Consider the following 72,089-nt stretch of genomic DNA (forward strand, 5'->3'; position numbering starts at 1 on the left):
ACATGTACGTCCCCATAGACGGCAATAGCGGCACGGCGGGGATCCGGTGCCACACATGTGTGGCACCGATCCGGGCCGCACACCGCAAAAAGATAGAGCAAGCCGTGCACCACTATTTCCTATGGAGGGAGGAGGGGTCACCTCCTCCTCACCTCCAGCACACGGCGGTATGCTCGCACGGCGGGCATACCGCGTGTGAATGTACCCTAATACCTACGGTACTACGGCGGGCACATGTTAGTGTGAATGTAGCCTTAGACTGCACTTGCTCATGGGAAAGTGACCTTACTGCCATATAACTTGCTGCATAATCTCTATGTCAGGACAGGGCAGGGGCAAGAGGTTGCGAGACCTAATAATAAACACCCTAAAATATCCCTGCCTACTTGACTACCACCTTAAATGATGACTCCTGCCCCCAACTTGGTGTCATTCCCTTTAGTAGGTTATCTTAAAGGAAAGGAATTGGAGACAGAAAGCAAAGTCATCTAGCCGAGTCAAAAACTACTTCTAGACAAAATCAATATCCAAAGAATAACCAAAGTTCAAGCGAAAGTCAAAACAAGATGTCTGTGCTGTATGAAGCCAGAGATGAAAAAAGGCTAATATCTAGTAAAAAGAGTTCAGTTTTATACCTAGAAAGATAATACCAATAACTGAAGACCTCCTTCTGACTGAAGATAATTTTATAACTGTTTAATTAGAATAAGGAGAAATAAATCCAAATTTGTTTTTTACTCTCTTCATTTTTACATACAGCACAAGGGTTCAAGCCTACATACAGTAAGGGGTTTGAGTTCATTTTGCTGCAAGAGTAAAAAAGACACCAGCTCCTCAAACTAAAAATAGAAAGTGTAATTTTGGACTATGTATATGCAAAAATCCTGCATAAGGCATTGTATTTTGCATAGTTTACTCTATAATTGAATATCGATTCAACATGTACTGAGAAATGAACAGGAATGACACGTATAGAGCTAAGGATTTAATAATCTTTAGAGCCCAGGTTCCCTTTTGGAGAAAGCTCCAAAACACATTTACATTATATTTCTGAAGCCCCTGTAACGTCCGTGCCTGAATGTCTCTCTATCCGCAGTTGGCAGAATACATGGTGTTTATTTGTGTGTGAACTGTGGCTTATTCTTGTGTTTGGATTAACTGAGCCACACCCGGCTCCTTGCATTTCTGTCCTGCCCAGCAAGGGTTACTAGCCTGATGGACAGTTCCCCAGTGCATTGAGGGCGTGGCCGCGATCGGCCTCATATACCTGCCTATTCCCATCTTACCTTGCTGGTTATTTTGAGTCTTGTCTTCCCTGTGTTTCTAGTTCAGTTTTACCTGTCTCCGTTTGTCTGCCTGTATCTGTACCTGACCTGTATATTACCCACTTGACCTTGATCTTGACCTGACCTGTATATAACCCGTTTGATCTTTACCTGACCTGTCTATATCCTGACTGTACCTGTATCTGGATCTGACCTGTGATTATCTGCCTGAAGACCTGTCTATATATTTGTTGTTTTGTCCCTGTCTCAGTCCTGTGTTTGTATTCTGTGTACCAGTGTGAACACTGGTCTATTCCTGTATTCCGGTTTCCTGTTCTGTCCTGTGTCTGTATTCTCTGCACCAGTGTGAACACTGGTCAATAGCTGTATTCCGGTTACCTGTCCGCTCCACCATCCAGCAGCTGCCAGACGAAGTAAGTGTCCCCTGTCATCTTGTAGGGTCACTCAGGGACCGTCAATTAAGTTCCTGATGGAGGGTTCGACCTTATCAGGGCGGTTTATCTGCTTTAGGCTACATTCACACACATGTATGGGGGACGTATATACGGCCGATATACGTCCCCCATACACTTCTATGGGCTCACAGCCCTGTACACACATGCGGCACCGTACCGCTCCGTAGCCCGGGAAAAGATAGGACATGTCCTATCTTTTCCCGTGATGCGGCGCCGTGTGCTGTATCTTCCTATGGAGAGGGGCGGGGGTGAGCTGCGCTCATCCCCTGCTCCTCTCTGCAGCGCCGATTTATGCCCGCCATACATCGTGTGAATGTAGCCTTAGGCAGGGCCTTAGCCCACAGGGACGTCGCAGGGTGAGTTTGCCACCACTTACCTAGTCTGACAGCTAGCGCCATGCCTGGTTGTGGTTGTGCGGTTTGCTGAACGATTGCTGACAGCCCCATTAACTATTTCAGACAAATGACTCAGTTTTGCTTCTGCTAACATTTTCTACATGTCATACCTGGAAAGGTTCATGATGCATTTGTTTGTATTCCATTTTTTTCCTATTTTACTTCCACATTTCAGGGCCTTAGTGTGCAGTCACATGGGTATTTTTACATTATGTTTATAAACGCAATACAAATGCTCGGGGTGTGGTTTGACTTGATCACATATGTCTCTCCACTGAAACTCATACATTAGGTAATCCAGTGTTTTGCATGTAAACAATACAAAACACTAGGTGCTTGTTAGCAATTGCATGTGTGTTAACCATTTAGCGTTCCACGCTCTACATGTACGTATAGTGCAGAGCTGCTAATACAGAGGTGGGATTTGCTGCATTTTGCAGCAAACACACACCGTTAATACCTCACAATCAGTGCTAGTACCCATTTCGGGTATTAACTGCTTGAATGCCCCCGGTGGAGCCGCCAGCACCATTTAAAAGGCGTAGGTGCATAGGCGTCGCCATCTTTATTGCGATCGGGAGCAGCGATTAGTTGTCATGACAACCTCAGGTCTTTGTAAGGCTGTATGGCTTCTGCAGATTTATTGCAATGAATCCTTTGTAAAAACGCCATATAAAGAAATACAGTAGAGTTGCAGTGTATGGTAGGAACAATCAGACTATTTAGAGTTAAAGTACCCAAGAGGATCTTAAGACAAATAGTTATAGTTAGTTAAAAATAAAAAAATCAAATCCCCCCTTTTCCTAGAACTGAAATAAAACTAAATAAACAGTAAAAATCACAAACATGTTAGCTATTGCCGCATCCCAAAATGCCCGAACCATCAAAATATAAATATGGTTATTACAGGCTGAGAACCCCATAATGGAAAATAGCGTCCAAATGTCTGAAACAGCACTTTTACGTCACATAAAAAACGCAACAAAAAGTGATCTGTAGGTCAGACAGTCCTCAAAATGGTAGCAATGAAAATGTAATTTCACAAAAAATGACTTCTTACATGGCTCCTTACAGTGAACACCCCATGTAACTGCACCCTTAGTAATATGGCATGATTTGACTGTGCATATTGTTTTAGCAGTGTATCTGTGAAAACTGAACTATACCATGTTTTTTGTTACATACATATTAACTTAATATCGTGCGCCCGATGTCCACTAGGTGTCACTGCTGCGCTGAAGACCGCCGGAGTTCGCTGGAATCCGCCTCCTTCGTTCTGGTGTATGTGAATGCAATTTTTTTTTTTTTTAATGCTGCGTTTTTTTCCGACTGTCGGGTTTTCCAACGGCCACGCGCCCGATTTCTGTCGTGTGAAAGCCGGCGCTGATGCGCCAAAATCCGATTGTGTGCGCCAAAATCCAGGGGCAATTCGGCGCAAAACGGAAATATTCGGGAAACCTGACGTAAGTGCGGCGTTCGGACCCTTAGTAAATGTGCCCCAATGTGTCTATATGCTGTCTATGCGCAGTCCAATGAACACATGGACAGCACATAGATATGCAATATGCTTATCCCAATAATAAACGGAAACGAGCATGGCTATATTCTTTTATCAGCAGATGGCAGTCCCATATTACAGTCAACATGAATTATCAGCCCCATAGCTGACCTGCCTCTTCTCTAATGAGTATGTAAATGATGTTCCTATTTAAAAAAAAATACTCGTCAAAACACCTTTTTCAGATAATAAACCCTGTACTGGTCAATCAGCACGTACTGTAGTTATGCGCTTGAAGAGCGTGTTATCTCAATTGCCATTTGATTAGAGGATTTTAGTGGATATAAGTACCCATAAAATCTGAGGAGTGTTGTGAGTGGGCTGAATAATGGCTTCTGAGCAGATGACTACAGGGATACAAGTTTGTATAATTAGAAGATGACGGTCTGTGTGTGTCTACAGTGGAGTGAGAAGTAGTTGGCTGTTCTCTTGAATAGCAAGTATATTTTGTTGTTTTGCTGCATAATCTGTTCAATTACATGACCTTATTCCATGTACAGGACTATACATTCTATGGCGGCTTAAAGGACATCAACCACCAGGATGAAGGATTGTAAACCAAGCGCACTTGCATGCTAGAGTGTGCACCCTCTGACAGGATCTGCTCCTCTTTTAGGTTTTTATGGCCTTATTTTTAAGAAAAAAAAAACGCTTAAAAAGTATGCAATTATGCCTGAGGGGCTCCAGTCTCCATTAACACCTATGGAGCTCTTGCTCATTTGCTTAATTTTAAAAGTCTTTTTTTGTAAAAACTAGGGCATTAGAAGATAAAAGTAGAGCGTATCCTGTCATAGGGGGCACACACAAGCATGTAAGTGTGCTTAGTTTACAATCCTTGTTCCTGGTGGTAGATTTTCTATGGACAGCAAGGTTAAAAAGGGAAATCCATGGCACCATTATGTCTAACTATTATACAGCAAGTGCACAGCTGAGAAAGGATAACAGATGATGTGTCACACCAATCTTAAAGGACATCTACCATCAGATTTACTGATGGTAGACTGTCCTCACCTACATGCTCGTTCTTTAAACCAGCAATGTATGTAAAAATATGCAAAATATTAATACTTTATGAGCAGGTGGATCCGTTGACATCAGCCAGAGCATCTCAAGCTGATTTGCATATTTTTAAAAAGTGTTCCTTATGTGAATACAAACATTTCTGGTTTAAAGAAAAACATATCCATCCCCTAGAAAACGTAATGAGCAGGTAAGTGAGTTCAGTCTACTATCAGTATATCTGATGGTAGATATCCTTTAAAAAACTGTGGCCCAGTTTAGGTAGAAAATACAGTACATGAGTATTTTACTTTTTTTATGTGTTGTGTTGGCTTGTTAGGTTTAACTAGTACAAAATCATGTAGATAATTAGATATTGATCAGACCATCAGGAGGCAAGAATATCCATTCCTCCTTCTATAGTTGAGGTCTCTCAATAGACATTCACCACCAATGGGATGATTGTGAATGACCATTCCTGCGCATCAGATTCAGGCACAGAGTATATTGGCCCTATTTTTAATAGACACTTGGGTCTCTCTTTCATTAGCTCATGTAGCTACTTGTTACAACATAACAGACATTGGGTGGTGGCTTTAGGGTGACAGTGAAGCCCCTTACTTACTTGTCCCTTAGGCAGCTGTACAGACATCACTAATCCTATCACTGATGTCCCTTGTTCCATAGACTGTGAATGTAGTAGCAAAACCACAGTATGGAAGAACTGGGGACACTACTCTTATGGATTGGTCTTGGGCCTAACCTGTGGTTGCACTGCAGGGTAGGTTACACTTTCCAAAAAGATAACCGCTACAGCTTGCCGATATCCCCTCGTCTTGATTTACGTGTTATATTCAGACATGACTGAATGACTCCATACATTAGAAATGTTCACTGCCTGGATAACAGTTATTTATCCAAATGGTAATACACAAAGATACATGCAGCACTGTGTTAAAAGCTGAATTCTTTATTTTATTACTCCTTTAAAACAGGTATGTGGCGTACTCAACATAGTAATCTGATGCATTTCGAAACTAACACTGGCTCTTACACTGGCTGCCTGCTTTCACTAGACGTTATAGCTGACAGCTGGAGATCGAAGCAAAGGATACTCTGCATTCAGATTACTATTCTAACCAGTAAGGATTGATCAAAGTAGACAGCCCTTATAACTCTAAGACCATGTGAAGGTCAGTATCAGGAAAAAGAGGTCAACAAACTGTTTTTTTTTTTCCAGCTTATTGAAGGGAATTTTATATGGCTTATGGCCGCCATTCTGATGTAAACACAGACAATCAGGAACTATGTGCCAAAAGTACTGATTTTATTTTTTAATCTATGTATTTCAAGTGTAAAGGCCGACAGCTAGTCACAAACACAGTTGTATCCTACAACAGGTAATAAATTCCCCTCATTTTGTTGGTGTTAAAAGTGGATATTCACTTTATCTTTAAAATGGTAAAATATGCTGTTTATTGTTTACTGCATCTACATCCCAGCACGTTCCAATGATATTTATCCCTTAGTACTCTGTGAATACAGCCAAGGACACACAAGCTCTTCAAATGCAGGGTATGATGCAGAAAATAACAACAACAACACATGGATAAAGCCTTTCCGTTCACATTGTTAGTATTATTAGTTAAGGTTATTGTATTGTAAGCTTTGAGTTCTTATAAACCATGGAGAAAGTGAACAAATAAAGCATCTCAAACTGATTCAATTAAAACAGGTTGCCCATTATTCCAACAGACTTGCTCTGTGCGAGATTTTCAGGACCAAACCTTGCATCAAAGAATTTAGAAGCAATGAAATAATTGCGAATTATTGCACAGTGCAAGAAAAATAGCAAATACGTCACGTCCACGCCATGTGGGTGTGGAGGGGGCATAGGGAGGTGCCGCCCGCTGGATACATCAAGGGGCCTAAACCTGTTCAGGTATCCGGCTTCACGGCAGGAGTGCTGGCAGATGATAAATCTCCCTCAGTCATACATACTTACTTGTGGCCAACCAGCCTTAGAGAGATGGCACCTAAAGATATTTTTATTTTTTAATATTACATATTAAAACATATGGAAAACAAAACATGCTTTTTTCAACTATTCTGTATGATCATTATGTGATGGATGAATAGGTAAATTCAGCAGCAAACCAGCATAAAGAAACTCAAAATATTATTATAACACATCCCATGAATGGATCATAACTAGGGTTGAGCGGACCCAAACCACAAAGTTTGGGTTCATACCAAACTTTGCAGGTTCAGGTACTCCCAGACCCGACTTTAAACTTCATTAGAAGTTTGGGTCCGGGTCTGGGTTTGGCCCAACCCCCAGCCAGTGGCATTTAATTAGCTAAACACACCAGTGTTAACAGAGCTTTATACAACTTATAACATTGAAAAAAAAATCATAAAACACCAGATTTTATTTATATGTAACAAACAGATAGTCTAGAATTTAAAGGGGTATATCATGATATATACATCATGGCATAGGCTATACAATAAATGAGCAACAAGTTCAGCTTTGTCCATTGGCAACTGCACAGGGTCATGTGTCCATATGTCGCTCATTTGTTGCTTCATACAGATAGCCCTTTCCATACACTGTAAAGGAGAAGTGGCTACACTTACCAACCCCCCTCCCCCATCACTGTTAAATAAATGTTTCTCATGTGTGAAAATAAACAGGATACTTTATTCACAATAATACTATTGTTAAATATACATAAAATAGATCACTCTGTAGACTGGAATCCTACCACTGACAATTACAGATGTCATACAATGGCAAGAGTAGGCTCAAGATATAACACAGACCAACACAGTGACTAGATGAATCACATATCAGAGTTCAGACTTGGTATAATGAGTATGTTGTGTGCTAGTTTGTCTGCTGATCGGTGTGTCGTGGAACGAAGATCATCTCTAATGAGGACTGGGATTCATCAGGATGCATGGACAGATTGTTATTGTTGTGGATGCTCTCTAGTGACCGTCCTCGCAGGTTCTGCACCTTGTATCTCTTCAGCAGAGTCACCAGAATCACTTTCATCATCACCATAGCTATGTATTTGCCTGCGCATGCCCGCGGTCCAAAACCAAAGGGCTGAAAGTAGCGATGTGGTACCTGCAGAGAAGGGAATTACATGAGACTATTTGCACTGACTGTAAATACAAATGTAACTTATCCTCTATGTTCCAGTAATTGAGAGAAAGAAGGACAGAAGGTCACCCTGTGCTGCACATACATGACCATCACTTCATCGACTGCTATAGTGGATACATTGATGGCATGATGTGATTAGATAAAAGGAAATCTAAAATTCAAGGGAAATGAACAAAATCCAGCACTCCAAAAGATTCTTAAGTTTTTTTCTTAAAAATTCATAACATTTATTTCATTCCATATTAAAAATATAAACCATGACCATGACTAAGAACTATATGCAATAGTTTGAAACGTGTAGATCTTTATGGGTTATTGGACTGTATATCTATATTTTTAATATGGAATGAAATGAATGTTATGAATTTTTAAGAAAAAAACTTAAAAAGATTTTGGAGTGCTGGATTTTGTTCCTTTCTCTTGAATTTCTGATTGTTGCAGCTGGTTTTCCTTCCGTGCACCCATTCACCACAGGGGTGATTCTACACGCCAGCAATAACGTGAGTGAGCAATTTTTTTCTTTTTGTGTTGTAAAAGGAAATCTACTTGATATACAGCAGGTTTTATTCACATTCTATCCAACCCCAAGGGCAGGAGTCGCACATCTTCTTTGATTTAATTTCATATCCACTCCTGTGTATGTGTTAAAACCTGTATTAAAACAATACCAGATACTGAATGTGCGATGTGGTACGTCTTGCCATACCAAGGCACTCCATACTTCTCTATGGAGATCCATCTAGTGCATTGAGGTGGCTTGTTTATGTTTTTAGGATATCCATCATGAAGGCTAGTAAGACTTTTCAACATGATATATAATTATAAGATGGGGATACCCTTTCATCCATTTGATTTACTAAATAACCAATGACTCAGTTTTCATTCGGTTAGAAAAATGTGGATATGTGTCTAGGTATAAACCATCTTTTTTCATACTATAAGATGCTCTATTTACTATAAGACACAGACTAGATTTAGTCATCAAAAAAAAGGAAAAATATATTTGACACACTACAACCATTCACTCCCACTCAGGCCTGCTACATGAACATGAACACACTCACCATGGGAGAGGAGGAGGGGGTGAGCACTGCTCATCCCCGCCTCTCTCCATAGAGATACATGATGCACTGGGCGTTGATACGGAGAAATATAGGACACACCCTATCTTTTCCTGGTTACAGAACGGTATGGTGCCGCACGTGTACTGCACCATACCACTCCGTGGTATGTATGGCGGCCGTATATATGTCCCCCAACAGTCGTGTGAATGTAGCCTTATTGATAGTAACATGACAATCTAGTACTAAGATAACTTTAGAATTTTTATCTAATGTGATGCAGACTTAATTATAACGGGAGATTTTCTATAAGATACGAAAATGTCTTACTATTGACACACAGAGAATATGTTTTTAACAGGACTCAACTATTTTTCTCTGCATTATCATATTGATGTGCCCACGTTCTGTATTACTCACCAAACCTAACAACAACATGCAATTATCACTGTGAGTGGATGAGATGTTGTAATGCACCATTATATGTGTACCCCTAATGACTATTTCCATCTCAGAAGGACACTTTCATGATACAGATCCACAGATGTCTGTTTCAAAAACAAAACTCATTTACTGCAGCTTTTGGGTACAGTAACATAAATGACCTTGCCTGACATCTACATCCATGGCCTTCTTTGACAGCTCCTGTTATTCTACAACATGTTATTGGCGCTTCTCACCATTGCAGGCAGTTAGTGACTTGAGTGGTGACTTTACCATTCCCGGTACAGCATAGATACAAGAGGTAAGTAATTGGAGGTAATGGTGACTTACCCCAATTGACATATCATATATATCAAAGTAACTTTGTGCTTGAACCGGGAAACCTTTATCAATGGAATTTTGCAGCAGAATTTGAGAACTTTAAGTTGTACCACTTTTTTGTCCAGTCACTTTGTTTTTTCAATAACTCACAACCTTTTGCCAATCAAGTCAAAAGAAGGTTTAGACTAAACACTAAAGGCAAATTGCAACATAATGGGCACATTATAATTAGTAAGTCTTCACCACTGGGAACTGGGGCAAATGCATTAATATTGTGAATTTAGACAAAGTAAACATAGATAAATTTTATAAAAATGCACTAGGTTTCTCACTGTGGCTGAAGGCAAAACATGTCTAAAATATATTAACAACATGTTGAATTGTTGAGCATTTAGCTTTGTAGATATTTCCCAATCTGTTGAGCCATGATGGCCACCATTAACTGCATTTCCTTATGTAAGAACGCAATTTCTTTGTGTAGTTACAATAGATAACAATTACGTGTACATACTGTCTTCTCGAAATTGTCCAGGCTAAATTCATTTGGCTTTGGAAAAAACTCTACTTTATGCATTCGTCCTAGGTTCAGGATGATGTTGGTTCCTTTCTTAACATAATAGCCATCTATGATATCATCCTCCAGAGCTTTGCGCATAACCAGGTCCACGACAGGCTGGTACCTCATACTCTCACAGATAAAATTCTCAAGCACCTTAAGGTTTGGTAAGTCACTACTTTGTACTTCACGATCACCTAAAAGTATAAAGAAGATTTAGAAATAGTAAGTATAGTAAGTTTTAATTATTTTTTTTTTTTGTAAATAGTTTACTTTACAGTTGCTCAAGGACATAAGTGAATCCTTTGTAATCACTTGGGTTCCTGCATTGATATTCTATATGTAAGAACTCTAAAAGGATACTGTGAAATATACAAATATATTTTCCAGGGTGGGGTAAGGAAAACATTGCCTCTTAGCTATCTTGTAAGGGGCTATCCTACAAGGTAGCTAAGAGGCAATGTTTTCCTTATCCCATCCTGTAAAACATATTTGCATATTTTCCCAGAATCCCCACCGGAGCGTCAATGGTTATAAGGCGGCCTTAATTAGCAAAATTTCAGCTCTTACTTTCCAACTCTTGTCAAAAGCCTCTAACTTAGCTGAACTAGTTCCCCAATTGACAAGATGCAAACACATTGAAACAGTGCTGTCTACAGTTGAAAATCTGTACATTCTGGAAAAAATATACTGGTTTGGCTTTTATCCTGCATCATGTCATTAGGCTTCCTGAAAGTCATATTTGGTGTTAAAGGGGCTGCCTTACAAGGTAGCAACAATAGGCAATGTTTAACTTATCCCAACCTGAAAAACATATTTTCACATTTCATTTCCCAGAATCGCACACTGGGGCATTAATGGCTGTAAGTCTCCACATGCCTGCAAGGGGGGCTTAATTGGAATTCACCATAAGGCGACCTCTTTAAAAGGATCGGCAAACATCTGAACTAGTAAGAAATACACACTTGTCAGGGGTGTATCGACAGGGTGTATACAAGTTTATAAATGTGTATACATGAGTTTATAGATGTGTGTTATTGTATAGTCATGTATATGTTCAAAAATGTTTATATATTGCATTAGGAAGGGGGGGGGGGGGTCATGCAGAGGTTTACTCTGGGTTTACTCTAGGTTCCATCTTCTAGTCGTAATGTCCATGTCTTGTGTTCTACACATTGTGTAACCAGCACAGTGGGAATGAAGAAAGTGAAGCTCTATATTTATAATATCTCTGAGGGTAATTGTCAAAAGGTGTAAAGGAAATTTAATTGGAATGTGTGTTTTCCAGGTGCTTTGACCATCTCATAGAGACATATGAAACATGGTTACAGACAAGAAAGTGGTACATGTGAACCATGCCTTGATGCAAACAACTTAGTTATAGAAACATGCAATAAAGCTGGACAAGGCTACAATCGTGACAAGTACAAATCCTGGTAATTCCAGTTATTACAGTAAATAAACATACTCCTTCATAGCCTTCAAAGCCAACCGTTTAAAGGCTGTAAAGTTCTATTTGTTATGGTGACAACAAAATCTCAAAATATATGATAACCAGGGGTGTAACTTCAGATCTCGTAAAGGGTGCTAGCAACCTTAGGGGCCTATAAAGATAACTCCCCCATACAAAGAAAACAGTACTATAAACAATACATTATATTTTGAGGGGCCTGGTACATAATTTGCATTGTACCCAAACATCTTCAAGTAATATCTCTGATTATAACTACTCTTTTATTGTACTCATACTGTATAACATTAGAGCTTTGCAATGTCATTTAAATTGCCTTCATATTATAAAATAATAATTTATGTAACCCATTGCCACAAGCGCTGCACACCAAGAATCAGGGCGGCTTTCTGACATAGGATATCTTTGGTGCTAAAATCATCCACTGTCTACTGTATAAACATTAGATAGATGGATGTAATGTGACATACTGACAATCTTTAGGCAATTTATAGTTAACATGCAGAACAGTCACAGACTGTGTGTGTGTATATATGTGTGTATATATATATATATATATATATTTGTATATGTGCTTTATGTGGTATGAAAGGTGTGTGGTATCAAACAACGTTACGTTGTGTAAAATGAGACATATGCTAGATATGCCACTGTTATCCATTACATAAGTGTTTCCATACTTTTTCCTGTGGCAATTCCTAAAAAGTTTTCTGCAGACACTTTGCCCCTTTTAGTCAGTGGCCCCCCATAAGGACACCAATAGGATACAAAGTTGGTACCAAAATAAGCATTCTGACTCTTACAACATACTACAGTAGCAATATGTTGCCAATGTATGTACTGAGACAACCCTTCATAACCATTTATCATAGCACAGAAGTGAAGGGTGACATGTCTTTGTTCTCACTGCTTAGAGGACCCTGAAATGTTCCTCCCCATGTGATATTTACCAACCACGGTGTTGATCTCATTCATTATCATCTCTTCAGTTTTTGGATGCTGGGCGATCAGGATCAGCATGAAGTACAGGGAGACCGACATGGTGTCAGGGGCGGCTATCAGCATCTCCAATATACTCTGGTTCACATTTTCAGCAGTAAGGTCTCCATGGTTCTTGAAATAGAAAAAAATATTTAATTATATTTTTGGACTATAGCAGCATACTTTAAATTATGTAAATTACGTACATTTTTTATTGCCCTATCAATCTTCACATCATTGTTTGTGACTGTGCTTGCAGAATTGTGAACATTGTTAGAACCTTTTATATCGTGAACACATGTATTACATGGATACTGGTTTTTCTTGTAAATCCATTTTTGGATCCATTTTTAGGTTTGTAAGCGAGGTCCCGGCTGCTATTCTCCACACTACTTATGCATGTATTTATTTAAGCTGCTTCTTATTAAGCACCTGTGCAAAAATAAGCTCCGTTGCAAAATCTATATTCTCTTCCAGCTTGTCTGAAGTGGAGAGCTCCTGTCGCTTTTGCTGAATGAGAATTTCAACAGCCTCTTTCAAATCATTGCTGCGGTACACAAAGAGAGGATGGTTACTTTTGGAATCAGCAAAATCAGTTTTGGATTGATTCACAATTACATTCACAGTGGGGAGAGCGTTGTTTAGACAGAAGGAACTCACGCTGATTTCTCATACTTCTTGTACAGCCAAGAAATCTTAAAGAATATGTCTGGTTTCAGCAGAAGCGCCTGCCACGCATCAAAGTACTTCTGAATCTTTACAACTATGTCATTCTCTGGAAGCAAAATGAGAAAAAAAAGCATTGCTTTAAACTCAAACCTTAATAAAACAATCCTAATACTCTACAGCATATTCATGTTTCCATGAGCTGAATAAAACTGAGAAGAAAACAGATGGAGATGTTATGATAATGATTTTATTTCAAATTCTATCCCTTGCCCACTCCTTTTACAGGACAGGATAAAGCAGCTTCCTATCAGTACTCAGTCATGTGACCTGGCAATATCTGGTGATCGGTGAACGGAGAATGTAATTGGTCAAAGGCCTCTTTTCATGTCCCGCCCTATAGACTTTTTGACCTATTTCAACTCTTTGGGCCAGACTTATCAGGACTTGTACATCTGAAATCTGTAGTACAGTCAGCGTATAATGTGCCTCTTTCAGCCTATTTAAGAATCCTAACAGGACTTTAAAAATGACCAACCTTGATGTGCCTTATTTGTAGTACAACTTGTCTCTCTGTGACCCCTTTAATGAAGTTGATTGTTGATTGAAAAAATAAAACACTGTAATGGTGACATGTACTTTTGGGCGTGTTATAGTTGTAAACATCAGCATCTATCACCTATAGATAAGAGTCCATCACCAGTATCTTCTGTTCATAATGATTGGATTTCAAGGTCCCTCTATTATTGCATTGTGTAAGCCTAACTATACATTACATTACTGCTTTCTGTACCTATCACTGTTTTCTTTCCTCACAGTTATTCCTACATCTAGTCAGAAGACTGTAGGAATATCAGATGTACATCAAACCAAACTAGTTACATATACAATCCTAATACAAGGTTACATGCCAGGATTTTGGAAAGATCCACCTTACAATGTAACAATGGTTCGGCATGATTCTACAAATCTTGTTCACATGCTGCATTCATTCTATAGGGAAGACATTCGTTCTTTATGTCACTTACAGAAGGTCAACCATTTGTTTGATGACAAAGTACAGGTCTCTGAAGACGCAATTATTTAGCCTGTCAGATTAATGTATTAAAATGGCAGCAATTTTCATCAATGGATACAATTAATACGGGTCATTTGCATACAGTACATCATTTATTTACTGACATAGCCAGAATGAACTGGATTGTATTATATTACAGAGTAATATAGTGTAGATCCAAGCTATGTTTCCAATCTAACGATTTGTCAAAGAATGTGTAAATGCCATTACCTAGGGACAGACACAGTTCTCACATAATCCCCTCCAGAGTCCTCTATAGGGTCACTGTGCAATAGGGTCACTCTACTTTATTCCCATTTGCTGACAGATACAATAAGTAATTGATCCCCAGGAAGCTTTAGGAAGCCTCAATCATAGGACATGTTTGGATAACTTTTTTCTACCTATTCTCTTGTGTTTCCATTACATTTTAGACCTTCACATGATTTCTGGTTCAAGTGATGTACATAATCATAATAAGTCAGAAGGGAAATGTATAAAATACTTATATAAATGACTTGATCAGAAGTCATGTGATTTCAAGAAGTTATTTAAAGAACAAGTGATATCAACCATCAACCTAATGCTTTTTCCCATGGGGCTCAAGAAGATCAGAGCTGTGAAAGTGGTTGAATGTCTGTCTAAAATTGGCTTTTAAGCAATGTTATATACCATTGCAGAATGTCACGTCTCTTTGTGTCTAAGCCAAGTCCCCTGTCAAGGTAGTCTGGAAATTAGCTTCAAAATTGAATTGTCATTTTGACTAAAAAATGTGACAAATTTTGGTACACTTTGTACCACATTCTAAACAGAAATTTGGTTTATTGATATTTTCTATTTAGAGTATATAAGTATATATAAGGATATAAGGGTATAAGATCAGATCACACAGTGTACACCCAAGATCACCATCCAGCAGCTGAATTGGCTGGAAGCGCCAATGGGGTTTTAAGGGGTTGGATCCTCAGTGTCCTATGAATAAGTTATAAGGTACTTTCATGGGACATATCCTTTAAATGAGATAAAATGCACAAAATGTTGCCAAAATTTAGCATATTATTTATTTCTCTCTCACAGTAAGAAAACTAATAAATATACAGTTACCCAGCATCTGTGAGATGTTATTTTACTGTAGTATAAACTGACATTCAAAAAGGGAGTGTGACATAAATGGTTAACCTTGTAAAGATATTTTCATTATCCATCAGTTCCCATAAAGAACCCTATTGACGTATAATGTACAGGTTTGCTGATTTACTTACCGTCTAATGGAATTCTGAGGAAGAGGTTGTTGGAGGTGTCTAACATAATCAGTCTCATTAACTTGAGAACATTCACTTTGCCAAGATCATCAGTGACATCACTCAGTTTTCCAAGGAAATGTTTGGTTGACATAACGCAGTGCTCCGTGGTCTGCAGTAGTCCAGGTCCAGACAAAGCTGAAAGGTCAGGTATGAATTCTGTTATCCTTCTCCTGATCTACAACATTGCCATGTGCAAGCTCATTACTGCTCCTGCTCTATAACATGCTACCTGCATATAGGAGACTATGTATAATCTGATAAGCTTCTAATGCTCTATAACATGCCACCTGTAGGTAGGACACTATGGGGCACATTTACTTACCCGGTCCTATCACGATCCAGCGGTGCGTTCTCCGTCGAGGATTCGGGTCTTCCGGCGATTCACTAAGGTAGTGCGCCCGATGTCCACCAGGTGTTGCTGCTGCGCTGAAGTCCGCCGGAGTTTGCTGGAGTTCACCAACCTATCCTGGGTGCAGGTAAGCACGTGTCAAGCGACACATTTTTATAAAAAAATACCGCTTTTTTCTGACGCCCACGCCCACTGATTTCCGTCGCATGCATGCCGGTGCCGATGCGCCACAATCCGATCGCGTGTGCAAAAAACCCGGGGCAATTCGGCGCAAACCAGTAATTTTCGGGAAACCCGACGAAAAAGAGCGATTCGGGCCCTTAGTAAATGACCCCCTATGTCTGCAGAGTTCCTCCTATTCTACAACATGATATGTGCAGGCCAATCTATGCAGATCTCTCTTGCCTGCTATATAACATTATGTCAGTAGAAAGTGTGACTAGCATACAGTAGATTAAGGGTTTCTGTACCCAATACGCTTACTAAGCACTCCACTATCTTCTGCTCTTTTGACAGAAGAGATCTAAAATCATGACATTGAGTAGTTAGGAACATTTGGGGCTATAAGATAACTCGGAATGGGGGTGTGCTAAAGTTATTCAGTAACTGTCTGTCTGCACCTTATGTCATCTCAATAACTTTATGTGTGTATTTTGTTATTCCTTCCAGTTTATTATATGGATGAATAAGCGGACTAGACGCAGGCAGCATTGTTTCCGCTGCCTGCGCCCTCTGTGTGACCCAGGTGGCGCCAACATTATTGCTAGGGTGAGATCGCGACTGGGTTATAGAGAGGACGCTGGTATCTGCTGGCAGGGTGACAGGAACGGGGGACGATAAGTAAGAGGTGGCTGCAGGAAGCACAGATAGGTGAGTATTACATTTTTTTGCTGTACTGCATTTCTAATGAGGGCATAGGTTGGCTATATACTGGGGGCAGGGGCTGGCATTAGTTGGCTATATACTGCTGGCATGGGCTGGCTATATACTGGGGGAATGGGCTGACTATATACTGGGGACATGATCTTGCATTTGCTGGCTATATATTGGGGCAGGGGCTGACATCGGCTACTTATACACTGGGGCATAGGCTACCTATATACTGGGGAAATGTGCTGACATGGGCTATTTATATACTGGGGGAAAAGTGCTGACATGGGCTACTTATATACTGGGGGCATGTGCTGGGCTACTTACATACTGGGGGCATGTGCTGGTATGGGCTACCTGTATACGGATGGCATATGCTGGTATACTCTACCTGTATATATTGGGGGCATGGACTGGCTATCTTGGGAGCATTGTCTAACATTGGCTACTTATATACTGGGGTCATGGGCTACCTTTATACTGGGGGAAAGGTGCTGACATGGTCTACCTATATAGTGGGGGAATGTGCTGGCCTGGACTACCTATACACTGGAAGCATGTGCTGGGCTTCATATATACTGTGCTGTGCTATCTAAATTAATGAGGAGGTGCCGGTGTTAAATGAGAATTAATGAAGGGGAAACGAAAGGGTAGCATATTTTAGAGTATATTGATGGGTCACAGTCAATTATGTGTGAATTATATACAGGGGGCACATTGTGGTAATTTTTAGGAGCTTGCAGCTGTTATCTAGGGGACATTGTATTGACTGTGAATTTTTTAGGGATTAAGTGTGGAAATGTTATCCACTGGCCAAAGTCATCAGGGTGGCAAATTATGCGGTGATAAATCACAGCCACCAGAAGCTGCCTTTACATTCTCTGATGGAGAAGGATTGCTAACAATAAGGAGACTACAGAAAGAAGAGGATAGAAGGAAACAGATGCCGGCTAATTTGAAGAGTAGGTGATGTCTGTACCTGCCTGAGCGCAGCCCAGATGTGCAGTATACTGAATGCTGGTCTCCCCTGACCACTCACAGACATGTCTACTAGGTAAGGGTGTCAATTTGCCAGATTAGAATCATGGCCGTCAATCCAGCAATACATCTGTGTCGCGCGGGATGAAACACGGATGGTAGATTTCCTTTACTACGGATAAATACAACTGCCACATTGTCCAGTACATTTATTACACTTTCCACATAATAAAGCAATCAGCGTGTGCCGGCCATCACTGAATGTTCTATAAAGACTTTTTATTAATGCAAATAAGCAGCCAGTACAGCACAGCTTGTGCGGGTCCGAGGCTCCATACAACAACTGCTACACTGATTGCATTATGCCTCTTTTCTCTCTGGTGATTTGTGCTGAGTCCTTCACAGACAATGGGGTAGTCTAGAGGAGTGAGGAGTCCACAGAATGTCTCAGTGAGATCTTAAACGTATTTATGTGGCCTTTATGAACACACATTTTCACTGTGATGTAAAATTGATAATAAAAGCTTTGTATCTGTGCCACGCTTTCTTCTTTGTTACGTAGTGCAGACCCTTTCTGTGTGTGTTACCTTTATATTTTCCCTTGATTTTCCCCTATTACACTTTGTTCTATTATCTGAAGTCCAAACATTCCAATCCGCTGAATAAAGGGGCAATGCTCTCTTAAAGGGAACCTGTCACCACATTTACACATATGCAGCCAGTGACAGGTTTCTATAGAGCTCTATTAACTAACTGACACCCTTCATTTAGCTAAAAATTATTTCACTTATATCCACATAAATCACCACATAAAGCATCGGCTGGCCCCTCCCATCTAATAATATAATGCTCCCCATGCCTCCCATTTGTCTCCTTACTGGTCACAGTTCATATCATGTGACCAGGGTGACATCATCTCAGGTATTATGGTCTTGTGGTCTTCTACTCCTCCTCATTTAATGTCATTACATATATGGTGTACAGTTTTCTATTATTAGAAGGGTAAAAGACCTGCTATGATGTCACTGGTCACATGTCATGAATGCAACATAAGGTACCATGTAAAAAAATTGACACAATGGGGTCCGCGAACCGCAAAAACATCGGATATTACAAAGATTTCGTATTGGCGCTGCATCTAAAACGGTATTGTGTCGCACGTGAACAGATTTTGCCGCAATCACCGGCTTTCATGTGACACAAATCTTGGGGCAGCCCGTCGGAAAATCCGACAGATTCAGACAAACCGCGGGATTTAACTTAAAAACTGTGTTGCAAGCCCAACCACTTACATGCTATGGGAGGAAGATGGTGAACTCCGGCATACCTGATCGGGGAAGCGACACATTCAAGTCGTGCGCACAATGTAAGTGAATCGTCGGACAGTGCACTTTTGGGATCTCCTCCAGACTGGGTAAGTTATTTGTGCCCCAATATTTCCCATCTGTACATAGAGCTTTATATATGTCTGTAGTTGAATATTAGCAGACTGTCCCTAAGTACAAGGAGGCAGAGCCGGAATTTCAAGAGACACAGAGCTGTCAATCACAATAATGGGGAGTGATTCACTGCCAGCCTGAGAGAGAGATAAGTCACAGATACCCGAGATGAGTCACAAAAGCTAATTTGCATATCTGAAAAATGTCTGTAATTAAGGTACAGTGCCCCACTGGCAGCTAATTTTAGGTGATATGGGGAGGACTTGTAACCCTTTATCAGCAGGCATTGCTACTCAGGGAGGATGGTCAAAATCTGATGACAGGTCCTCTTTAATTGTTTACTAGTAGAGCGCCAGTTGTGGCTTTGCCTGGTACTGCACCTCAGTCCCATATGCACAACTAAAATGTATGTCACTGAGCCTGGAGGACTTTAAGGGCAGTTTCAGATGACTTTGTCTGGTCTGTGAATCACGAACCACTCAGTCGCCGGATTTTACAGACTGACCTTAAAAAATCTTTGTCCATCATAGTGAAAAATGATGAACAGAGTCCCTTCTTTCCTGCAAAAAGCAGTGGCAAGCAGTAATCATGAATCATGGACCATCCATGGCCATCTGTAACTGCCTAAAAGAATAAACACTCCTAAAAATATCACCTTAACATGGATGTGTTATTACATAAAAAGTCCATGCAATGACAGGGTCAGTGTGTAAGGAGTAAGGGGTCGGTTAGTAAGGATGTGCTGGTAACTGGCTGATTGCCAGGGTTAATGCTGTCAGAATTCATCCACTTTATACCGCTATACGAGTGCACATGTCACCTTTCCCACAAATGAGTCCATAAATGCAAAACCCTCTGCAATCTACTTTTATCATTTTTCTTCTGCAGCAGAAATGTGCAGTAAATAGTCATAGTCTGCTGCAGAATTGCTGCCCTTCTATCAACCAGTTTGGTTTTTTCAAAGGGATATCTCTCTTTCTTTCCCCCTCTACACATCTATAGCTATTATGTGCTCATAATTACTAAAATAGCAATTAAATGTTGCGGCAGTGATGACCATTGCCAGCAGGTGGCACTGTAATACCCTCTTACTTCTTCACTACCAGGAAGGACATGGATTCATTATCCCAGCACAATATTCTATGCCACTAGAAAGGTTTCCGATTGTTATCAATTTAGTGCTGGACTTACACCCTCCAAAATAATAACAGTAATCATTATTATCACTAGTGTCATACAATTGCTTCAAAATAGTTACCTTTGTTAAAGAAAGGTCGTATAATTTTCCATAGAGTCGGGTTACTGTTGAAAATAATCCCATTTTCGTTCATGCCAATACACTGTAATCCCAATTTACTGCCAAACCTTGACACATAATGATTATGCTTCATCACATGGCACATTGCTGAAGATCTATTGGGAAAAATAGGCATTTTACACTGATTGGAATTGAACCTTGGAAATAGCATACCAAAATTGTCATTTTTCACTTTCACTTCTACTTTGGGGTTACAAAAATTCTGTTCATATGCAACTAATCCCAATCATAAGCAAGCAAAATTGAGGCTAAATTTGATGTGATCAAAAGAGACCATAGTCCATTTAAAATCCATTTAAATTCCTTAAAGGGGTATTCTCGTCTAGGCATTCACATCCAGATTCATTAATCTGCCATATATAAACATTTCTTCAATTAGATGTCATTAAACATTTTTTACCTGTGTGAAGACAATTTCTCATAAATGTAGTCATATGGTCCCTTAGAAACAAGACTGTGTCCTTGGATACGGCCACCTCTGCTGGAGCGATTGCCCAAACAAAAAGTTTTTGTATATGAAATGTCCGGGAGTTACTGCATGTCCCTCAGCCGTCCTGTGGTAATGATAGCTGAATCCATGTGGTCAGGCAGGACTCAATAGCGCATGTCTGGACACCGCTGCCAAAAAGTGAAGTGGTCGTATCCGAGGAAACCATTTTATTTCTAAAGTACAACATTACTACATTTATGAGGAATTATCTTCACATGGGAAAATTTTTTTAATAACATCCAATTGAAGAAATGTTTACATAGGGCAAATTAATTAAATTAAATTTAAATGCCCAGATGAGAAATCAGAGCAAATCCGTGCTGCAGATTCACAGGCTGTTATACTGTGCAGGATCACTTCCCCCTCCCACTGTTTACTGGAACCTCCTCTGCTGCAGTGAGATTACATCAGGCAGAGGGGGAAGTGCTTAGGGAACAGAGGGGGAGGGTGTGTCAGTCTAACAGTCTGTGAATTTGCAGCACACAGGGGCTCTGGGAACTTCCCCAGTAGCCTTTCAGACTCATTAACATAATTTTAAAAGTTGAATTCTAGAATTCTAGTTCTAAAATTTAAAACTTTAATATAAAAATTTAAAGGGCAATGTTCCATAAGTCTGTGGCATACAAGCATACAGTCTGTTTTAATGTAGCTTTATACAGAAGTCATCTTCCATTTTATAAAGGTACCGTATATACTCGTGTATAAGCCGAGTTTTTCAGCAAAAAAATGTGCTGAAAAACGTCCCCTCGGCTTATACACGAATCTATTACAAAACCCACAAAAAAAAAAAAATAACCCACTTAAAAAAAAATAAATGATATACTCACCCTCTGGCGGCCCGATGCTCAACGCGGCTCCCCGATGTCCCGATGTCAGCGCGTCCCGTCTTCTTTCTTCCCCACGGCTCTTCTTCTTTCTTCTCTTGTGGACGCCGCCATGTTTACTTCCTGGCCGGCGCATACTATGATGTCGGCAGCGGCCGCGTCATAGTATGCGCCTGCTGGAAGAAAACATGGCCGCATCCATGACAGAAGAAAGAAGAAGAGCCGTAGGGAAGAAAGAAGACTGGACGCGCTGACATCGGGACATCGGGGAGCCGCGTGGAGCATCGGGTGAGTATATCAGTTTATTTTTTTTTAAGTGCTGGGGGGGGGGTTGTATACTACTGAGGGCTGACAGGCTGTATACTGCAAGGGGCTGGCTGTATTCTACTGGGGGCTGCCTGGCTGTATACTGCAGGGGGTTGACAGGCTGTATACTACATGGGGGCTGGCAGGCTGTATACTACATGGGGCTGGCTGGCTGTATACTACTGGGGGCTGGCTGTATACTACATGGGGCTGTCTGTCTGTATACTACAAGGGCTGGCTGTATACTACATGGGGCAGGCTGGCTATATACTACTGGGAGCTGGCTAGCTATATTACTGGGGGTTGCTGGCTATATACTGGGGGGGGGGGGCTGTGATCAATGCATTTTCCACCCTCGGCTTATATTCGAGTCAATAGTTTTTCACAGTTTTTGGTGGTAAAATTAGGGGCCTCTGCCTTTACTTGGGTCGGCTTATACTCGAGTATATACGGTATTCCTTCTAGGGGAGAAGACACTGCCATATGGAGGTAGCCTTCAGCAACGCACAGTACATATAAAAATGTGTACCATGTACTACTTACTATTTTTACTCAACATGTGTTTATTGCATAAAATAGCACATCACTAACAATTGTTCTGCATATCATAAAATGAACCATAACATTAAACATTAAATTGAACATAAAATCATATTGTTATATACAGGCGATCCCCTACTTAAGGACACCCGACTTACAGACAACCCATAGTTACAGACAGACCCTTCTGGATGCTATGGATGCTTTACTATAGTCCCAGATTGCAATAATCAGCTGTAAGGTGTCTTTAATGAAGCTTTATTGATAACCATTGGTCCCATTACAGCAAAAAATTGTTTAAACTCCAATTGTCACTGGGCCCAAATTTTTTTTTGTCTGGATCTACAATTATAAAATATACAGTTTCGACTTACATACAAATTCAACTTAAGAACAAACCTCCAGACCCTATCTTGTATGTAACCCGGGGACTGCCTGTATAATATAATATCAGTGGGACATCACCATAGATATTATTGGGTAAGTAATATGAGATCTTGCTTTGTATTGTGATAATATTAGAGTCAATGTCACATTTGGCAGAGTGACTGGTTTTAACCTGCACCGCTACTAGTGCTATATATCACAGTGTGTGACTTTGGTCCAGTCACAATGTTAAAGGGGTTGGTCACCTATAGCAAACTTTTAACAGGGTATGTATAAGACCCTAATAGGGTCACCCATGTTATACTTAAAATGTAAATGTTGGCTATTTGCTGCAGGTCATGTGACCCCTGGGCTGCGTGACTTGGGACTTGCTATAAGTGGCCATCCCCTTTAAGCCAGGAGGCCTGAATGCTTGGACAAAGAATTTCATGAACAGATGAGGACATGTAGGAAATGCTTTTGAAAGCAGAACCCTCACTTCTATTGTTCCATATGGCGGTTTGTACTCTGCAATGTAATATTATATTTGCCCTCTATGATTTGTAAAGTGCTACAGAATATGCTGGCATTATATATATATATATATATATATATATATATATATATATATATATATATATATATATATATAATTGTCATTAAAATGTACAGATGATAGAAATGAATAGAAAGTTGATAGATTGACATGTAAGTAAACTGTTATCAGAAAAAAATATGATAAAGCCAATGTTTCCTTTTATAAGTTCTACATATTCCTTTATCATTGCGTGTTAAAATAAAGGACACCTTGGTATAATTTTCACTTCTCTTTTGTGTTCTTTTAGCTGTAATACACATAATTGGTGGCAGTCAATGCCAGGCATTAGGAGGATGTGATGATCCTCACTTTTGATTCTTTGCTTTTTTGTAATTCTTTCTGATCCATTCAAAGGGAATAAATTATCAGCTATTACATAAAGAAATATTACACCGAGGAGAAGATTATTCAGGAATATCTCAGTTTATCAGTGTATTCTTTTCAATATTACAATCATTTTTTGAGATTTCTTGCCACTATATTAATATGATAGTTGAATATGTTTTTATGTGGATGATTAAAGGATATCGAAAACCCATCATATTAAACCAGGGACAATGATTTTGGTCATCTTCTTATATTTATTATCCATGGCACTCCTTCCTTTTAAAATCAACTTTTAAAATTATACTAATAAACCAGAAGGGCTTTGGGGTGTGTTTCCAGAGCCCCTCTATGCTGCAGATTCACAGGCTGTTACACTTTGCAAGGAGCACTTCCTCCTCCCACTGTGTGCTAGAACTTCCTCTGCTGAAGTAAGGTTAAGGCTGAAGAGCTAAGAGAGGAGAGGGGAAGGTGGGACAGTGTAGCAGCTTTTGAAGCTGCAGCATTGAGCGGCTCTTGTAATGCCCCTTAGCTCCCGGCTGGCTCATTAGCATAATTCTTGATTTTAGAAGGAAGGAGGCCAAATAACAAACATTACCATGGTCACAGTGTCTGAATCTATGAGTAAGTTTTTCTAGTTTATTATGCTTGGTGGTAGATTCCCTTTGACCTATAAAAGTTAATTGTTTAATAGTGGTTCAGTAATTCAACACTTCTTGCTTAATACTTTCATATTTTATACATTAGTGGTACACCAAGGCTTTCTGTGGCATGACAGCCTTTATATTTGGGTATATTCACATGCCAGCATTTAACATGGGTTTGCATGTAAACATATGCAACATACACTGAAATCTCATTGTCTGGTTTTGCGATGCATAATGTTACTGGCATAACCTATCTATAGAGAAACATTGGCCTGGATTCCATTTGGACATAGGACATGTTGCGTTTTATCCCACAAGTCTCAGTGGCCTGCCATTGATTGCTCCTATTGTTCACACAACAGATTTTGGCAAAGAAAATTTGTTGGGAAAATCTCTGCCAAAATTTGTTGTGTATGTATACCTGTAAAGGAGGGTTTTCAGATTATTTATATCAATAGGATAAGTCATTGACAGCTCCTTTTTCTGTTCAATTTAGTTAAAGGGGTTGGCCACCATACCTCATGTTTTTTGTAATGTGTGTAAGGCCCCTTCCACACTAGCGTTGCATTTCACGTCAGGGTGCAATGCGTGAAAAACTGACGTTTTTGGCTGCGTTTTTGTTCCATTTTTCCTTGGAGTCATTAGCGTTTTTGCGTTTTTCACGCGTGTGTTGTTCTCATTTTTTTGCGTTTACGGTGCGTTTTTCACGCACGTTTTTTTAAGTCAATGGGACTTTTTCAAAGGGACCATGGTTCGGAAATAAAATGTTTTATTTAATTGAAAAAGAATGTCTTCTGATAAGTTAGCAGATGTATGCAAACATCTACAATTTATTCTTCACTGTTCCGCGCGTATATTATCTCCCGACAAGTTAGCAGATGTGAAGAACAGTGAAGAAGAGAATAAAAACAGTGAACACAGTGATCACAGGATCATTTAAGTGAAAAACACAGTAAAATGTGTTCTTTACTGTGTTTTTCACTTAAAGGAAACCTACCACTTAGTATGGCAGGGGTAAGCTGTAAGTACCGAGCACCAGCTCAGGGTGAGCTGGTGCCGGTACTTACTTTCGTTAGTGTTAAAACCGCGGTATCGCGGTTTTAACACTTTTTAAACTTTAGGGCAGAAGACACTTCGGCGCTGCGCAGCGCCGAATCCCCTTCTGCCCTAAAGTTTAAAAAGTGTTAAAACCGCGATACCGCGGTTTTAACACTAACGAAAGTAAGTACCGGCACCAGCTCACCCTGAGCTGGTGCTCGGTACTTACAGCTTACCCCTGCCATACTAAGTGGTAGGTTTCCTTTAAATGATCCTGTGTTCACTGTTTTTATTCTATTCTTCACTGTGTTCTTTACTGTGTTTTTCACTTAAATGATCCTGTGTTCACTGTTTTTATTCTATTCTTCACTGTGTTTTTTTAATTAAATGCTCGATCTCGAGCAGGGGAATTATTCATGCCACCTAGCAACCCATCCATTTAAAACGCATTGCACTCGCATTGCAATGCTTGCGAGTGCAATGCATTTTTAAATGCGTCTCCATAGACTTGAATAGGGCGTGAAACGCAAAAGTAGAGCATGCTGCGATTTTGACGTGCGTCAAATGAGGAAAGACCCATTGGAAACAATTGGACAGAGTGCAATGCAAGTTCTGCGCGTCAAAAACTCGCGCATGAAAAACGCTAGTGTGGAAGGGGCCTAAGTGTGTGCGGGGGGGGGGGGGGGGCAGTATATTAGGTAATTTACCAATATACATCTATTAAAAGTTCTCCACCATTTTCGTGATATGTTAATTAGTAGTAGAGTGTAGTAGTAGAGCCCCCAAATGATAGGTGTTTGATGCATCTAGCAATGGATACAACACTGTAATAAATGCCCCTTACCGGCTGATAATGAGTGTTTCTTCACCATTAATCCACACCCTTACAAATTCTCCGTACATGGTATTGTAGTAGTTTGATGCAGTCCCAATTCCTGTCAACAGAAATCTTCCATAGGAAATCAGTGGCCCAAGTCCAAGGTAATAGGAAGGACCTGAACAGGTGAAATAAAGTTATATTGGAAATTTGAATAGAGGGAGAACATTACAGAGACAATTGCACATATGACAGGTAGACATCTCCTAGTATCAGCTATTGCATTATAAATCATACTGCTGCTTATATAATACATGGATAGGCTGGATTTGAGAGCTGCAGCTCTTTTCCTTTATTGTATAGGGCACCCTCTACTCTAATGTTTCATATATAAAGTATTATGTTGTGCCAGCTACGCCTGTCAAAATTAGCACTGCTACCTTTCATCATGTTCAGACATGTTATCAGCAGTTATAGGCATCTGCAGCCTTGCACATACTAGACAGAGAAATCATATAGATAGATACTGTAGATACCTAGATCAATTTATATATACTGTACATAGATCGGTAGTTACTGTATATACTGGCGTATAAGACTACTTTTTAACCCCTTAAAATAATGGCTACAGTGGGGGGTCGTCTTATACGCCGGATATACGGGGGCCGCACTGTGTGAGGTGTTTTTTTTCCCCGTCAGCGCGCAGAGAGCCGCTTCCTGGGACCACCGCGCATGCGCGGCAGTCCGCCTCTCACAGTCATTAGAAGAGGCTTAGTACGTGCTGACGGGGCGGCGCGCTTTATGCTAATGCAGCCGCTCTGTCACAGCGGTCGGCGTCACAGAGCTGGGGGTCACAGGCGGCACTTACAGAAGCATGTCGGATCTTCATTAATATCGCAGCTTACAGTTATGATCACCAGGCACTTGCTCTCTTGTTTGTTTTGCAAAGTTTTAAGCAGACTTTTTTTCATTTGGGACAGGGGTAGTCTTATACAGTGAGTATATACCAAATTCTATATTTTTAGGGCAGAAGTTGGGGGTCGTCTTATACGCCCAGTCGTCTTATACGCCGGCATATACGGTAAATGAGGATCTGCATTTTTATTTTTAAATTCATTTTAAGTTTTCAACATTTCAATATATATCTTTTAACACACCAATGAACCATTCATAGATAAATGATTAAGGGGGAAATTTATCATTAGTCCTATGCCGCTTCTTGGGGTATAATTGTCGCAAATTTCCGCGCAAAAATGTTTTTGCAGGTTTTTTAGCGAGAAAAAGCTGCAACTCTAAAGTCACACAATGGCGGAAAAAATACACCACAGAGTGTGCAGCACCGTGCAACATCACATTTATCAACTGAGAATTTTAAAATTTAATCACAAAACTACACCACATAGGAGGGGGTGTATGTGGGTCCATTGCTACTACAGGGGGGAGATTTTGCTCAAACTGCACAAAGTTTTTGCTCAGTTTTATGTTTGAGGTATCTGAGAATTTCCTGTGCCAAAACATCGTAAAAAAGCAAAACTTGAGCAGATATTAAACATAGGTGCGACTGGTGCAGTCTGTTTGCATGGAGCACACAGAGCTGATACTCACATCAGACGGCATATAACACTCCACATACACCGGGCTATAAATCTGACTGTTGGAAACCTGCCAGTCTAACACATAGACAACTGCTCAAAATCCTGACTAATGATAAATCTCCCCCTAAGAGTTTATGAGGAAAGTTGGTAAAATAAAATAAAGTAAAATGTCTCCTCTTACCTGGTATTGATGACGTCTCCTCATAATTCCATATAAGTATAAGCAGAAATATGAAAACCACCACAGAAGCGGCTGTTGCTGGGGCCACGCTGGGCATAACTTCGGTGATGTTGTACTGCATCGGGTTTAGAACTTTTGGGATCATGGCTGCCCAGGGTCTTCTTCTCTTCTAACTATAGGAGTGGAGAGCATTAACTTCCAAGCACTTTGGACTCTTAAAAAGCCCATGTGACAACAGACTGCAGTGATGGCATCACATCAGAGGCCTGAAGTGTTGGCATTTACCCTTTTCATGTTTTGGGAAGCAGTTTGATAATAAGAAAGTTTAGTCAAAACAGAACGATAAAAGTTCTTCATCAACTTTGTTCTACACATTTCTCTTTGATTATACATGTGCCATCTGTGAAGGGGAGATGCCCTTGACAACTCTTATGCAGCGGTATTCGTAATTTTGCTCATGAGGTTTACAAGTTCACACCAATTTAGAGAAAATGACAATTCTACTTAGTAAATTGTAAACTATTATTTTAATTTAAAATCTGAGGGCCAAAATATTGACCTAAAATGGATCAAAAATATGTGATAGGAGTTTGGTACTATAGAGCAGCTGTGTCCATGGTATAGACCCGTAGAGTAAAGAATACAGGGAATGGCCAAGCCTGCAGAAACAACTGCAGCCATCATCTACAGGGCAGATCCAGGGCACAGGACCACTGTATCACCGGTGTCATACTAGATACAGTTTGTCATTAATATGTTCAGTTTAGAAAACTGACAACCCGACTGATTCAGACAAACCGCGGAATTTAAAAAGCAAATTGTGTCGCAAGATCAGCACTCAAATGCACCGGGAAGAAGGCTACATTCACACTGCCGTATGGGGGATGTATATACGGCCGATATACGTCCCCCATAGACGGCAATGGCCACACGGCGCCCAACGGGAGCGGTTCGGTGCCATACATGTGCGGCACCGTACCGCTCCATACCCCGGAAAAAAGATAGGACATGTCCTATCTTTCTTCGTAGTACGTCGCCGTGCGCCATATGTTCCTATGGAGAGGGGCGGGGTTGAGCTGCGTTCACCTCCTCCTCTTCTTCACGTGCGCCTACGGTACGGCGGGCAACGGCAGTGTGAACGTAGCCTCAATTGTATGAAAAATACAAAATAAAAGCAAATCACCATCCATCAGTTTTTTTTTTCACTTAAGACTCTAATACAAAGCATTTTCTACAATTTCGTTGTAAGGTGCAGATGGGAACAGACCCTCTCTCAAATACCTTAGATAGAAGCGTGATCATCAGAAATATAAAGAATTTAGCAACTTTATTGTTTGAAGTAGCCTCGGCACTTCAGCGCTGGTACTGCCAAGCTCTTCTTCTAAAGTGCTGCCATAAGTGTTTGAGAATAATGTTCATTTTGCATTTAAAATTTTAATACAACCTTCTCAAATGGGAACTTACTGCATACTGTCCTCTTATTGAATTTTTGTCAAAGGCTATGAAGAAGTTTGTGGGACTGAAGGAGTGTGCATCAGGTGACTTTATACCAACTTTTGTAATTTACAAGTTTGGTGTAGTGAACCGTGCCAAAACATGGCATTTTCCTGCCAAGCCTTGGCTGTCCCTGACAAAGCCACTTCTAGTTGCTCCGTGATTCAAATGTCTGCTGTATATTTGGTATTTTCCCAGTAAAGCCCTAACTGTCCCTGACAAAGTCACACCCAAAAATTCTGTTAGGGGAATTTATTAACACTGGTGTTCTAAATACCAGTCTTAAACCCTTTCCCTTCCCCTAGGTCGGAAATGTTTAAACCATGTTTGGCTGGACAGAGATTTTAGCTATAGTCTCCACCGATTTCCAGCAGTGACTATAGTAAAAGTGACAACCCTGCCTGCCCCATGCCACCGGAGAAGGCATAATAAATCTCCCTCTATGTATCCTGGAGACAGAATTCTGAATTGCCTGTTGTGTCCAAAGTTCTGAAAACAACTCCTTTAAGTACTTGTATAGAAATTCCATATAAGACTCAACACTCCTATATCATACTCCCTAGCATCAAGGAAACTGAGAGTAGTAGGTTGTAGGTCATTGTAGTAAAGGAGATACAAGGAGTTCTGCTTGTATGTAATTCATATACACAGTGCTGCTAACTACAGACCAGTCTCTAATCTTCTTTTCATCTCCAAACTCCTGGAACGCTTGGTCTATTCTCGACTTTCCCGTTTTCTCTCCGCTAAGTCGCTCCTTGACCCCCTGCAATATGGTTTCCGCTCTATGGATTCTACTGAAACTGCTCTTACCAAAGTCTCCAATGATCTCCTAACTTCTAAATCCAAAGGTGACTATTCTCTCCTCATTCTCCTGGATCTATCGGCAGCGTTCGATACTGCTGATGACACCCAGCTATATACCTCAGCACGTAATATCACCCCTGCCTTAATCCAGAACACTAGTGAATGTCTCTGCTGTCTCTAACATCATGTCTTCTCTCTTCCTGAAACTTAATCTTTCGAAGACTGAACTTCTTGTCTTTCCACCATCCACTAACAGAGCCTATCCCAACCTCTCCATATCAGTCTGTGGGGTCACCATAACCCCAAAGCAGCAGGCCCGCTGTCTTGGGGTTGTGCTGGACTCCGACCTCTCCTTTGAGCCACACATTCAATCTCTTGCTCACTCTTGCCGGATGCATCTCAGAAACATCTCCAGAGTCCGACCGTTTCTCACATTTGTAACCTGTAAAATGCTAACTGTTGCTCTGATTCACTCTCGTCTAGACTACTGTAACTCTCTACTAACCGGTACTCACCAAACTCTCTCCTCTCCAATCGATTCTTAATGCAGCAGCCAGGCTTGTCTTTCAGACTAAACGCTACACGGATGCCTCCAGTTCATGCCAGTCGCAGCACTGGCTGCCAGTCTCCTTTCGAATACAGTTTAAAATAATAACCCTCATCCACAAAGCTCTGTATAATGCTGCACCCCCTTACCTCTCCTCTCTTATCTCAGTCTATCGCCCAACTCGTGCTCTTAGATCCACCAGTGATCTTAGATTAACCTCTACCCTAGTGCGGACCTCCCACTCCAAGTCTCCAAGACTTCTCTAGAGCTGCACCCATTCTATGGAATGCTCTGCCCAGACTATCAGACTAATACCTAACCTCCAAAGTTTCAAATGTGCTCTTAAAACCCATTTCTTTATGCAAGCCTAGAACACTCATTAACTGCATGATGTTTTAACTCTTCTACTATCCCGTCCTGTGTCCTCCTCCCATCTGTTATCCAGCAACCAGCAGGCACCAGACTTCTCTGGAGTCCCATTCACCCTGGACCTTGTATATAAGATGACGGCTGATGATTGGTTCAAGCGACAGCAATCCCATTTATTATATTTTGTTCTATTCCCTTAAGAAGAATGGTGTGACCATTATATATTCTTTTACCTCTTGTGTCTCCCCACTCCTCCTCATAAACTGTAAGCTCTTGCGAGCAGGGACCTCACTCCTCTTGTTCCATATGAATGTTTGTGCTCTGTCATGTTTTATTATATTTGTATATGTCCCCTATGATTTGTAAAGCGCTACGGAATATGATGGCGCTATATAAACAAAGATTATTATTATTATTACTATTATAGGTATACCCAGTATATAAGGTCTGTAAGATGTGTGGCTTTTCCCTAAAATGAGCCCCCAAGCTGTGTAAATTTCCATCCCATCCTTTCCAAACAGAAATTGACAGTTATGTATGGTTATGTAAATACTAGAACAGTAAGAGTCAGACCCTGCAAAGAATCATAATAAAAGGATTATGGGAATATGTAAAAGATGACCAAGTTCCATTGAAAATAATGAACTGCATGAAGCCATTTCTGTAAACATCTATCATATTCATGAACTTTGCAAAACTGCCCTGATAGGACCAAGATGTTGCTGTAGAAATTTTCTGACCATAAGATGGAACCACATTGGTGAATTGGAACACTTTGTAGTAAATTTTATGTATATATGTTATATAAGAATCCGAATGGATGGATTTATGTTCTTGCATAATCTTGTTTGTGCAACTATAAGAAATTTAAAATTGGATCTATCCACTTTACAATAATATTGTGTATTCTGCAATAAAACGCATTCATCATTACAGTCTATGCCAGCAACAACCCACACATCGATAGCTGTACAATAATAAACAAGTGGCTCAGCTCGACTCTTGGGCATTGTACTGAATTTTGCATTGCAATTACCACACACGATTCCTATTATATGTTCTTTATCCTGGCACGAAGACAATGTACTCATCTATGCAATGCCTGTCTGTCATTACACCGCATAAATGTGCTCGTATCCCACCAAAACCATCCATCCCAGCTGCAAAATCTATATAATAAACTTGGGAATCCTAAGTATCTGGAAAAGAACCAGATCCATTAGCCCAGAAATTTCCTGCAGTGATAATTTTAGATAGGACATTATGAAAGCAAAATCTTAAAAAATTGCGACATAATTAATCATCATCTGAGTAACAAAATATCTATATCAGACCATAACATAATGTACCCTTAAATGGAAAATGTTATATTACAATTCCATACAGTCAGTATAAAATGGACTAAAAATAAAAAAAATATAAATATAATGCTTTCATTTCCATTTCCAATGGGAAGGAGTAGAATAGGCAGCTATACAGAGGTTGAACCCTACCTGTGTGTAGTGGGGATGTCTGGATTCTCTAAAGAGCCTCTGAAGTTCTACCTCTTTAATATACTGGCTGTGGAAAAAAATTATGACCAGCCCAGTTTGTAGGAAAGGTGCTTCAAGTTGCTATGAGATCAGTTGCTTAGATACAGGTGATTTATTTCATAAGTGTCATTACAACAAAAAAGGAGAAGTTTGTAACTTGACCCTACACCCAAAGCTGTTTCCATTAAATTAGGGATGTAAATTAAGTTCTCGATATCATCTCAATATACTGTAAATTACCACATTTTTAATTAGGGTAGAAAAATGTTCAATGGGCTAAATGAAAAGGTGCAAACCTTACAGCCTAAAATGTTTAAAAGTTATAACAGAGCCAAACTCAGTAAATTGATACAGAAACAAAACCAAGATTAAGACAAAGAATCAAACTCACTCACTACATACTGTAGATACAATTCCAGGACAAAACTAATTATATAGATACAGGGATAGTACCAATCTTACTATACAAATACAAGATAACTGCATAAATGTGGTGCCAAAACCAAGCGCACTATAGAGATGCGGGAATTACTTTAAATAGGGTACCAGAACCAAGCTCATTGTATGCTAGATATGGTAACAGAAATGAACAATTTTTTTTTTACATGACTTTTCTGCCTGTCAATTGCATCGGCGCCTTATAGTTGCAGATGTAATCGATTTTTCAGTGATCTGTGGCCTGAGGAGGGGGACTTCACCCCGCATCATGGCAGATGCGGCCCTGGAGTCCTCCCAACCCTCTATTGTACTGTACCTCCTTCTCTCACAAAATTGTATATCACAATATAGAAGAAGAAGAAATTACGGGGCTAGATGTTGCACTACACATGCACATGACTAAATATTTTTGGGGCGAGGAACAAATAGTCTTTTTTTCAACATTTCCTATGGGAAAACTTGTTTTGATATACGAGTGATTTCGATTATGAGCACAAATTCTTCTTGTAAGCCAAGGTTTTCGGTCATTGTGGAACCAATAGCCTGTTTCTGGAACAAATTATGCTGGTAATCCAAGGTTCCACTGTAATGAGATGCATTTGATTTAGTCAATAAGAAAATGGACACCCAAAATGAGTATATCTCATTTCTTAAAATATGAGCCCTTTACTATCCATACTGATACAAAATAATATTGTTACTGTTTTAAAAAAAGTAGCACTACAATACTGAGAATAAAAGCTTTAAACCTTTGAATTTGTTGGCGTTTTACTATTCCTTAAAATGAATTTCTACTTCCAGTGATATCAAATGCGTTGAACAGGATCAGATTCATCTTTCACATTAGATTTACATACTTTGCCTGATGTGCGGGAATTGTCACCCAACGGCATTGTTATATGTCAGTATAGAGTGATTTCTGCGTTTATTATTGCTTCATCTTTAAGTTGATTTATTAGTATAAAGAAGAATAAATTCTACCTGCCTATAGCATTTCATACCTACAGCAGCATGGTGTTACAGCAGTGGATCCCATATACATATTTTTAAGTTGTAAAATGAATAGAAAATATGGTTCAGACATTGACAAGGTTTAAGATCTATATTTTTTTTTCCATTTGAAATAATAATTTTCTCCTTCAATCTTTACTTTCATCAAAGAATTCTCCCTTTGCTGCAATTCCAGCATTACAGACTTGTGGCATTTTTGCTGTTAATTTGCTGAAGTAATGTGGAGAAGTTTTACCCCAAACTTTCAGAACCCCTCCCACAAGTTGGATCGGTTTATGGGCACTTTTTGCGTACGATACGGTCAAGCTGCTCCCACAACAGCTCAATGGGGTTGAGATCTGGTGACTTGGCGACCGCTCTATTACAGATACAATACCAGCTGCTGCTTCTTCCCTGAATAGTTCATGCATAATTTGGAGGTGCATTGGGTCATTGTCCTGTTGCAGGATGAAATTAGCTACAATCAAGCGCTGTCCACAGTGTATCGCATGACACTGCAAGATGGAGCGGAAGCCTTCCTTATTTAAAATCCCTTTGACCTTGTACAAATCTCCCCCACTACCAGCACCAAAGCAAATCCATCACATTACCCAGACCATCACATTTCCCAGACCATCACATTACCTCCACCATGTACCATGTACCATCTACCTCCTCCATGCTTGACAGATGGCATCAGGCATCTTCCAGCATCTTTTCAGTTGTTCTGCGTCTCACAACACATCTCTTCTGTGTTCTAAACACCCATTAGCCTTCTTACACAGTTAGCAAACACAAAGCACTGGAGTGGGGGTTGTTGGAAATGTGCCTATATGCATCTGCAACACCCTCGCCGATGCAAGGCAGAGGAGTGATTGCGAATATGTCCCACCATGTAGCTTGCAGCCTGTGTAGGGTCTAGTCAGCCCTACAGCATGTCACTACATCACACTACATAGTCCTTATAGGACACAGGGGAACATTGCAGTGGTAGATCCTGCCTGGTAAGGCAGGAGTTAAGTGTTTTGTGTGATGTAAGATGTGTCATCCAATCACATATGTTACACACTGTTTCTGTAAGTTGAGATGTAATTGGAGGAGTAGCCACCACCTGACCAGGGAGAGTAACAAAACCCCTGGCCAGGAATGTTCTAGAGCCAGTTTCAGTCAGACCAGAAGGTCTGCAGGACACTTGTAGAAAGCAGTCAGACCTAAGAGTCTGCAGAAGCAAACTGGAACAACTCCAGTCTAAACTCAATACAGTTAGCATACCAGACCAGAGCAGGAAGAGCCTAGTCCCTGCCTGAAGAGTGGAACTAATAGCTAAGAGTTAGTGAGGAAAGGGGTTTCAGCCTACCTTTAAGGGTGATACCTGAAGCACTCCAGGACAAGCTGAAGCATCCTATTAGGACACAGCTACCTCCCAGCCTGCCCTCTGCATCCAGGCTGGCGCTCTACCTCCTGTGGCTCCCTCCAACTGCATCTCAGCACTCCACTACTCTGTTAAAGGCACATTGCACTCCGGTCGGTTCCAATAAAGAACTGTAAGTTGTTTTTGTTCAACCTCTGCCTCTGTCTGGTCCCTGCTACTACGGCTGCCATCATCACCGGCACCCTGTCCACTACAAAGAGACTCATACTCTAGACACCAAAGGGTTGCCCCAGGGAGAACTGCTATAGCAGCCTCTCCCTCATCATTTCTTGCCAACACCACCCTACTGGAGACCTGCCAGGCTGTAGGACAGCCCTCCGGTTCCCCATACCAAGCACCGTGGCCGCAACCGCCAGCCACTCAGGTACTGCGGGCCCCGGCTGACTCCAGGCCCCGAGAAAAGGCTAGGCCCCGGTGGGGGATGTTGCAAGTGGCGTCACGAACAGGATATATACTTCTGTGCCTTATTCTTGCACCAAAGGCTATCCTTTATTGAAAAGACTGTGTTGCCTAACCCTTCTGCCATTCGGGTATAGGCCCAAGTGATTGTGTGTTTCTGCATTGAACTGTATTACTGCTGCCACGTGCTGTCGAGCACCGCTCCAGCACTCAAGAGGTTAACCCCTGTAAAGAACTTTGTCAGCTCTGCTACATCCGGCGCTGCCGCGCCTGAAGCATTTTATCTCACGAAACTGTGGCGCAGCAAGTAATTCCAGCCCGCCAAAACTTTCACTGGCGGGAAACCCAGATGACACACCAAGCTCCACCCACGCGCGAACGGCGCGAACCCCGCCTCCTGTGGTGTAGGAAAAAATAGAGCCCGCCACAGCTCTTGGCGGGAAGGACTTGGACTCCTCCCTCTGGCACGAAGCGGACTTCCTGCTCCGCCTCAACGAAACGCCAGAACTCGTGTGGATCTTGTGCAGTGAGGTCAACACCATGTGGGGTCCTCGGCCATTCCCATCCGTGGAACAACCGGAGTTCCTGGAAGTTCTGGAGACCATGATTGTGGTCTCTGCTCAGCCGGTCCGGAGGCCCTTTGCTGGGCACCGGCTGCATTGAGGACTGATCCGAGCCTTCGTCACGAGGACGTACCTTCAGACGGTGACGGAGCGCCAAGTACCACCCGGGCGGTTCCTAATGCCTCTCCCGGCTACCATGCTGGTACCGCGGGCCCACGTGGAGGCGCCACGTGGGGAGGCCCCGACTCCTGTCGAGCCAGCGCCTGGGCCTACTGCTGCTGTGCCACCTGCACCGAGGCCCACTGCTCCTGCCGACCAGCCTGCCATCCCTGCTGTTGTGGTTCCTGACCCTCCGGCTGCTCCTGCTCCAGTTCCGGCACCTGCCCGACCACCTGCGAGACCAGGACCTGCACCGGAGAGACCTACTCCAGCACCGGCACCTCCGCAGCCTCGAGGCCAAGGTGAGGCCCTCCGCTGGCAACTCCGAGACGCTGTCTCGGAACAGCGACGCCGAGAGAAGGAGGCCCAGCGCTACATGGCCGGCCGATCTAAAGAAGGAGCCTGGGTGAAGCAGAACCGCACCACCGGAATGGTCCGGTACTTTGACCGGCAGCGTGGCTATGGCTTTGCCACTCAAGACTACACCGGGCGGGAGGTATTTATTCCCTGCCGGTCCATCAAAAGGCCTGATTTGCCGGAGAGACTCCATAATCTGAGGCCGGGGGAATACATCGAATTTTCCCTGCAGGAAGGACCTCGAGGGCCGTGGGCAGCTGGCGTGATCCGGATCCCGGACTCTGATGAGGACCGATACCCATCATGTGATGAGCTGTACGAAGACGACGAATGGCCGGAGTCTCCGAACACCTTTTCTTCCTCGGCTGCGAGTCCCCAGGCGGTGACCCACGTGAATGCCCCATCCACGGTGATCGTGAATACAGGCCCCATTGCTATCCATGGGCCGGGCATGATCCAGGGCGCCACCCCCACCGTCTCCCCTGCAGGGAGCGTTGCCAGATCCCGCAGTTCTTCCGTGGGAGAGGATATCCCGATTGGTGAGCCTTATCCGGAGGCTCCAACTAGATCCTCATCTCCACCTGCCGGTTACCAGTGGGGTGACGACCCGGCCCCAGAAGAATTGGAGCTGGAGGGAATCGCGGCGCTGCCCCAGGATCCCATTTATCTATTTCTGGACCCCTCCTTGGTCCCTGGCTCTGTTGAGACACCCCGGGCGACAGCGCTCCTCCCCCTGAATGTCAGGAGGATGCAGCTGAGCCTGCAGTACCTGCAACTGCCACAGGGTGTCCCCAGCCGGCTCCTACCACCGCTGAGGATACACTGGATTCCCTGCTGGAGCTGGATCCTGTCCCTGCTGAACCCAGCGATGCATCTGACTAACCCCTGAAGGGCTGTAGCCCTCTCCAGGTACTGTGCCTATTGTAAATATTATTTCCGCTAACCCTATAGAGCCAAAGACTTTCCTGAGACTCTCACCCTTATTTATCTCAGTCAAGAGATTTTCCTTGAACTGCACACTGTAATGTGCTATGATAGCACCCCTTCCTCTGCCACCGCAGAGATTCCTTCAAAGGACTCTGTCCCTCTACACATAGAGGAGACCCTTTGCTTCTTTTATTGCACTTTTCCCCACATCAAGGGCTGTACCCAGAGGATGGACATTGCCATTAAAGACCTTCTGTGAGACTTTTGCCAACTCCAAGGAAAAGTTGCTACTTATTATATTGCACGTAATGCCTTCCTTTTAGGTATGGACATTATGCTTGCACTTTTAAGCCTTTCCTTTTCAGGTAAAGAGACATTTTATTCTGCTACCCTGAGTAGCCTACCTATGTAACGTTTGTAACGTTTAAGATGTGTACCCATTGGGCTCCTAAGCCAGTGTGAGTTTACCAAATGTTTTCACACTGTCAATTTATGCCAGTAGTTTGCACTAACCTTTTTATAGGCTTTGCAGATTGTAGTGTGGCTGTGTCGGACCGTCTCTATGTAAAACCCTGACCGCTATCTTATGCCTCAAACCGAGGTTTGCACGTGGGGGTAGTCCGTAAACTGCGGGTCTTTAGGGGACCGGGGATGTTACAGAGATAGCACCTGGATGCCACTCATACAAGGGTAAGAATGTCAGTCGGCAGGTACATTTGTATAATGTTTAATTGTGTCTCATATGCCAATGTAATGCATATACACACTATATATTTGTCGCCAGGGAAGAAGTGTTTATATAACAAATATACAGGCCTTGGTGCAAGGAGTGGATTACAGTACATGACACCACACCTTTCCTACTGTACAGTTTGGTTTAATGGCGTTAGGGACCAACTGTCATACTTTGCATTTACATGTCTTTGTCTTAGTCCGACACCAACCCAGGTGCCTGTCTCCAGGACCATGGGCGGTTTGTCCCTACATATCATGTAGCCTGCACTTCACAGAAGTGCCCTTATCTACCATCCGTAGTCGAGCTGAGGGCGGCTCTTTCAATTGCCCCGGGGGTATGCAACACCCTCGCTGATGCAAGGCGGAGGAGTGGTTGCGAATACGTCCCACCATGTAGCTTGCAGCCTGTGTAGGGTCTAGTCAGCCCCACAGCATGTCACTACATCACACTACATAGTCCTTATAGGACACAGGGGAACATTGCAGTGATAGATCCTGCCTGGTAAGGCAGGAGTTAAGTGTTTTGTGTGATGTAAGATGTGTCATCCAATCACATGTGTTACACACTGTTTCTGTAAGCTGAGATGTAATTGGAGGAGTAGCCACCACCTGACCAGGGAGAGTAACAAAACCCCTGGCCAGGAATGTTCTAGAGCCAGTTTCAGTCAGACCAGAAGGTCTGCAGGACACTTGTAGAAAGCAGTCAGACCTAGGAGTCTGCAGAAGCAAACTGGAATAACTCCAGTCTAAACTCTATACAGCTAGCATACCAGACCAGAGCAGGAAGAGCCTAGCCCCTGCCTGAAGAGTGGAACTAATAGCTAAGAGTTAGTGAGGAAAGGGGTTTCAGCCTACCTTTAAGGGTGATACCTGAAGCACTCCAGGACAAGCTGAAGCATCCTATTAGGACACAGCTACCTCCCAGCCTGCCCTCTGCATCCAGGCTGGCGCTCTACCTCCTGTGGCTCCCTCCAACTGCATCTCAGCACTCCACTACTCTGTTAAAGGCACGTTGCTGCGGTTCCGGTCGGTTCCAATAAAGAACTGTAAGTTGTTTTTGTTCAACCTCTGCCTCCCTCTGGTCCCTGCTACTACGGCTGCCATCATCACCGGCACCCTGTCCACTACACAGAGACTCATACTCTAGACACCAAAGGGTTGCCCCAGGGAGAACCGCTATAGCAGCCTCTCCCTCATCATTTCTTGCCAACACCACCCTACTGGAGACCTGCCAGGCTGTAGGACAGCCCTCCGGTTCCCCATACCAAGCACCGTGACACTAGCGTGCCTAGGCCGCAACCGCCAGCCACTCAGGTACTGCGGGCCCCGGCTGACTCCAGGCCCCGAGAAAAGGCTAGGCCCCGGTGGGGGATGTTGCACATCTATGTAGATACTGCATTACAAAACAGACTTTTGCAACTAGAAATGTCATTTACCACATTAACAATGTGTAGAGCGTATTTATGATTCATTTAATGTTAGCTTCATTGAAAGAATATGTGATTGTCTTTCAAAAATAAGGACATTTCTAAGTGACCCCAAACTTTTGAGCAGTAGTGTAGCCTCAAAGCATCAGAATTACTTCAGAGTGTATTGTTTTGATGCAACCTGTAATCTCAGACTCAAATTATTGAAATATTCTTAACCTTCTGGATCAATGACAGTATTTCTGAAGGCTTTAGTTACAGACAGTGAAGTCACATGGATTATGGAAACCAGTGGACTGGTGACTGATATACATGTTTTAGGCATATTCAGTCCATTGCCTCAAAAGAGAACCTTTCATCTCATCCATTAACTTAACCTTTTTGCATGCTTGATGTCACAGGAACAGTCAGAATTTTTCTTTTGTTCTCCCTGTGGTCCGTTGGTATCTGCATCCTAATATATCAGATGTGTGGTCTCAGTACTGGAGCAGACACCCTGGGGGTAGGGTGGTAATACTAACTGTACTGATTATTCGGGAACATTGAGGACTAGAGAAGAATTCCAAATATCAGTCAATATCAGTGGAGCAACACCTATGAAATGACTCAAAGAGTTGTGGTACCTCTATAAAGGAATCACTCTATAGAATACTGGGGGATACATATGTTCGTTTGAAGCCACCACTAATAATTATAGGCAATTATAGCAATTCTGAAATTCTAAGACCCTAAACATTTTGGATATGTGACCCCCGTACAAGGTGTAGTCATTCACAAACTGAGTATACAGTAATGTTTTTTCATCATGTATTATAGATATCATTTATCATATCCACAGATTTCTAGCACAATGCATATACTACATTAACATATGACTACATGGAAAAAAGACAGGTTAGGACAATGTCTCATTTAAAGAAAACCTACCATGAGGAATCCACCTTCAGAAGTAGATGTGGTGATAGATTCCTCCTGCCTGCCTCTGCACTAATCTTAATTTCACTCATCTTGAAATTTAACCCAAATTTTAATAATGTTATAAAAGTAATATGCAATTTACTTGCAGAGGCTGCTAGAGCATGGAGTAACCTTCCCGGGCGCCGGCCTCAGAAGCTACTCCACGCCCATTCCAGCGCTCACCTCTTCATAATGCAGACATCGCCTGCGTCTATGGAGCTACTGCGCAATAGCTCCAACTCCTGAGCCATGTACTAATTACATACTATGCTGCAGACGCTATGTGTGACACCCCGGACACCAGAGGCTGATACCGGGCAGTCACTGCCTACATAGGGGAACTTGCATCTAGTCAGGATGGGCACTGTTCAAGGCAGCAGGTCAGAGGGCATCACACTGATAGCAGCGTCCACCCATTACTGCCTCTGTGTGTGGTGTGTGGGCTCTCCACTATCATTCCCAAGCTATGCAATGTATGCACCATGTAGAGCATGCTGTCACTCGCAAACGGGTGTCCCTGAAGAGAATACTGGGGTGTTGAGTAGCCTCTGCTCCCCCAACCACTCTACTCCACACCTGTAACTTCTGCAGGTAATATACATATTACATTAGGTTTATATTAGGGCAGAGATCTACTTCTAATGGTAGATTCCTCATGGTTGGTTGCCTTTAAGCCTTGTTACTCTTGTAAATGTTAGAACATACTCCATATAATGATATTGTACCCATGTACTTTACCCGGTAATAGAGCATTTTGGCCGCGAGCAAAGACACGTTGAGATACTTTGCTTCACGCTGAGGTTGTACAGACTATGCAGAAAATAGGAGCTTCAGGAGTTGTATATAATTATGTATAATTAAGGTAGCATTTATCTAAAATTACTTCCCATAGCTAATAAAATTAGATGAAAATGCTAATAACCTAGAAAACTATAAAATGATGGCATTTCCATAACTTTGTAGTCTGGGGGGGGGGGGGGTTGTGGTATTAAAACCAGTACAAAAGAAATGTAAGTAATTTCTCAGAACAACCAATCAAAGCCATGGCCCTACGTCACCTTTTCTTTGCACCAGCTTTGGAACATTTCCTCGATTGCGTGTTAATGGGACACTTTTATCTGATTGTACCCCAATAAACTACTAGCCCACTCAGGTAAGGTTACTAATGTCTAGAATTCCCTTTCTTTCTAGGATTCCCTCATATATGCACATAAGCAGAGAAGAATCATATTTGCCTCAGAAGAGCCACCATAAGTGGCTGAATAGAGGGTGGGGGCCAATACAGATGCCAGGTCTTTAGTTGTATAGGGCATAGAAACATTTAAGTTTGGTATCATATTAAAAATAAGAATCTCCTCTTTCACACAAAACTTAGGGTTCTGTGATCTATATCAGAGACACAAGCTAAGACTCTTATTTTTATCTACAGCTCACATTTCCAACTAGCTTTTACCTGCCTGTAATTTCTGTAGGGCAGAGAACCACAAACCTGATGTGTTATGAAATATGAAATTCTTATTTGTAATATGACATCAAACGCATGGTTATGCGTACTATAGAACGCTGTCTGAATTGACTTCCTCTGCAGCCACTTATCTTTGTTCATTTTCACATGACTTTGGAGGTAATTTTACATAAAAGATTTTACATAAAAGAGTATTTTCTTCAAAGAAAAAAAAATCAAAAAAGACATTTCATACCCTACCCGAGGGGACTTGTAGTTTAATGGGGTAAAATCTGATGACAGATTCCCTTTAATTGTGTAGATTAAGGTATAATCAGCAATACTGTCATCTCTGGAGGTTATATAAGTTATATACTGAATACACATACCACTGAGGTAGATCCATACTTTGGTTGGTAGATTCATACACTTGTCTGGTTGAAGCTTTTAGAATTTTTTTCTAAAATTGTTATGTGCTGTGAGACTTTTTACTTTCCACCAAAAATGTTCTAAGGACATTCAATATATTAAAGAAAGGTGGAGTTCAGTTGCTTTTTCGGTATAGATGTTGGTCCTATCTCTGGGACCCTCACCTATCTCAGTGACAGAGATCCACTGACTCACACAGCCGGGCTGAACGGAAAGTATCCTTTTGAATCCATATCGGGCTTTGGCTAAAATGACTGAATTAAAATGTGGACAAATAAGCCTTGTATTATAACCAATATTGACAGCTTTAATTATGAATGTGCATTTACAATTCAGTCCCTGGGCCAAGATAGAGTGGCCCAAATTTACTAAAGCCCCTGGGCCAGTTTTCAGACTTTGCCTGTTCTTTTATGCAAACTTCTTGCACATGTATTTATGAAGTCATCATATGTCATAAATGATAGGTGTGGGTCCTAACTGTTACCCACTTCCCCACACTGGGGTGAATGGAGATTGAGTTGTTCATGCTCTGTTATTCTCCATACAGCCCATGCTCCCATAGAGTAGAATGGCGAGTGACCGCACACGTGTAGCATACTTTCCATTCAGCGTGTCTCAGTGGACCTCCATCACCCAGATAGGTGAGGGTGCCAGAGATAGGACCTGGATCTATTATCTATTTCTGACATATTCTATAGATATGTCATAAGTAGCCTAGATGTAGAAACCTCTTTAAATGGTTTTTCCAGTTCTTTTGTGGAGGTGAAGTAGACAATCAATGGGAGTTGTAGGAATATGTTAGTTCCTTTAAATATATCTGGCCTAATATCAGTATAGTTTTTAAGCACTTATTATTTCTTTATTGCTAAATGGTAACATTTTAAAGTCCAATATGAAAAGAGAAACAACTGCGGAACTCGCCAATATAAAAATAATTTAGGAAATGAGAACAGAATGGAGTTGATCAGGAGCTGTGACACATATTGCAATAGGTGTCCTTTGTGTTGTGGAATATGGTGCATTCTACCCTGCAATTACACAAGTAGTGAGTCAGCGTTAGGTAAATGTGCTGCACATAGTAGTACAAATAAGCATACATGTCTCAGCAAACTTTGGTTCAGGGACTACATTGCTATGGAAGATAACGCAGAAGGTTTGGCACTTGTAGGATCCAGTTACTATATATATATATATATATATATATATATATATATATATATATACACTTTAATGTTAACACAGAAAACTGGGAAAATTTATTGACTCGGGTATAAGCCTAGGGTGGGAAATGCATTGGTCACAGCCTCCACTCAGTATATAATTACCCAGCTGCCCTCCCAGTATTTAGTCATCCAGCCCATGCTCTCTAGTATATAGCTAGCTAGCCCCCTGTCCCTCAGTATATAGTCAGCTAGCCCATGTCCCCAGTATATAGCGAGCTAGCCCCCTAGTATTTAGCCTGCCAGCCCTTCCTCCCTAGTATGTAGCCAGCAGCCCCCTGCTACCAGTATATAGCCAGCCAGACCCTGCCCCCAGTATATAGCCAGCAGCCCCCTGTCCTCATAATATAGCCAACAGCCTCCTGTCCCCAGTATATGGCCTGCCAGTCCCCTGGCCCCAATACACAGCCTGCCAGCCCCCTGCCCCCAGTATGTAGCCAGCAGCCCCCTGTCTCCAGTATATAGCCAGCCCCTGTTCACAGTAAATAGCCAGCAGCCCCCTGTCCTCAGTATATAGCCAACAGCCTCCTGTCCCCAGTATATGACCTGCCAGTCCCCTGGCCCCAATATGCAGCCTGCCAGCTCCCTGGCTCCAATATCTAACTAGCAGCTCCCTGGCCCCAGTATATAGTTAGCTAGCCCGCTGTCCCTCAGTATATCGTCAGCTAGCCCATGTCCCCAGTATATAGCGAGCTAGCTCCTGCCCCCAGCATACAGCCAGTCAGCCCTTGCCCCCTATTATTTAGCCTGCCAGTCCTTTCCATCTAGTATGTAGGCAGTAGCCCCCTGTCACCAGTATATAGCCAGCAACCCCCTGTCCCCAGTATATAGCCAGCTAGCTCCTACCCCCAGTATACAGCCAGCTAGCCCTTGCCCCCTAGTATTTAGCCTGCCAGCCCTTGCTCCCTAGTATGTAGCCAGCAGCCCCCTGTCACCAGTATATAGCCAGCAGCCCCCTGTCACCAGTATAAAGCCAGCAGCCCCTGTCCCCAGTATATAGCTAGCTATCCCCTGCCTTCAGTATACAGTCAGCAGCCCCCTGTCCCCAGTATATGGCCTACCAGACCCCTGACCCCAATATACAGCCAGCCAGCCCCTGCCCCCAGTATTTAGCCAGCAGCCCCCTGCCCCCAGTATTTAGCCTGTCAGTCCTTGCTCCCTAGTATGTAGCCAGCAGCCCCCTGGCCCCAGTATATAGCCAGCCAGGCCCTGTCCCCAGTATATAGCCAGCAGCCCTTTGTCCCCAGTATATGGCCTGCCAGTCCCCTGACCCCAATATACAGCCTGCCAGCCCCCTGCCCGCAGCATTTAGCCAGCAGCCCCCTGCCCCCAGTATTTAGCCAGCAGCCCCCTGGCCCCAGTATATAGCCTGCCAGCCCCCTGCAAGAGGTATGCCTATCCTACAAGAAAAAAAAACTGTACTCACATTTCCGACGCTCCCGGTGTTTGTTATTTTATTGACCAGAGTATAAGCCGGGTTAATTTTTTTTCAGCACAGCATACTTAGTTTAGGAGCACTGGATGAAATCTTTTAAACTACCTTTACAAAACTGTTTACATGGTCATGCTTTGGGTAACATAACCCTTTGCTGGTAACCACTGATTGATACAGACAGCAAAATGACTGAATACTTTATTCTGTCTACTAAGGCTTTGTGTGCCAAATCAAACACGTGCAGCAACCAGAAACAGGTAAACAGTATTTCACATCAATTGTATCTTTTTATTAAAAATATTTCTTGTAAACTCAGAACTTGACTTCCAGAATTGAAAACCAACACTTAATACTTATCGCTTATGTCCACTTAAATGCGAAATGTGAACACATTTAGTTAATTTTGAGGGAGGACCATGGCTGTTTGTAGGCTCCTACTAAGTATTAGATACAAAGCGCACAGGGTATAACATCAGGAATCCATCCTCCCATGCATATAATTGCTGATCTTTAGGGTTGTAGGATAACATAGAAAGAACTGATGTTGATGATCTAAGGTCAAAGCTAGCATCAACCTGTTTCTGTTTCAAAAGGTCAAATGCAAAGGTCACCCTCAAATCTTTGGTGTCTGTGACGTAGAGAATTCCACATGCAATAAAGGCATTGCCTGCTTTGGATTTGGGGTATGTTGTGTTGATATGCTGGGTGATGGAAAAGGTTTTGTCTTCCAGGTGAGCAACCATGATACTTTTCTCAGTGTCAGAAGAGTAAATTATCCAGAGGTCCTTCTCATCAGCTGCCAGCTTGAAGTAAGATTTGGAATTTGAGAAGAGATAACTGCGATTGTGATATGCTGCATTATCAATGCTGAGAGTCTGAAAGGTTTCAGAGTCAAGTTCATATCTGAAAAATTAGTAGATAAAAGAATATGTCAATACTTCAATATGTTTATGGAGTTTGTATGTTCATGTTTGTTTTCTTCGGTTTTCTCCTAAAGTCCTACATAATTACTGAAAGGTTCATTGATTCCTATTAAGTAGGACCTTCTCGAGTCCTTAAAGACATACTGTATCCTTAGGATATCAGATTGATGGTGGTCTGACTCCATTTACCAATCTGCTTTTTACAAGAGACCATGTGAGCACTGTGGCCCATTTATTGTGTAGTAGGCACCAAGCCACACATTGGGGCAGATTTACTTACCCGGTCCTGTTGCAATCCAGCGGCGCGTTCTCTGTGGAGGATTCGGGTCCGGCCGGAATTCACTAAGGTAGTGCGCCTGATGTCCACCAGGTGTCGCTGCTGCGCTGCAGTCCGTCGTAGTTCACTGGAATTCACGATTCATTGCTGGGTGCAGGTAAGCACATGTCAAGCGACACTTTTTTTTTTTAATACGGCGGTTTTTCCGAATCCGACGGTTTTTCTGACGGCCAAGCCCACCGATTTCCGTTGCATGCATGCCGGCGCCGATGCGCCTAAATCCGATCGCGTGTGCCAAAAACTCGGGGCAATTTAGGGAAAATCAGCGCAAAATGGTAATATTTGGATAAACCGACGGAAAAACGCGATTCGGCCCCTTAGTAAATGACCCCCATTAAGTAGTTTTGAAGCTAAGACTTATTCACTTATTCACTGAGCTGCAGTGCCAGGAACAACCATTGAATGCATGTATTGGGAAACTTCCAGGACTCTCAGCCACATGATAATTTTTAAGAAAATATAGGTGCAGCTATTGAGGTTTGGAAAGAGAAGTCCCCCATGCATCATATAAAGGTACCTGTTGGAGATTTTTTACTTGATGTTTATATCAAGATTAAATAGATGGAATATTACCAGCCGAAATTGAAGATGATGACTGGCTATTATATGAATAACATTATAAATCTGGGTGAGTGTACCCTTACCTTACTATTTTATTAGATCCTCCTTTATGGTAATACAGTGAATTGTCATACACTAGATGTCCACATCCATGGTAGAACCAGCGCAGTTTTGTGGGCTTGTAGTCGTCTCTCATCAGAGCAGTAATATTATCATATTCTTTTACTATTAATCCTGCAGGAAAAACAACCAAATACAATAATAAAGATACAATAAAAGACCACATAGATATACAGTAGTTAGACAATTTCCACAATGTGCTAGAACCTTCAGAGATAGTACTCTCAATTTTTCAATCTATGGTTTGCCCCCAACTGTGGTCTATGATATATATATATATATATATATATATATATATATATATATATATATATATATATATATATATACATATATATATATATATATATATATATATATATATATATATATATATATACATATATATGGAAAGGCATACAGTCTCATAAACCAAAAATAGCCAAAAATAAAATAACAAAAACATTAGCCAAAAGTACATGTGTTACTAAATGGTAAAATAAGAATAATAACATAGTTTAGTTACTGAGATGATTTCTGTGAAGTTAAGAGTTTTATCGGTACCTGAAAAATGGGCCACAATCCACACTCTTTCATCATTTGTTTGGTTTGAAAAATCCATCATCCAAGCCCCAAATGTCTCTTTTACTTTTGCAACATGAATTGGATTCCCTATGGCTGTGATAGTGCAGTCTGGTGGAGAAACACTTTACTTAGATATGAGCAGAACATAAATGCCAGTAAAAAACAGAATGGAGAATATTTACCATCTTTCTTTGGAGGAACGCCATTGTTCTTCTCTCCAGATTTACCATCCATGGTGTCATCATTAGGGACCGCACATGTCTCGCCTTACAATTTAACATGAAGTCAATTAGTGCAAAGATCTTATAAATGAAGCTTTCTTATCTAGCTCTGCTTAGGAAACAAAAGACCAGTCATAGCTTGTTAGGACAGTAGGTTGTATCTGAAAGAAGTTTGGTTGATGAGGTAATATATTTCTAACTTAATTTGTAGGACAATAAGTATTGAATCTCAAATGCCCAATTCCAAGGAATTAATTCCCTATGGAAGGTTTACACTCATCATAGTTATTAAAAAACATATGTGGGTCAATAGTACACAATAATACAGCCTGCATGATAAGGTTGACTAATAGCATTTACAAACCTATTGATTTCGAGGATTTTTTACAGGCTTTACAAAAATATAAGCACCTGGGGGGAGGGGCATATAAAGACAATTGAAATCTTACCCTCACTCCTCCATCACTCCCATTGTCCCATAGAGCCCTCTGTTATTACCGTACCCCTGTTTGTTTGTAGAGGCAGATGCTCCCATCCTACTCTTGCGCACACCTGATACACATTGAAAGTGATCCTGTAGAAGCGCGCCACAGTGGACGTACAGGAGCGCTGCCCATTGTAAACAAATGGGGCAAGCACTGGGGGATGGCACTGCAGGACAATAGGAGCAACAGAGGAGGTAAGTATAAGATTTTTATCGCTCTTATAGCCCATCCAGGTAATGATATAAATTTTTTGTAAATCCCGGACAGCCCCTTTAAGAGATTTAGACCTCAGGAATAAGAATGCACTCAAGTGCACATTGTGAACTATGACTGGATATTAGTCCATTGGACATTGATGTGCATTTGTTTTTAGAATAAAGTTAACTCTGTCTGTCCTGCCCTTAGTTTGCCCATTGACCATGTCTCTTCCTGTGACTGTGTTGTAGTGGAAATTACCTACCTCGTTGCAAACTTTTACCTGCTGCTGGTCTTTTCCTGAAAATGACACTCCTGTGTCATACTTTACACAGGACTACAATTTATCTATGTGCCAGTGGCATATGTCGTTTGCTAGTCACAGAAGAAATGAGTAGGGAAGGTTGACAATGATATCACTACTTGGTACTCATACAGCAGTGTAGGTTTCTATCACAAAGGCTAAAATGGACCTAAATAAAGCACCAGAACAAAGCTCAATACATCCAAATGATATACATACAGTGCCACTAAATGGTATATACTGTAGGTAGTGTCTCCAAAAGTAATATACATACAGCACCTCTAAATATACATGCAATGCCCCCATATATGCATGCACTTCCTCCCAATGATATACATGCAGTGCCCCCAGATATGCATGCACTTCCTCCAAATGATATACATGCAGTGCCCTCCAATATGCATGCACTTCCACCAAATTATATCCATGCAGTGCCCCCAGATATGCATGCACTTCCTCCAAATGATATACATGCAGTGCCCCCAGATATGCATGCACTTCCTCCAAATGATATACATGCAGTGCCCTCCGATATGCATGCACTTCCACCAAATTATATCCATGCAGTGCCCTCAGATATGCATGCACTTCCTCCAAATGATATACATGCAGTGCCCCCAGATATGCATGCACTTCCTCCAAATGATATACATGCAGTGCCCTCCGATATGCATGCACTTCCACCAAATTATATCCATGCAGTGCCCCCAGATATGCATGCACTTACTCCAAATGATATCCATGCAGTGCCCCCAGATATGCATGCACTTACTCTAAATGATATCCATGCAGTGCCCCCAGATATGCATGCACTTCTTTCACTTCTTCATGATAGTCATGCATTTCTCCCAAATATACATGCAGCACCTCTAAATGGTATGCATACAGTGCTCCTAAAAATACATGCAGCACCCCCAAACATACGTGCAGTATCTACAAATGATATATAAATGCAAGGCTGCTAAATGCACATGCAGTGCCCCCAATGTTATACTTGTGGTGCCTCCAAAAATACATGCAGTTTCTCAAAATAATATATATACACAACAGTGCCCCTAACACTATACATAGCAGACTAACAAATTATATACACATGCTGGGCTGCTAAATGTACATGCAGTGCCTCTAAATTATATACAAGCATTGCCCCTAAAAATACATGCAGTTTCTTTAAATAATATATATATATACATAACATTACCTTTAAATGTGCATTCAGTGCCCCTAACGCTATACATGGTGTGCCTCCATATGATATATACACGCAGTGCCCAAATTAAATACATGCAGCGCCCCCAAAAATACATGTAGTGACTTCAAATAATATATATACATAACAGTGCCCCTAATTATACCTGCAGTGCCCCCAACACTATACATGCAGTGCATTCAAATGATATATACATGCAGTGCCTCCAAATTTTATATATGCTACGCCACCAAATATTACATATGCTGTGCTCCAAATATACTATATGCAGTATCCCCATGTACATGGAAAAATAAATAAAATCACTTACCTCTCTTGCTCCCACCTATGTCCTCCTTTGCATTTCCTTCCGTGCAGCCTCCAGATGCATGTGACATGATATGATAATCGCATTGCCTGCATGACACGTTGTGCAGTGGGTGCCGCACAGAGGCTCTGAATCAATTGCATTTGGCTCATTTGAAGATGTACATGCAATTGCCAATGGATATAAATACACAGTGGACCTGCCATGCAGCCCAGGCCCATAGTGCCACCATAGAGCATATTTCCCATTAACAATATAGTAAGCAGGCAAGTGCTTCCAAAGGCCAGGGCTGAATTTCAGTCCGGCCGTGACTAACGTACACAATAACATTTAAAATAATCAAAAATCGCTTTCTGAAGATATTATCCATCCCAAGAAAGTGTCAAGGACGATGACAGCAGCACTTCTATAGTCAGCAGTGCGTGTTTGGGTTTTGGTGCATAAGGCAAAATAATCACACACTTTGTAGTAGTTCTGTGAACTCTTTGTGTATGTAACACTTAGCCAAATAAAGCAGATGGATTTCTGAAATCTCTGGAAATGTTTATGAGAAAACCACATCTGCAGTGGAATATAATCTGCATTCATGTGTGAGGCTTCTGTGACAAATACAATAGACAAGGAGAGAAATGGTCCTACGGGCGCTACCTCCATCATTTATGGCTATTCACAAGTGTTTGTCTACTTGACTCATCTGTGGACAGGTACACAAATAAAACCTCTTTATATCTGGTTTCTACCGAAATTGGAATTTCTGTAGAATGTTAGATACAGAATTTCTTCAAGATTTTTCCCAGCGTGTACCTGGTCATGTAGAGTTTTCTCAACGATTCGTTACTATTGGAAATCTGAGCAAATTACCCTATATAAGCACTAGAGCAGTGGTGGCGAACCTTTGGCACTGGTGCCAGAGGTGGCACTCAGAGCATTGTCTGTGGGCACCCAGGCCATCACCCCTGCACAGAGTTTCCAGACAGGACTCAAAACCTCCTCCTGCAGTCCCCGGCCACCCAGGATGTGCTGTGATCAGTGCTATTTTAAAGCTACACATCCTTAGCTTCCTGGGACTACAGGAGGAGCAAGGAGGTGCAGACAAGGCTTCGTTATTATTGGAGCTCCTGCTATGGGCAAGGCAATTCTTTCTCTTCAGGGTACCATGGAAGTAAGCTACAATGATAATCTGATTTTCTCCTCTTTATTTCAACTGTATTGGTGTCCTCAGGGTGCCAATACAATTAAAAACTGTTACAAAAGAGGTAGTAACATGTTACTGCTTAAAGTGCCATGTTGGCGCTTTCTATTTATACAAGTTGGTTTGGTTGTTTGGGTACTCTGCCTCAAAAAGGTTCGCCATCACTGCACTAGAGCATATCAATGCTTTCTGCTAACTCTCTGTAATTGATAGTAATAGGGTCACCATTATTGTCAGGAATGGGAGAGTCCTAGGAATCTTTTCTAAAGCTAAATATAAATTTGTGAACAGTTACACAACAAGCACATATAAAGAAAGACAAGCAGGTGCAAAGTTTTTTTTTTTTTTTATCACAGTATGCTCCTATCCAGGAACAATGCATGTTCTTCATTATGAGGCAGATATTTACATTTTATATCAAAAGAGATGTACGTTGCTTTTAACAGGATGGAATAAATAATAATAATATAATAATCCCTTTATTTATATAGCGCACACAGATTACGCAGCGCTACACAGAGTTTGCCAAATCAACCTACAAGTATATTTTCGAAGGACCCAGAGGAAATCCACACGAACACGGAGAGAACATACAAACTCTTTGCATGTTGATCTGAATGGGACTTGAACCCAGGACTGCAAGGCTGTAGTGCTAACCAATGAGCCACCGTGCTGTCCATAAATAAATAGATGGAACAACCTGCTTTTAATTGTTTTTCGAATGCTGGAGGATATTTCTCTTTTGATATACATTTACATTGTTGTCCGATGTGGTTTTCTCTCCCCCCTCTCCTCTCTCTGTGCAGCGGTTTGGAAGGATATGAAGGTGGCTTGATCGATGACTTTGGTATTGACGTGAGCTGACTATATACATTTTTGTTTTCTTTTTGATTAAATTCTAAATTGCATGATTAATGAAATTAGCAGGAAAAGAGATGTTACTGAATAACATTACATAAGAGATCTAGTTGAAAGGGGTTGTCCGAGAGTTATGAAAAAAAAACTAAAGGTGGCCGGGAGGGGGCTGCTTAAAAAAATAAAGATCTACTTACCTTCCAGCGCCCTCCGGTGTCCCGCGCTGCTATCGCTCCGGTCCAGACGCCATGTAAACAACCATGGCTGCCGGAGACGCGCTGGACTCAGCTTCCAGCTGGCCGTGGCCGGCCACTCCTATCAGTCCCTATTCACAGCATTGCGTATGGGGGCCGGAAGGTTGTCGGGTCCGGTCGGAAGCGAAATCCAGCACTGTTCCGTCGGCCACGTTTGTTTACATGGCGCCCGGACCGGAGCAACAGCAGCGCGGGACACTGGAGGGCGCCGGAAGGTAAGTAGATCATTATTTTTTTAAGCAGCCCTCTCCGGCAGGCCCCGCGTCAGCACCCGGGTGACCCGGGCAAGTGCCGGGGCCCCAGAGCTTCCAAGGGGCCCACCACGACCATGTTCGGGTTCGCCTATTTAAAAGGCAGCCTCCGCTGATTGCAGGCCGCATAGGAGGTGGCCGCTCCGCCCTGCCCGCCTGCCCTACCCAGCCCACCCGCTTCACCTGCGGCCCGGCCCGCGCGCCTTCCATCTCACCCGGCCGAGCACTTCACGTCCGGCCCAGCCTGCGCGGCTCATGTACGGCCCAGGCCGCACGCATCACATGCCTGTCCGCCCTCTCCTACGCGGTCCCCTTCCACGTCCCAACCGAGTGACATCCAGCTGAGGTAAGTATAATTGCTACATCTGTAAATACATGTTGATGTGTATATATGTTGTATATGTGTGTGTATGTTGTATATGCTGGATGTATGTGTATATATGCTGTATATCTGTGTGTATGTGTTGTGTGTATACTGGATGTATGTGTATGTATGTTGTATATCTGTGTGTATGCTGCATATACTGGATGTAAGTGTATATATGCTGTATATCTATGTGTATGTGTTGTGTATATACTGGATGTATGTGTATATATGTTGTATATCTGTGTGTATGCTGCATATACTGGATGTATGTGTATATATGTTGTATATCTGTGTGCATGTGTTGTGTATATACTGGATGTATGTGTATATATGTTGTATATCTGTGTGTATGCTGCATATACTGGATGTATATGTATATATGCTGTATATCTGTGTGTATGTGTTGTGTATATACTGGATGTATGTGTATATATGTTGTATATCTGTGTAAATGTTGTATATACTGGATGTATGTGTATATATGCTGTATATCTGTGTGTATTTGTTGTATATACTGGATGTGTGTACATATGCTGTATAGCTGTGCGTATGCTGTTTATTCTGGATGTATGTGTATATATGCTGTATATCTGTGTGTATTTGTTGTATAAACTGGATGCGTATGTATATATGTTGTATAGCTGTGTGTATGTGTTGTATATACTGGATGTGTGTGTATATATATGCTGTATAGCTGTGCAGATGTGTTGTATATACTGGATGTCTGTGTATATATGCTGTATATCTGTGTGTATGTGTTGTATATACTGGATGTCTGTGTATATATGCTGTATAGCTGTGTGTATGCTGCATATACTGGATGTAAGTGTATATATGCTGTATATCTGTGTGTATGTGTTGTGTATATACTGGATGTATGTGTATATATGTTGTATATCTGTGTGTATGCTGCATATACTGGATGTATGTGTATATATGTTGTATATCTGTGTGCATGTGTTGTGTATATACTGGATGTATGTGTATATATGTTGTATATCTGTGTGTATGCTGCATATACTGGATGTATATGTATATATGCTGTATATCTGTGTGTATGTGTTGTGTATATACTGGATGTATGTGTATATATGTTGTATATCTGTGTAAATGTTGTATATACTGGATGTATGTGTATATATGCTGTATATCTGTGTGTATTTGTTGTATATACTGGATGTGTGTACATATGCTGTATAGCTGTGCGTATGCTGTTTATTCTGGATGTATGTGTATATATGCTGTATATCTGTGTGTATTTGTTGTATAAACTGGATGCGTATGTATATATGTTGTATAGCTGTGTGTATGTGTTGTATATACTGGATGTGTGTGTATATATATGCTGTATAGCTGTGCAGATGTGTTGTATATACTGGATGTCTGTGTATATATGCTGTATATCTGTGTGTATGTGTTGTATATACTGGATGTCTGTGTATATATGCTGTATAGCTGTGTGTATGTGTTGTATATACTGGATGCGTGTCTATATATATTGTATATCTGTGTGTATGTGTTGTATATACTGGATGCGTTTGTATATATGTTGTATAGCTGTGCGTATGTATTGTATATACTGGATGTGTGTGTATATATTCTGTCTATCTGTGCGTATATGTGTTTTGGTATTTTAAGTTTTTGTTTTTTAATGTCGCTACATAAGTTCACTGTTAAGGGGCCCACTGAGGCTCTATCGCCCAGGGGCCCACTGAAACCTGGAGCCGGCCCTGCCCTCCGGCCACCTTCCGCGCGCCTTCCATCTCACCCGGCCGAGCACTTCACGTCCGGCCCGGCCTGCGCGCCTCATGTACGGCCCAGGCCGCACGCATCACATGCCTGTCCGCCCTCTCCTACGCGGTATGTGTTGTATATACTGGATGCGTTTGTATATATGTTGTATAGCTATGTGTATGTGTTGTATATACTGGATGCGTGTGTATATATGTTGTATAGCTGTGCGTATGTATTGTATATACTGGATGTGTGTGTATATATTCTGTCTATCTGTGCGTATATGTGTTTTGGTATTTTAAGTTTTTGTTTTTTAATGTCGCTACATAAGTTCACTGTTAAGGGGCCCACTGAGGCTCTATCGCCCAGGGGCCCACTGAAACCTGGAGCCGGCCCTGCCCTCCGGCCACCTTTAGTTTTTTTTCATAACTCTCGGACAACCCCTTTAAGACTTTGATGACAGCTTAATGTATGAAAATGTTGTCTGATCTAGGAGAAGTATTTGGAAGAAGTATAATGTATTAATTTAAATTTCTGATCTTTCTAGAATTAGGACTCCAATCGCAGGTTTTCTCTAGTGATTGATATCTTTGTATGCACACCAACCTTTGGCCTCTTAAAGGGAACCTGTCAGCTCATTTCTGAGCACAATTTGCAATGATAACTCTAAGTAGACACAGGGGTAATGAACTCTAACTAGGCATGTATTCACACTGGTAAATCACACTCTGTTGGTGTTAATAAGAAAAACATCTACGAATGTAAAGTAACAGCTGTAAAGTTACTTACCTGCGCATTTGGTGATGAATTCCTGTGCAGCTAGATGAGCTTTGACTTTTTTTCTGCCCGGTGGACCCATGGGTCCTGGGGGACCGGGGGGTCCTGGAGGTCCCGGAGGTCCCATATCTCCTTTCAACCCTGTATATCATCAAAAAAGTGAGAATTGAGAATTAGCTACCTTTTTATTTCTTTATTGGATTATAAAGATAGAACAGTAAATCCTCATTCAAACAAAGTTAAACATTTCTTGTATGCATTGTGAGGACAGATATTTTATGTAGTATTGAATAATAATTAGTTTTTTTTAGGCAAAAAGTTATTTAACGCTTGTTTAATTATTGCATTTCTAGGAATATTATGTGAACTGTATAGCTGCTAATGAATGAGTAATGTGATACTATGATTTGTATGAAAATACTGTACTTAAAGCATCACTAAACTTTTATTATTTATAAATCAGTAGAATAGATGATAGTAAAAAATTTTCAATATTCTTATTTAAAGAACTATGTTCCTGTGTCCTTATTTTTCCCCTGCCTTTCTCCCTTTTTTAAAAAAAACTTTGTATAAAGCAGCTTTACTCCTGTACTACACTCAATGGTGGATCTTCATATAGATAGAATGGGCAGGCACCAGGGGCCTTTGGGTTATACACGGGCCCTATAAGAAGATCCGACATCAGTCTTAAAAAAAAATCTATACTCCCTTCCGGCTACTTCGCCTCTTCTTGCCGGATGCATACACTACGACACGGCAGTTAAAGGGCTGCTTGACGCCGCACGGGCAGGAAGAGGAGAAGATGGAGCCGCAAGGAGAAGACAGTGGCGCAAGGAGAAGATGGAGCCGCGGGGAGAAGAAGCCAGAGGTGATTAAAGAGGTTTTTTTTTAAGAGGGCCCTGCTGTGGACATTTCATTAATGGAAGGGGGGATCTCTGGTGTGGACATTTTTATTAAAGGTGGGCAACTGCTATTAATGGGGGAATCTGTTGTGGACATTTTGTTAAAGGGGGGCATCTACAGAGGACATATTATTATAGGGGGACATCCATTGTGGACATTTTATTAAAGGGTATCTGCTGTGAACATTTATTCAAAGGTGGGGAAATCATTTATTCAAAACGGGGCATCAGCAGTGGACATTTCATTAACCCCTTAACGACTTGGCCTTTTTTAGTTTTTTCCCTTCCATTTTTTACTCACCACCTTCAAAAATCTATAACTTTTTTATTTTTCCACATAAAGAGCTGTGTGATGGCTGATTTTCTGCGTAACAAATTGCACTTCGTAGTGATGCTATTTAATATTCCATGCCATGTACTGGGAAGCAGGAAAAAAATTCTTGTGGGCTTGGATTTTACAGCTTTCACTGTGCGCACCAAATAACATGTCTACTTTATTATTTGGGTCGCTAGGATTACGTGGTTTTATAATGGCTTCATACATTTTAAAAAAATTAAAACCTCCTGTACAAAAATTTTTTGGGGGATTTTGCCATCTTCTGGCGCCAATAACTTTTTCATACTTTGGTGTACGGAGCTGTGGGTGGTGTTTTGATGGCGTTTTCATTGCTATAATTTTTAGGACTGTGAGACCTTTTGATCACTTTTTATTAATTTTTTTATATTTTTCAAAATGGCAAAAAAATGCCATTTTCGACTTTGGGCGCTATTTTCCATTACGGGGTTAAACGCAGTAAAAAACCGTTATTATATTTTGATAGATTGGGCATTTTCAGATGCGGCGATACCTAATGTGTTTATGATTTTTACTGTTTATTAATATTTATATCAGTTCTAGGGAAAGGGGGGTGATTTGAATCCACATCTCCTACACTATCTGGGAGATCTAGTCTGGACGGCAGTCAGGCTGGATTGTTTCATGCACTTAGGGAATGTGATTGGCTTTCCTAAATAGATGAGTCATAAGAGTACAATTGAAGTTCATAATTAAATTACTTTTATGAACAGTAGTATGTAAAGTAGTAATTAAGTCCTAACATCTGGGCACATGTTGGTTTGGATGCTGGGGGGGTCCTAGTCGTGTGAACAGCTCAGGCCCATGGGACACATAATCCGCCACTGACTACACTGACATATACAGTCTGTGAATAGTCTAATCTCCTTAGAGAGATAAATCATAAATGGAAATGTTCTCTAGGTAAGGAAAGAGTTAAACATTATTCTGCTTATCTTTCAGCTTTTCTTAATGTAGTATATAACAAAGTTTACTATTATATATGGATACATTCAGCGTATGCTGATAGCTTTCCTGGTGTGTGCTGAACATATACATAAAACATGATGTGAATGTAACCTTAGAAATGTGGAATTCAGCTTTTCAAAAACAGAAAGATATCAGCAAAAAATATGGCATCTACCATCACCAAGGACATCATTGGATGTGCCTCCTATGTCCCCCTTCTCTCCCTTTTCGCCCCTTTTTCCTGGTAAGCCTTCCTTTCCAGGGGCACCCAATTCACCAAGATCTCCTTTCTCGCCTTTTTCACCTTGTTCACCTTTCATTCCTGCTTCACCTAAAACATAGAGAAAACAAGAAACACTCTGTGTAATTGTTACATGACTGTAATTGCTTTTAGACTGTCTCAGTTATGTAGAAAGGAGTAGCTGCCTGTTGCATAATATGAAAAAAGTTTTCTGACTCCGTAGTCATTGAAGCACTCAGTGTCCTTGGCACCATGTTCTTCTTAGGTGCATGTCACATTGCATGTTTATGTGGCTGAGTATGAAAACAAATGACATATGGGCTATGTAATGTAGATAAGCCTTGTTATGAAATCTTTGGATACTTCTATGGATATTGGTACATGGTAAAATTGATTGGCCACAGTTTAGCACTTCTTAGTTAGTCTACAAGAAAAGGGTCTGGAAGCCCAAAAAAGATCCCGAGGCAGACCTTAGGACCTTTTAGAGTCTGAGTGCCCAAATTGCAGCCTAAAACCCATTTATTTATTGATAAGTGCCACATGGTAAATTAAGCAGTAACTTTGATTGATAACTTATTGTTTGTTGTTGAAGACACATTGGTGGAGAGGAAATTCATCATTGAAGCTTCCCTCCAGGGCACCCAAACAATAAGAAACATGGCACCTAGAGAAGGATCTCCAATAATAATCCATCCTTGTTTGCATCTTCTCACTCTTCTTGCAGTCCCAGGCAGCTCAGGATGTGGCTAGCACTGAGCCCAGCTCATACCGGGGTGCCTGTGACTGCAGGAGGAGTCCTGTCTGGCGAACTCTGTGCCGGGGCCATGGACTGTGTGCCCACAGAGAGGGCTCTGAGTGTCACCTCTGGCACCCGTGCCATAGGTCTGCTACCGCAGGCCTAAGAATGTTACCCTTTCCTGTAAACGTTGCTTGTATAATATCTTGTATACAAAGCATATAAAACTTGGGTTGCCTTAAAGTAAAGTATCCTAAAAACCATATACACTACTTAATTTCCTGAAGGGAGTTTTGTTTTATAAAAGGAAATGTGCCTGAGGACAACAAACAATAATATTTGGCAAAAACTTTTAGAACTGAACAGGATTGCGTCCTTAATATACTACAACAGATCAAACTTTCAACGTAAACACTCAACATAAAATCCTTGTTAAAAAAAACTGTTAAAAAAATATCTTTTACCCCTTTTATTTTTAAATGCAGCATCATAGAAAGAGGGTGATTTTTACATACTGGTCCTTTATAGTATAACTATAATGGGAATTACTGGGAAAATAATTTTAAGTTTATTTGTAATTTTTTATAACATTCACCCAAAAATGCTTTTTAAACATATTTTCACATAATTGGTTGTATCATTATTTATATATTATAGTTTGACACCTCTTGTGTTGTAGAGATTACTTTTCAGCAGTCATGCCTAGGTTATAAAGTTGTAGCCTTTGATGTTATGGAATAGAATAACAGACACCTAGATGGTAAATGGAAGACCTTCTGTTTACCTTCCATTTCCATAGACAGCAAAAATAGTGCTGCAACCCACGTTATCCTTGCCATTACTAACAACAAAGTTTAATGAGAGATATCACAAATGGTGGTGTGAACTGAGCCATAAATATAAATACTTTTTGTAACTTTGTTTTGATTGAGAAAAGTTCACTACAATAATCTTCACTACTAGACCATAATAATAAAATAAATATTTTACCAATTTTTCCCCTTTTTCCAGGAGGACCTTGTTCCCCTTTTGGTCCTGGAATACCGGGAACCCCATCAGAACCATTAAATCCTGGCATCCCATCCATCCCATCCAGTCCAGGGGGTCCTAGAAGAAACATGTGAAATCCTCATGTTATGCATAATGTAGATTCAGATCTTTAAAGGGGTTGTCTACTTTAAGCTTCCTATGCTCTTGTTTTAAAAAACAAAGGGCTTTAAAATCATGCAGTAAATCTGTGGGGCTCCAGAATGCACATTAGAAGCTAAAAGAAGAACACACCAGGGGGTACACACCAGTATGTCAGTGTGCTTGGTTTACAACCCTTTTTCCTGGTGGTAGATGTCCTTTAAGACAGATTTCTGTTATATACAGATTAATCTGTCCCTACGTCTCTCCTTGTGTCGATGCAGAAATGTTGGTGTTGGAATTACCGGTAGATCTTCAACAGGTGTATATGTTTCTAAAGTTATCTAAGGACAGATAACTATATGTCAATGAGCCAAAAAAGCCTTTTACTGCTTATATCTATGGATCATATTCTAAATTTCATTGAAATTTGTATACAAAAGGAAGAAAGCTACAGGGAAATGTCTTAATTACTCAACAAGCTCAATATCAATTAAATGAACTGCACATGGGCCAGACTCCAGGTACACATCCTTTGATTTAAGACATATTAAGAATAATTAAGAAGGAAGAACATTGTTACTTACCTGGAGGCCCAGGTGGACCTGAAAAAGAGATAATTATAGTTATTAAAATGTTATGTTTTATATCACTTTACATAATATCTTGAAAATATGCCCAGGAGCTGGAGGTAACAAGCATCCCAGTAACAAAACATTCTCAGCATTATCAAGGATTTTCTTCTTGAAAGTAAATAATATGAAAAGCGCCAAAATCTGCATGTAAAAATTCGGTTGTGTACACAGATATGTATGTGTGTGTATATATACACGTGTATAACATTTTTGTACCCCTTGTTTAATGAAATAAAAACCGAAAATGGTCACAGAAATAACTTGAATTTGAAATGAAATTTCTATGAAAATGAACAAATCAAAGGCAGACACCATGTTTCAAAAGAATTTAAGTAAATAAATAATTAAAAAAAATAAAACTCATGAAACAAGCCTGGACAGAAATGATGGTTTCCTTAACTTAATATTTTCTTGCACAACCTTTGCAATCACACGATTTCTGTGAGTGTCAATGAGACTCCTGCACCTCTCAGCTGGTATTTGGGCCTCTCCTCATGAGCAAAGATGTATATGTGTATATATATATATATATATATATATATATATATATATATATATATAATAGTGCCCATCCTTCAATTGTTAGTGTGGCAAGTTGGGTGGATGGGCCCCTGACACTGTGGGTCCTACCCTTGTACCCCCTGGGGCATATTTGTTACACTTATTCCTATTTATTACAATCAACATGGGATTATTGTCTACCAAATCATCATATGCCATTATTTTCTGCTATAATGGATTGTACTATTCAAATGAGATTCCTACATTTTAAAAGTAACATATTTTATCTCACACACATCAAATGTCAAGGCAGACAGTACACATGAAGGCTCCTCATCAGTAGTATGAAAAAGTTTCTGCAGAAGTATAAAGGTTTCATAAAACATATTATTATGGCTCTAATCAGGGGCGACGCTAGGTTAAAAGAATTATGGCCTGCGCCCTTGGATCAGCAGGGCACATGTCCCACTGCATCTCTCTCCACTCTTATCACTATCGTCATCCTCAGGACGTAGATAGAGAGGAGTTCTATATAGAGACACTGATGGCTGTGAGAGACACTACTGGGGGCTGTGTGGGGGAAATTGCTGGGGGCTGTGTAGGGGACATAACAGGGGGCTGTGGGCACTTTACTGGGGGCTGTAGGGGGCATTACTGGGGGCTGTGTAGGAGACATTACTGGGGCTGTGGGCAACACTACTTGTAGCTGTGGGAGACTTTACTGGAGGCTGTAGGGATATTACTGGGGGCTGTGTGGGGACATAACTGGGGGCTGTAGGGGGCATTACTGGGGGTTGTGTAGGAGACATTACTGGGGCTGTGGGCAACACAACTTGTAGCTGTGGGAGACTTTACTGGGGGATGTAGGGATATTACTGGGGGCTGTGTGGGGACATAACATTGGGCTGTTTGGAGGGACATAACTGAGGCTTTGAAAGATATTACTTGGGGCGGTGGGGATAGTGCTGGGGAAAATTATTGGGGGCTATGGGCACATAACTGGGGGTTGTGGAGACAAGACTAGGACTGTGAGTGCAAAACCTGGGGCTGTTTGAGGACAATACTGGCGGCTGTGGGGGATACATCTTATAGGCTGCTGTGGAAGACATTACTGGGGGCTCTGGGGAAATTTCTTACTTGGGGTTGTGGGGGACATTAATAAGTGTAGGTATTACGGTGGGGGTGCAGTATTTGTGAGGTTCAATATAAAGTTTGAGGACCATGTACTGTGTGTAAACCAGAATGTGTATATATACGTTTCATGGGATTTACTAAATCTAATTTTGTGTTACTGGTATGTTCAGGAGAGTACTGTACTATGTTTGGGGAGAGTGTTAGGGGCAGCAGCAGGATAATACTTTCAGTGGATTAAAGGAAACCTACCATTTCAAATGGTAGGTGTAAGCTGTAAACACCGAGCACCAGCTCAGGGTGAGCTGGTGCCGGTGCTTAGTTTCGTTAGTGTTAAAACCGCGGTATCGCGGTTTTAACACTTTTTAAACTTTATAGCAGAAACTGTTTCGGCGCGCGCGCCTACATAGGAAATGCCGCAGCCGTTGCGCGCGCAGCGGCAAAGCAGCTTCTGCTATAAAGTTTAAAAAGTGTTCAAACCGCGATACCGCGGTTTTAACACTAACGAAAGTAAGTACCGGCACCAGCTCACCCTGAGCTGGTGCTCGGTGTTTACAGCTTACACCTACCATTTGAAATGGTAGGTTTCCTTTAAGATGTAGGAACAATGCAGAACATAAGTTGTCTGTGTGGTGAACTCCACAGGGGTGACACATGGCTGAAGAGGAGACATGAGGTGATGCCGGGCCTAAGGGAGAAGATGGAGGACACGTCACTTATAGTCTCTGGATGTAACAAGTAGGGAATTCTCCTGTGTTGTCTGGAGCTGTATATAGTAAAGTTGTTATTGCACCAACCAAATCTGAGGGGGTTATGTACAGGAGTGAGTATTACTGAAAGTGTGATACATATGCATTGGGGCCCGTGCCCCAGATCTTTTATCACCATAGCAACACCCCTGGCTCTAATATATTAATCCCATACTATCCTTGTTTGGGACACTTGCATGACACTCTACTGATATCCTATCCAATGTGCAATCATCAGGCATTAGGAAGATACTACTGCACCATCACAGTCCATTCTATAAAATATTGTCTTCGTGAACGGTTGAGGGAAGGAATATTGGAATGTTCTTAAAGTACAACTGTAAAGTCTAAAAACTTTTGCCTAACTCTGCACTAAGCGAAAATAAGCAATTCTCTAATTTATTATAATTAGCTATCTGCAGGTGTTTAGCTGCTAGCAGAGGTTTTACCTTGCCCCCAGGCCAATCTCCATTTGCCATGCTTTCTGGTTGCCATGGGGAACCGTATAGTACAGCTATAGAGAACGGGAGGCTTGTTGAGATGATCATCATATGGTTCAGGCAGGCCAATTACAAACAAGCTGCCCTGCATCATTTGAAAGTACTTAGTGTGATGCAAAGGACCTATAATGATGTCACAAGCATGTGACTCATCACATGGTTCAGATTGGACAATTACAAACATGCTCTCCTCTTCTGGCTTCAGTGGGGAGAACTGATGTCACAACCAGGAAGTGCCCACCCACATCAGAATTAGCTGAATCTGAATCTAATTTTATATATACCAGATCTATCACATGCTAGGAAGAAGCTGGCAGTATGATACAGGTATTGTTGGAATTGTTGTCTCAGGCTCTCTTCAGCTCTGCTAACACTATTTTTGTCAGTAACTTTACAGTTACGCTTTAAGGACATTAAACACCACCTTGAGGGGTTCTTATAGGCCATGTTTGGTCCTTAGTCCACTAATCATATTTGAAATGGAATGTGGAAATACATTTCCTAAATGGAAAAATGTGCCTCTAGCACCACCTTTTGTAAGACGTTCTTAGTAGTCATACCTGACTTAAAAAAAAAAAACTAATTAATTTAAAGGTGTAAAATTACAATATGAAACCCACAACTAGTTATAGAAAAGGGATTTACCAATAGTCAGTTTGGGCCACTGTGGGACCACTTACATTCACACATGATATCCATAGAAACAGCAAAAAAATATATATTTTAGAATATACTTATTGGTTGATGTTTATTATTTAGGCCATGGAAAAGGCCATGTTTCAATATTTTAATAAGTTTTAATATTTCTTCCACTGTTGTGTAACAGTAGTTTTGGTTGCCTTTTTATCTCTGTAATTTATAAAAAAAAATCAGATACATCACTTATTTGAAACAACTTTAGGCCCTTCTGACCCTGCTTTAACCCCTTCCCGACGCGCGCCGTACTAGTACGGCGCGCGCCGGGTCCCGGTGCATGGAGAGGGCTCGCGGGCCGAGCCCTCTCCATAGCCGGTAAGTCTTTGCTGCATATTGCAGCAAAGGCTTACCGGTAACACCTGCGATCGGAGCTACCGGCAATGCTGCCGGCAGCTTCAAAGAGATGGCGCCGCATGGGCGCCGCCATCTTGTTGTGGATGACGTCACGGGGAGCGGGGATCCGTCGCCATTGTAACCTCGGGTGTTCCGAACACCCGAGGCTACTTCGTTTTAACCCATGCATTACAATGTGCAATTAGCATGGGGAGTAAAATCCACATATACTGCCATACTGTAGTATGGCAGTATATGATAGGATCGATCAGACTACCTAGGGTTAGAGTACCGTAGGGAGTCTGAAAAATAGTAAAAGTAAAAATAAAAAAAAGTTTAAAAAAAAAATTATAATAAAAAAACCTAAAAATTCAAATCACCCCCCTTTCCCTAGAACTGATATAAAAATAAATAAACAGTAAAAATCATAAACACATCAGGTATCGCCGCATCCGAAAATGCCCGATCTATCAAAATATGATAATGTTTTTTCACTAAGTTTAACCCCGTAACGGAAAATAGCGTCCAAAGTCGAAAATGGCATTTTTTTGCCATCTTGAAAAATATAAAAAAATTAATAAAAAGTGATCAAAAGGTCGCACAGTCCGAAAAATTATAGTAATGAAAACGGCATCAAAATTCGCAAAAAATGACACTATCAACAGCTCCGTACACCAAAGAATGAAAAAGTTATTGGCCCCAGAAGATGGCAAAATAAAAAAAAAATATTTTGTACAGGAGGTTTTAATTTTTTTAAATGTATGAAAACATTATAAAACCTATACAAATTTGGTATCCACGTGATCATACCGACCCAAAGAATAAAGTAGACATGTCATTTGGGACGCAGAGTGAAAGCTGTAAAATCCAAGCCCACAAGAAACGTCACAAATGTGGTTTTTCACCATTTTCACTGCATTTGGAATTTTTTTCCCGCTTCCCAGTACACGCCATAGAATATTAAATACCGTCACTATGAAGTGCAATCTGTTACGCAGAAAATAAGCCATAACACAGCTCTTTATGTGGAAAAATAAAAAAGTTATAGATTTTTGAAAATGGTGAGTGAAAAATGGAAGTGAAAAAACTAAAAAAGGCCAAGTCGTTAAGGGGTTAACCGGTTAAGGACCGGGCCCTTTCCTGTTTTTCATGTCCAATTTTCACTCCCCACCTTCAAAAATCTATAACTTTTTTATTTTTACATGTAAAGAGCTGTGTGACAGCTTGTTTTCTGCGTAACAAATTGCACTTCATAGTGATGGTATTAAATATTCCATGCCATGTACTTGGAAGCGGGAAAAAAATTCCAAATGCAGTGAAAATGGTGAAAAAACGCATTTGCGCCATTTTCTTGTGGGCTTGGATATTACGTCTTTCACTGAGCTCCCCAAATGACTTGTCTACTTTATTCTTTGGGTTGGTACGATTAAGGGGGTACCAAATTTGTATAGGTTTAATATTGTTTTCATACATTTACAAAAATTAAAACATCCTGTACAAAACTTATTTTTTTGATTTTGCCAACTTCTGGCGCTAATAACTTTTTTATATTTTAGTGTACGAAGCTGTGGGTGGTGTCATTTTTTGTGAAATTGGATAATATTTTCAATTATATCATTTTTAGGACTGTACAACCTTTTGATCACTTTTTATAGATTTTTTAATATTTTTCAAAATGGCAAAAGAGTGCCATTTTCGACTTTGGGCGCTATTTTCTGCTACAGGGTTAAACGCATTGAAAAACCGTTAATATATTTTGATAGATCGGGAATTTTCGGGCACGTCGATACCTAATGTGTTTATGATTTTTACTGTTTATTTATATTTATGTCAGTACTAGGGAAAGGGGGGTGATTTGAAATTTTAGGTTTTTTTTTAAACTTTTTTTATTTTTATTTTTACTATTTTTCAGACTCCCTAGGGTACTTTAACCCTAGGTTTTCTGATCGATCCTATCATATACTGCCATACTACAGTATGTCAGTATACACGCACCGGCCACTTTATTAGGTACACCATGCTAGTAACGGGTTGGTTACACCATGCCTTCAGAACTGCCTCGATTCTTCGTGGCATAGATTCAACAAGGTGCTGGAAGAATTCCTCAGAGATTTTGGTCCATATTGACATGATGGCATCACACAGTTGCCGCAGATTTGTCGGCTGCACATCCATGATGCGAATCTCCCGTTCCACCACATCCCAAAGATGCTCTATTGGATTGAGATCTGGTGACTGTGGAGGCCATTTGAGTACAGTAAATTCATTGTCATGTTCAAGAAACCAGTCTGAGATGATTCCAGCTTTATGACATGGCGCATTATCCTGCTGAAAGTAGCCATCAGATGTTGGGTACATTGTGGTCATAAAGGGATGGACATGGTCAGCAACAATACTCAGGTAGGCTGTGGCGTTGCAACAATGCTCAATTGGTACCAAGGGGTCCAAAGAGTGCCAAGAAAATATTCCCCACACCATGACACCACCACCACCACCAGCCTGAACCGTTGATACAAGGCAGGATGGATCCATGCTTTCATGTTGTTGATGCCAAATTCTGACCCTACCATCCGAATGTCGCAGCAGAAATCGAGACTCATCAGACCAGGCAACGTTTTTCCAATCTTCTACTGTCCAATTTCGATGAGCCTGTGCAAATTGTAGCCTCAGTTTCCTGTTCTTAGCTGAAAGGAGGGGCACCCGGTGTGGTGTTCTGCTGCTGTAGCCCATCTGCCTCAAAGTTCGACATACTGTGCATTCAGAGATGCTCTTCTGCCTACCTTGGTTGTAACGGGTGGCGATTTGAGTCACTGTTGCCTTTCTATCAGCTTGAACCAGTCTGCCCATTCTCCTTTGACCTCTGGCATCAACAAGGCATTTCCGCCCACAGAATTGCCGCTCACTGGATGTTTTTTCTTTTTCGGACCATTCTCTGTAAACCCTAGAGATGGTTGTGCATGAAAATCCCAGTATATCAGCAGTTTCTGAAATACTCAGACCAGCCCTTCTGGCACCAACAACCATGCCACGTTCAAAGGCACTCAAATCACCTTTCTTCCCCATACTGATGCTCGGTTTGAACTGCAGGAGATTGTCTTGACCATGTCTACATGCCTAAATGCACTGTGTTGCCGCCATGTGATTGGCTGATTAGAAATTAAGTGTTAACGAGCAGTTGGACAGGTGTACCTAATAAAGTGGCCAGTGAGTGTATGGGGATTTTCCACCTCATTCATTACAATGTGCTATCAGCACATTGTAATGAAGGGGATAACACAAAATAGCCTTCGGAAGACCCGAGGCTACCATGGAGACGGATCGCTGCTGCCCGATGACGGGGAGCAACGATCCCAGGCAAGATGGCGGCACCCATGCGCCGTTATCTTTTTGAGGCTACCGGCAGCTTTGCCGGCAGCCATCGCTGTGATAACACCCACGATCGGTGCTAGCACTGATCGCCGGTGTTACCGGTAAGTCTTTGCTGCAATATGCAGCAAAGACTTACCGGCTATGGAGAGGGCTCAGCCCGTGAGCCCTCTCCATGCAGCGCGACCCGACCGCTGCTGTGAATACACGGCGTGTTGTCTCGGACCAGTTAAAGGTGTTTTTCTGGTGAACATTTATCCACAGGAGAGGGGAAAAACATGTGATCACAGTGGGTCCCAACTTGCTGTTTAATAAAAATCTATACAGTTCGGGATGAGTTTGTCCTCCATTGAGATTTAAACTTCCAGAACGGCTTTCAGAATGTTTCGATCCCAGAAATCCCAGTCCTTAGGCCCAAAACCCACTTTGTGGCTAGAACACGCTCTTCAAACTTCACATGACAGATGAGTCGCAAACAAGGGACCTCGGTCTGTTGTTTCCGACCTGTAAACAGCATGTGTTCATGTTCTCGAGGCCAAAGTCAGACTCACTTCTGCTTAATTTAATTTCTTGGAACAATATTTACATCATTCATGTGATGTTTTTGACCATTACCCACTGTGGCTAGTGAATGTGGATGTATATGTGATGTCATTATGACTAGGGTCCACTGGAGCAACAAGGGTATAATAAACAGGTAATGTCATCTTTTATACTTGCGCTATTTCATGCCTGTTATAGAAATGTATGACAATCTCCAACCACCTTCTCAACATAAATGTTATGTTTAATATCATATACTCAAATAAGCCCTCTTTCAAAAAAAAAAAAAAAATACTGTACCTCTAAAAGTACCCGTTGGAAGGTATTTGTCTTAATACTCAATGGGGCACATTTACTTACCTGTCCGCCGAGTTCACCGAAAGTGTATTGTCCATGTATAATGCACTGTGGCGCGATTCACTAATATCGTGCACCCGATATCCTGCATGTTTCACTTGGTCAGGTCCGACAGAGTTCACCTTCTTCCTGGTACATGAAAGTGCATTGTCTTGTGACACAATTTAAAAGTTAAATCCTGCGCTTTACGAATCAGTCGGATCCGAATCAGTCAGATCGTCCGACGGCACCCCCCCCCATTTCTGTTGCATGAAAGCTGCGCAGCCGCGACACAATCCCCAGTTGAATACCTGTCACAGTGCGGGCACGGACGCTTAGTAAATAAGTCCCAATGTGTTACCCAGTAACATCCTTTGTAACATGTCCAGAATGGAAGCCAAACCACATTCTAGTCAAATTGCAAGGCTTGTTTAAGGGTTGGATCTTGATCTTTTTACAAACTGGACTTACTTGTAAATACTTTTACTTGCCTCCGACATCCCACACATGTTCATTGTATAAAGGAAATTGTAGACTTACCTGTTAGACAGATTCCTTTTGTACTATTGCATAAACCAAGCATGACACGGACCTATGCAAAATGAAAGTGCATGTTACCAATAGCATGTAAATACATGGAGTGCTAGGAGGTCAGGGGATGGAGCAAGGGCAAAAGACAGCTGGATAAAAACAATAATACAAACAATAGAAGGAGTGTTAAAGGGATTGCAGTTTGAAAAATTGCATTGACCTGGATGATCTTCAGGTCATCGATATTAGGTACAAACAGGTCCCAGTACCCCACTCATCTATCCTAAGGATCCTTCATCAATATGCTGAGCCCTGAAAGGCCACAATCTCTGCAGTGTGCTTATGAGAGCAGATTTCTGAAGGACAGAAGTCTGTATATCAGTTTAGCTATAGTCAGTTTTATGGCTTGAGTGTTTGACTATTATGAAAACTTATAGTAGTTTGTCATCAGTTATCCAACTATTTTGGTTCTTTTGACATCACAATTGCAGTGAATGTTCAGTATAAATGTTGGATCTGTAAACATCTGTGGACTGGTATTATAGTATAAGAGTGTGTGGTGTATGTGCATGTATACCTTTTATAATGAATATTTATGAACATTATAATATAAATTTTCCAACGACATGTATGTCAAACACAGCAAAAAAAAAAAAAATTCAACTTTAATTACTTTTATGGGGCAGAGCTGCCATGCCCTGCGTAGGACAGGTGGGGCGCTGTTTTTGGAAGACAGCAGCCATGTTTTTATAATCTGGGATAACAACTTTAATAATGGCAGATGAAAATGCAATTACTAATGAAAGATCAGTAATAGAAATGTATAGTATTATACCTAAAGGAACCTACAACCTTCAAGGTAGATCCGATGGTACTTTCCTCCTAACAAACTAAACCCTAATTTATCATTCCCTAATCCTTTAATACTTCCTAACCTGAACTAAACTTTATTTAACTAATAGTAGCAAAAGCTACAGTGGCCTGGACCTGCCTCACCTCCTCCCTCTTTATGTACAGCTTGTGCACAAGCTGTATTCACAACAACGGCTTCTTCGAGCTCCGCACATGTCCAGTAGCCCCTGAACAAGAGCTTTTGCGTATGGGCAGGGCTCAAAAAATGCTTCGGCATGAAGGAGCGCACTGAGTATTTGGAAGGAGGTGGGACAGCAGAAGCTACTGGGACATGGAGAAGCATTTTCTCCCATAGCTCGGAGAGGCTACTCTGATAAAAATGTGCATATTAGTAATATGAACCTTAGATCAGGTTAAAAGATAAAAAAATACCATATTTTTTTGGACTATAAGACTCACTTTTTAGCAAGAAAAAATCTTGCTAAAAAGTGCCTGCGTCTTATAGACTGAAGGTCAGGAGGATCCAGCTCTGCCAGACCCTCCTGACCCCTGTAATGGAGATCGGGTGATGCCCTGATATAGAGCTGCACCCGATCTCCCAGAGAGGGGAGCCTCGGCACTGCTCTCCCCTCTACCGAGTGTCCTACAGGACCTGCGGTGATGTCAAAATCATGTGACTGATCACATGCTTCTTACATCAACGCATACTGTCGAGAATGGGGACATGCTGCACTGGGACAGTGTAAAAAGAAGAGGGGAAAGGTCTGTGTGTAGAATAGTTCCCAGTATGTTCCTTATTTGTGTATAGCAGAGCTGTGTATGTATTCATTTTTAGACTAGTTTCCAGAGTGTTCCTTATATGTGTATAGCTGATCTCTGTGT

The 72,089-nt window shown here is 41.4% G+C and overlaps 2 protein-coding genes across 3 annotated transcripts in view; both read right to left on the reverse strand.

The window, feature by feature from the left end:
* Nucleotides 1-7,377: 7,377 nt before the first annotated feature.
* On the reverse strand, nt 7,378-33,210 carry CYP19A1 (cytochrome P450 family 19 subfamily A member 1). The gene is made up of 10 exons (XM_072148227.1): nt 33,117-33,210; nt 28,410-28,582; nt 26,661-26,811; nt 20,624-20,778; nt 15,688-15,864; nt 13,363-13,477; nt 13,135-13,249; nt 12,672-12,834; nt 10,206-10,447; nt 7,378-7,829 (listed from the first exon to the last, which is right to left on the reverse strand). Exons 2-10 carry the CDS (start codon nt 28,552-28,554, stop codon nt 7,584-7,586), a joined length of 1,509 nt encoding a protein of 502 aa, XP_072004328.1. The 5' UTR covers nt 28,555-28,582; nt 33,117-33,210; the 3' UTR covers nt 7,378-7,583.
* Nucleotides 33,211-46,334: 13,124 nt separating this feature from the next.
* The window catches only part of GLDN (gliomedin), a 27,127-nt gene continuing 1,372 nt past the window's right edge, over nt 46,335-72,089 (reverse strand). Inside the window, exons 2-10 of one of the 2 annotated variants that reach the window (XM_072148228.1) lie at nt 70,365-70,416; nt 61,622-61,639; nt 60,897-61,013; nt 59,105-59,260; nt 56,737-56,865; nt 48,755-48,838; nt 48,552-48,680; nt 47,972-48,122; nt 46,335-46,970 (exon numbers count right to left, since the gene is read on the reverse strand). In XM_072148228.1, the coding sequence (XP_072004329.1) occupies nt 46,505-46,970; nt 47,972-48,122; nt 48,552-48,680; nt 48,755-48,838; nt 56,737-56,865; nt 59,105-59,260; nt 60,897-61,013; nt 61,622-61,639; nt 70,365-70,416 (1,302 nt within the window). In that variant the 3' untranslated portion in view covers nt 46,335-46,504. Of the gene's footprint in view, nt 46,971-47,971; nt 48,123-48,551; nt 48,681-48,754; nt 48,839-56,736; nt 56,866-59,104; nt 59,261-60,896; nt 61,014-61,621; nt 61,640-64,499; nt 64,591-70,364; nt 70,417-72,089 lie in introns of those variants that run through there. The other variant, XM_072148229.1, reaches the window with a different exon arrangement.

Source organism: Engystomops pustulosus, chromosome 4 (genome assembly GCF_040894005.1).
Source record: "Engystomops pustulosus chromosome 4, aEngPut4.maternal, whole genome shotgun sequence".
Taxonomy (NCBI): Eukaryota; Metazoa; Chordata; class Amphibia; order Anura; family Leptodactylidae; genus Engystomops; species Engystomops pustulosus.

Bases quoted from the DNA above. Each gene is read 5' to 3' on its own strand.
- CYP19A1 (XM_072148227.1), bottom strand. From the start codon at position 28,554: ATGATCCCAAAAGTTCTAAACCCGATGCAGTACAACATCACCGAAGTT. The intron at 13,478-15,687 runs GTAAGTAAATCA...TTTTGCTTCCAG, and splicing joins CCTCAGAATTCCATTAGACG to AGAATGACATAGTTGTAAAG. The intron at 13,250-13,362 runs GTGAGTTCCTTC...TGTGTACCGCAG, and splicing joins AAGAAGTATGAGAAATCAGC to CAATGATTTGAAAGAGGCTG.